The sequence below is a fragment of the Mugil cephalus genome, chromosome 17 (assembly GCF_022458985.1).
Source record: "Mugil cephalus isolate CIBA_MC_2020 chromosome 17, CIBA_Mcephalus_1.1, whole genome shotgun sequence".
Lineage (NCBI taxonomy): Eukaryota > Metazoa > Chordata > Actinopteri > Mugiliformes > Mugilidae > Mugil > Mugil cephalus.
The window spans coordinates 20,891,886-20,963,674 of record NC_061786.1 but is presented as its reverse complement, the minus strand read 5'-3'; the positions used below and the strand labels follow the sequence as shown (position 1 = coordinate 20,963,674).

At 41.3% G+C, this 71,789-nt stretch overlaps 2 protein-coding genes across 10 annotated transcripts; one reads left to right on the top strand and one right to left on the bottom strand.

Moving 5' to 3' along the window:
• Positions 1–22,787: 22,787 nt before the first annotated feature.
• letm1 (leucine zipper-EF-hand containing transmembrane protein 1) lies at positions 22,788–47,321 on the bottom strand. 8 transcript variants are annotated; one of them, XM_047610907.1, is made up of 16 exons: positions 46,956–47,321; positions 42,509–42,566; positions 41,921–42,413; positions 37,287–37,430; positions 36,773–36,910; positions 36,335–36,538; positions 36,129–36,248; positions 35,234–35,365; positions 34,919–35,077; positions 33,466–33,600; positions 33,271–33,303; positions 31,488–31,622; positions 31,206–31,399; positions 29,539–29,571; positions 28,845–29,001; positions 22,788–27,991 (listed from the first exon to the last, which is right to left on the bottom strand). In XM_047610907.1, the coding sequence occupies exons 1-16, from the start codon at positions 47,038–47,040 to the stop codon at positions 27,839–27,841; spliced, it is 2,373 nt and encodes a 790-aa protein (XP_047466863.1). In that variant the 5' UTR covers positions 47,041–47,321; the 3' UTR covers positions 22,788–27,838. The 8 variants fall into 8 exon arrangements, with proteins under 8 accessions (XP_047466863.1, XP_047466865.1, XP_047466868.1 ...); XM_047610909.1 differs by having other exon boundaries at positions 46,962–47,321; XM_047610912.1 differs by lacking the exon at positions 29,539–29,571 and having other exon boundaries at positions 28,845–28,983.
• A 2,270-nt stretch (positions 47,322–49,591) lies between these two features.
• On the top strand, positions 49,592–71,377 carry nsd2 (nuclear receptor binding SET domain protein 2). 2 transcript variants are annotated; one of them, XM_047610282.1, is made up of 22 exons: positions 49,592–49,741; positions 51,171–51,814; positions 52,156–52,327; positions 52,460–52,626; positions 52,922–53,152; positions 53,665–53,881; positions 54,556–54,665; positions 54,839–54,950; positions 55,064–55,179; positions 55,271–55,360; positions 55,437–55,563; positions 55,649–55,849; positions 57,447–57,626; positions 59,221–59,377; positions 59,475–59,677; positions 60,333–60,436; positions 60,535–60,804; positions 62,945–63,061; positions 65,764–65,905; positions 66,102–66,208; positions 67,008–67,206; positions 68,435–71,377. In XM_047610282.1, exons 2-22 carry the CDS (start codon positions 51,200–51,202, stop codon positions 68,815–68,817), a joined length of 4,020 nt encoding a protein of 1,339 aa, XP_047466238.1. In that variant the 5' UTR covers positions 49,592–49,741; positions 51,171–51,199; the 3' UTR covers positions 68,818–71,377. The 2 variants fall into 2 exon arrangements, with proteins under 2 accessions (XP_047466238.1, XP_047466239.1); XM_047610283.1 differs by lacking the exon at positions 49,592–49,741 and adding an exon at positions 50,873–50,949.
• The last annotated feature ends 412 nt before the right edge of the window (positions 71,378–71,789 follow it).

Genomic DNA, 71,789 nt, shown 5'->3' with positions numbered 1-71,789 from the left:
AAACTCATCATTGGTATAAATGTGAACTGGCATGTTTGGCTACGTTGTGGAGAAACAGTGAGCTCAGTGAAATCAGGATCACAGCTTTCATCCAATGAACTACTTCCCAAGACAATCGCGGCTTCAGATTCACTTTCATTCTTTGCCTGGAATCCAGATGTGTTTGCGTCCCTCCGTTGGAAACCGATTAAGCTCCAGCACAGATGTGCAGATGCTGTGAAGGACACAAGAGTCAAGGCTCATTTAAGGTACTGGCTCACTCTGTAAAAAACGCCACCAAGCCACTAGCAAGTGCTGTGTCTTTTCTGCTAGTCGGGTTAATTTTGGTTTCTACTTCCTGGATCAATTTATCCGACGCTTCCAGATGACGTCACATAGTCATGAGGGATGGTGTTGTAGCGAATGAATGGACTGAACTCATTTTATTACTTTTTTTTTATGAATAATGTGAATTTTTTTTTTGTGGAAAATTCTAAATAAAAATTGAGCTATCTCTTCCAAACATATGAAAAATAATAAACTCATGTTGTCTAACCGTGAACCAATCTCGCCCCGAACAGATCTGGGATCTACAGCAGCTGAAACTTTCGCAGAAGAAGAGTCATATAAATGTTTGTATCTCTGAACCTCCTCAGTTCATGCACCTTAACTCGATGTGTTCCATCTTTATCGATCCAAAACTCGAAGATTGAGAGGAACTGGTGAGTGATGATGATGAGGAGGTTGCATGAAATGCACCCACTTTATTCCTCATTACTGACATAAGCATCCGTTATATATAATGTTAACAGCTATGTGCAACATGAGCACGCACCAACTATGTTTGAGTGATACTCCTCGTTGCCAGAAGGGGGAGACAGCGACTCCACGCTGCAGCTTTAACTCACTGTATTGTCCTGAGAGGGCGGTCACGACGCAGACGTTGTTTTTAAAATGTTTTGATAAGTTAGGTAACGCCGTGCGCTACTTAAAGCAACGCTCCAGGAGTCAAGGAGCTATGACTCTACGTGGAAATCTTCTCGTGGCTCCGTGGGACATCACATGAGACTTTGAAACTCGGGACATGAGATCTGAATATATCCCACACTCAGCCAAAAGTCACAGCTAATCCTGCCCCTGCAGCCCCGCGTCAGCTGTCTGCACCCCCTTCCAGCTGTCTCCCTAATGATATAGCTAATGAGACATCTGGGGGGTCTCTCTCTCACACTGAGACAGTATGAGCTAACCGAGGGGTTGGGGTGTGGGGGGGTGGGTGTGGGTGTGAGGCTGGGGTGGAGGGGACACATCAACTTTCCCACATGTCCCAGCGTAGCAGTGTGACTAACTCCTCGTTGCTCTTTCATGAAATTTCATCAACCGCAGCTTGAGCTTTCCTGACCTGTAGTGGAGGGAGATAAAGCCGAGCGTGACGTGGAGCCGGAGCGTCAGGGTTTTGGCCGTGAAATCGCCCAATATTTGAGATTCATAAGTGCCCACGCACTTGAAAAGATAAGCCCGAGTCAATCAATCACGTCTATTCCAGTAGTTCTGCATAATGTCACGGCAAATAAGTTAAGCCTCGGGCTTTAATTCTTATTTCAGCTGAGATCTTTTGAGACTCGCATGCGCCCTTGTGAGTATTTAAGTCGAGTGCGGGGAATAAATCCACTGCGCCTCACGCTGCCTCGCTGTGCAGTTTGGACGACTTAAATGCTGACAGTGCTTCAGCTGATTCTTACTTCACCTTGCCCTGAAAATGGCAGGTACAGTTTATTGTTTTATTTGCTTTCAGATGCAGGGTTACAAATCAACACCAGCCATCACCCCCCAACTCAAATCATAGGCGCCATGTTTGCTACATCAGAGGGAAGATTCTACAGTGTTACTGAAATAAATGTTCTTTTTTCACCATTAACAGGCCTATAAATGTTATTACCAATGTCTGTCAATATGTAAAAGACCCTCACTTAAATATCCCAGCGTCTACTTACTTTAAATATCTTAAATGAGCTGTAAAATGCTTCGTAGCCCAATCACCTCATCAGTCATGGAGCTGTGTTTACCTTCTCCTCAGTCTCCGTGTTCATCCATCGACTCTAAAAGTTTGAAATTACTTTTAATCATTAATACTCAGAATTAATGAAAATTAAACTAGTCTCACTGTATTTAGTATTATCATTATAGCATTAGCATGCTAGCCATAATAACTTAGTAGTAACTGAGGTAAAGTTACGTGTCAGTTAAATGTGTTTATCTACATGGACATAAACTACATGAACACATGGGTTTCGCAGTATATATGACGCTAGCTGCTAATTTTCTAAGCCTTTAGTCTAGATAACTAGCTAGCATAAGGCTAGGCTAACTTCAAACTTCATTCATTGGCAAAGCAGAGATCAAGGTTCACATTAATGATGGTATGACTTTATTTTTCGTATAAAATCTTAACAAACGTCAAAGAGAGACATTGACATTTAGCTCATCACATAATAGGGAGAAATCAATTAATTAATCAATTAATCTTCTGCTCCGTTTTTGTTCAAGACTTCTTCACAACTTTTAATCCAACTTTATTCTCTGTTATTGCCACTTCTCTATGGGTGAATATTGGTTAGATGTATCTAACATGGCGCCCATTAAAACATGTGATCAGCTCAGAACCAATCAGCATAGAGGGACAGATCAGACGCTCCATTCCCTCTATAATATACGTCTCTGTGTGGCCTCCCTTTTGAGAAGCTGTCATTGCGTCTACGTTTTTACACTGTAGTCCAATAAAACTCACAATACTCCAACGGTCCTAGTTTTTATCAGGTTTTTATACATTTAGCAGCGTGGTCCTGTTTGCAGTCTGCAGCTGTGGATCATAACATGTCAATGCCAAACCCAAGACTTCCAGGACTTGAAGCCAAATGCACCTCAGGGAATAAACATGAACATGTAGCTGCATCCCCGCTCTGAAACAAAGCAATTGTTTTTCTTTAAACAAACTTGGTCTTAAGTGTCTGTTGTCTGCCTCAGGATAAGATCCACCCCTGAGAATTTAATTCTATCACAAAGCCTGTCTACACACTACAGAACGCATTACCAAGAGGAGAACGGGCTGGAAGCTCCAGAGACGGAAATCACAGAGCGCTGGTTAAAACGGACCCTCAGCCGTCTGCGGATGTATTAACCCGCCGTTCAGGGTCGAGCCAGAGATTTCCCCCTGAGCCTTTAATGTATTACGCTCATATCAGTCAACTGGTTAGAAATTCACAATCGAAGGAGGGAAGCTTTTTTTTCCAAAAGTTTCGTTTTTTAATTTCGCAGACTTCCTCACACCAGCGACCAGTGACGCACTCCACAAAATCCATACTGCCTCCGCATCCAGGCGAGGTTGTTTGTGGCTGCGTAATGAAAACAAATGGCGACGCGTCCGTGCTGCACCCGGCCTCATCCATCCCCATCTCAATGAGATCTATTCGCCACCGCGGAGAGAGGACGGCGGGTTCCTCCGGGCTGTCGCTGCAGTTACACCTCCAGGCTGGACTCAGGAATCCCAAACGTGTTTAATCCAATTGATCTGAAACTTGTTCGCTAAACTCCAGCCTCTCCTCACGCCCTCTACCACAGCACTGAAAGCAACACACGGTGCATTACTCACGGGCGAAAGAGTCAAATTCATCATCTTCTTTGGTCACTTGTGTTACAGAGGAGTGTATCCCCCCCTAATATGAGCTGTAATACTAAGAGACAGAAAATAAAAAGCTTGTTTGGATGATTCACAAAAGTCCTGACAGCCTATTTTGTTGTTTGGATCAGTGAACTTACCCCAGAAGGCCGTTTTTTTTTTAGAGGCGACACGATGGCTGCAATTAGACGCTAATTCACCCTGGGCCGGTGCAAAATCGATTCGAAGGGTGAAAAATATGAGCTCATCTTTGTGCTTTTATGAATCCACTTTTATAAATGTAAAGAGACAAACAGGAAAATAGCAGAGAGGAAAGCAGCTTGTGGTGCAATGCTAAGCTAATGCTAATGGCTCTGGAACTCTCTGGAAAGGAGGGATTTTGAAGCTCAGTGTGGTGACTCCATCTTGTCAATGTCTGACTCCACCACCACCTGTAGCTAGTTACCTGTGAGGACCTTATATGGACCCCCACCTCTCACTCAAAGCAGCTACTCCCTCAATAATGCATAACTTTAAGCCTTAATATAGTTTAAACATGCAAGTTGTATAAAACTTCAGTGTGTCATCAAGAAAGAAGAATCTAGAAACCAAAACATTTTAATTCTGGTTAACATGGAGGTCTATGGGCCTCAAGTGGCCATCACAGGAACTGCATGTTTTTTATTTATTTATTATTTATTTTTAAGAAATTAGACAAATTTCTGAAATGAGCAACAGTGAAATTACCGAAAAATGGCGAAACTAGTCAGAGGAAATGATCTCATCCTGCATTAACACACACTCACATTCACCAGCGGCTGGATTTTTACCTTAAAACAGAGGTGGGATTCTTGTCCTCATTCCTGCACACACAAACTGTAGAAACACTATTGCTCCATGCCTGCAGCTGATAACACTGAAGACAGGTTTTCTGCATATATATATATATATCATTCATCTGACTCCATTAGAGCCTGAGGAGAGGTGTAAATTGGTTCATTTGCTGCTTATACTCAGGACTTTTACCTGCCGGGGCCTTGAAATTACCAATCAGCTGAGTGACGGGGGTCAGCCGTGCAAAACAAAACATCATTGAAAAAAAAGAATAAAATAAATAAATAAATAATAATAAAAGAAAAGATGAACTACAGAGAAGAGGAAGTAATAAAAGAGTCTGGACAGAAAATAACACTGCTTGGAGGAAACTGAGTCAGGTGCAGCAGCACACAGGCTCTGTGGTTAAATCAAGCAGGTTTACATTAACAGTGCATGTTATATTTGCATCTATTATCCCACTATTACTTAGAATAAAAAGGCATCATGTGACCACCTCAGTCAGAACAGACTGAACCTGATCAGAAGGAGTTTTTAAATCAGATGAAGAAGAAACACGTAAACCTTTAATAATCTGTGGGATCAGTGGATCATACCACAGATACTTGATCAGCTTGGGATCTAGTAAAGTGTGTCACTGCTATGGGGTGGGAGGGGGTGGGGGTGGGGGGGTCTGGTCTGGTTTAGGTCAGTGCTACATGTCTAAGTATCATCCACCCAAATGAATGAATGAATGAATGAATGTCAGGTCCAAAAGTTTCAGCAGAACATTAAATTGTGTCAAGATGGTGAATGTTATCGACTTCTCATGTCAGTGGTCATAATGTTATGGCTGATCGGTGTAAGTCTCATCGGCTCATTTTATTTAAGGTGCATTCAGACCGTTAAGTTGGAATCTCTGATCAGAATGATTTCCATATAAGCAAACTTCACGTAAAATAAATGTTGTGCGACAGAGAGAAGACGACGTTGCACAGTTCACGTCATTTTTTTTTTTTTTTTTTTTAAATCCTCACGTAGTAAACATCAAATTTTAATCTCGATTCTTTCTTTCGTCCTCCTTCAAGTTAAAGTCGGTGAACAAAGAGCGGAGCTGCTGTTGGATGGTTGGTGGGTTGGTGGGTGGGGACGGGAGCTGCTGGCTCGGGACTGCATCAGTCACTGTAAAGGCTTCTCTCTGGCTCATCAACAGCAGCAGCAGCTACCTGGCAGCTTTCCACTGTGTGTGTGTGTCTGTGTGTGTGTGTGTGTGTGTGCGTGTGTGTGTGTGTGTGTGTGTGTGTGTGCGTGTCCTTCAGCCACACTGGACTTGGCTGTATAAATGAAAATGCAGTTACACAGAGGAGGGGGAGAGAAGGAGGGAGGGCCACCTGTCTTCCCCTTATTTGCCAGAATGTGTCTGTGGATGTGTCTGTGGGAGTGGGGCTGAGTGATGGGATGGGGGTGTTTTTTTTTGGGGGGGGGGGGGCTCCTTCTAAACAAGGTGGGCCCCCATGCCTCCACATCCTTCACTCTCCCTCCTATCTCCCCCCTTTCTTCTCCTCCTCTTAATCCTTTTGTCGTGGCGGGAGCTCAAGCTGGAAATTGGGTGACACTCCTCCCCACTTCCTTACAATGTGTAAGGATGGAAGAAAGGGACTTCACCTCTTCTCCCCCCCACCCCCTCTAAAATCCACCACTCGGAGGGTCCCGTCTGTTTAGGTGCCAAGGTGGCGGCAGGTCATCCGGCCAAAGTGTTGCCAAGAACGCAGCTTCCTTCCTTCCCAAAAATTTTGCTTAAAAAGTGTGTGTGTGTGTGTGTGTCCTTTGGTCACCTTCCTGCAGAGGGGGGCGTTGAGCAGCTCCCGCTAAAGGTGTGCGGCAACAGTTGGAGAGGGTGGAGCTTCCTGCACACATAGATCCATGCAGAGATCTGTCGGAGCATTCGTCAAACCCGGGGTGATCTTGGGAAGAGAGACGAGGACACGCTCCCAATGTGGTGCAGGGGCACCGCCTTGAAAAAAACATCACTCCCTCATTGTAAAGGCTGAAGGGTCCGTGTACCATTCGTTTATTTGAATTCCAGTGCAGACATTTTTTTTTTAATGTATAAATATGTTTAATAATGCTGTAAAGTTGGGCTTTTTAACATGGGGGTCTATGGAGATTTGCTTCCTTTTAGAGCCTCTAGTGGCCACTCGATGAACTGCAGTTTTTTGCACTTTCGCATGGGTTTCATAACTCAAACCTGGAGTTTGCTGCTTGGTCCATCTTTATACTCTTTATACTCCAGACTAACTGCCCCAGGAGGAGGTTGGATTGGTTTCCAGATTAGAAAGAAGTTTCTTAAGTATTTGAGTTTCATTTTCTATTTTTGTTACTTTTCATTTAGTCAAACTGGTGAGAAGAGAGTTGCACCTGCTGCACGAACTGTGCAACATAAATAAAGCTTCTTCTGTGTTTTTGCTCCGAACAAAATCATAATGACTTTTCCTTTTCATTCTCCGTGATTTTTACAGATTGTTTTTTTAAGTAGCTGCTATTGACAAGAACAAAGGAAGCGTTGCCTAAGCCCACTCAAAAAAAAAAAAAAAAAAAAGATTGATGGCACGAATTAATGTGTAGGGTTCGTTCCTCAATTTCCGAAATTACAGAAAGCGATGATTGTATGAAGAGAGCCCTTCTGCCCCTTTTTCCCCGGGAAACGGGAGGGATTTGTTGTTGGCGCCATCAAAAAGGTTTCATTTTTCACTCTTATTAGTGCGTCTGTCAGCCAAGACAAGACAACGTTACCGTGATGGACAACTCTGGTGCAAAGATCAGATTCTCCTGGTGATTAGGACAATTTTTCACCAAGAGGCAATTATTATTTTGCAGGAATAACTACACTAGTAATGACAAAAAAAAATATATTCTTTCTGACTGTGACAGGAAAATTAATCAGTTTTAGGATTAAAGTTATTTACAGATTCTGGTGTAAAAACTCCTCTGTCAAGGTGAGTTCATGTGTATTCTGGGATTGAATGTTCTCTGGCTGCATCTCCATCAAGGTTGAATACTCTGCTAATTAAACCTTCCTTGTCTCTGTTTCGCACCTTATTTGTGTCTTTTTTCTGATGACAGGCTTTAGAGAAAAATCCGTCTATTTCGCCATCAAAGAAAACCTCACATTCTTCTTCGCGTCCCACTGTTACTCCATATAACTCGTGCTTTTCCCTCTCACCGGTCTCTAATTTCAAAGCGATCGCTCTGAGATGAGGGGACGGCCTCCCAGCGCCTGTCGTCATCGCCAAAGTCAAACACATCAATCGCACATTTGTTTTCCATTTAACCGGCGACGCTTTTAAGAAAGATGGAAATATCCTCTTGGCAGCGCGTCTGCGCCGCTCTTCCACTTTCAAGCCGTCTTATTTAGCCCCGTTTTATTTTTTTTTTCTCTCCCCTCCCCAACTCCCACAGCAGAACTTCCCCACCACATCTGTGGTGGTGGTGGTGGTGGTGTGGTCTGGAAGGGAAGGGGTGGAGGGAGGTGGGGGCTCAAACCTTCAGTGATGCTAACAAAGAGTCCTCCAGCTCTGTGTGAAACTGCATCACATCTCCCTTGGGAACCGGCGAAGAGGTCTTCAGATGCACTCTGCAGCGCGGGTACGAGATGAAGAAACTGCATCAGCTTAAAGGAAGCTATGGAGCATCTTGTCGCGCTGGGAAGCTACTGCAGGGAGGGGGGGGGGGGGGGGCCCCAGACTTGGTCTTTGGGGCGATGCGGCGGTGAGAGGCTCTGCAGAGGGATGAAGGGGGGATAGAAGGAAGCGGAGTCATGGCACGTTTCCTGGTCGGCTGGATGCCACTTTAAAGCGCAGCGGTGGCGGTTTTGCACATTTTCGGATCGTTACGCACAAATCTCATTTCCTATCTGCAACATAGGCAGAGGATTGGTGGACAGGTCACATCTATGACAAGTCAGCAAACCCTCTGGTTTTTCAAGACTCTCGGATACGTCAGACAGCAAACGGAATCAAATCGGAGAAATAAGGCCTTTAAAATGCAACAATCAGGCATAACATTATGACCACCTTCCTAATATTGTGTAGGTTTCCCTTGTGCCTCTTCAACACTTGTGATTCATCAAAGACTGGGCATGGGCCTTAGTTGGTCCTAAACCGTTTTTGTATGTGTGTCAGGCTACATCCAGCCATCAAGGAGTGTCATTGCTATGGGGTATGTGTGTGGGGACCTAGTCTGGTCTAGGTGGGGGCTACATGTCTAAGTATCATCCACATAAATGAATGTCAGGTCCTGCAGAACACTGAATCGTCACACGGTGGTTTAGATGTTATTTCGTTTGCCTGTCAGTGGTTTTAATGTTGTGGCTGATCAGTGCGTACCTTCCTTTAATTGTTTTAAATGTTGTTCTTGTTCATGCGTTCAAACCTGCTCCAACAGATGGACGGTTAGTCCGTTTTAAAGCTCGTTTCTAATAGATGCCTCGGTCTGTTAGAGCCATAATTCAGCAGGACGGCAGCGACTCACCTTCCTCACTGAGGATGAGCCCTGAGCCAATTATACGAAGGTCAAGAACCCCAATCTAGTAACAAATTATAAAGTCTCATCTCCCTCTTGTTTCAGGGTTACATTTTGTGATTTGCACCAAACCCAAACCAGAAAATGTGAATTTTGGGTGTCACACTAAGGGGTTGTGTTCTGCATTTTGATCATTTTAAAAAAAAAAGTGCCTTAGCTTAGAGACACAGAGTTAACTTCCCACCACAGAAACATTTGTAGGAGGGGAAGGTTTTTTTTTTGTTTTTTTCTGGCTTGCGGGCCAATTTCTTACATGTTCACTGGAAAATTGATAGAGCTGATTTATATACGCTTCAAACTGAGTTCCCTAAACGCTCATCATGAGGAAACATCATCAAACACTGCAAGAAGAAGAAGAAGAAGTGCAAGAAGTGCAAGCAACATGGACGCCCCCTAGTAGACAGGACTGAAGCCCATACTTCTGTGTCCTAAAGTCCTACTGCAGTGCATCTGTAAAGACATCCTAAGGCTAACGCTAGCAGAAGAACGGTCCAAATCCTCTGGACATCAGTCAGTAAGAACTTGACCAAACGTCCTGTGGTAACAGAGAGAAGGAGGCTGCACATCAGCTATTAGATTAAGTTATTAAAGCGAGACACTACAAGTGAATAGGGCAACAATTTTAACTAACAGATATCACCATGAAACTTCTCCACTTGATTACAAACATAGATACAATAAATGTCTGTGAATTTATATTTAAACATGCAAATGAGGAGTTATCTACTTAAATATGTGCCAATTTGAACAGAAATATAAATAATGGCTAAAGTGAGGTTCAAAATTCTTGTTAAATTCTTCTTAACATATCAGATTTCCAGGTATTTACAGAGGGAATTTTGGATATCTCTCTTTTTATCACTCCATAAATCACAAAAACCTGCCAAATTCTTGTCATGTTTGTGGGAGTAATATGTTACGTAAATCAGGCTCTGAATGATCTTCTGTAAATAACTGCAGAATGTTGTTAGGAATAAATCAGTAAAGTTTGGTTTGTGTAAGTGCTACTGAAGTGGAGATTTCTGGCTCAGAGTAGCAGAAAAAATTTATTAATTTTACATTAAAAAATTATGTATATTTTAACTGGAAACCACTATGTACAAAAACCAAATCTACTCAAATCCTTATAAAACACATCATATAATCATGTTAACATATATAATATTTAAATATCAGGTTACATTTTCAATAAGTTCATTCAAGTGTGTCTCGCCTTAAATGCTACTGATGGTGCTGATGTGCAGCCTGTTTTTATACAGGCTATACATGTATGTATGTGCTATTAGGCTAACGATACGTATTCAGGTAAAGAACATAGATTTGATTACTTTCTACTGTATTTTTATTAGTGACATCATCGACTTGACTTTCATCATGTAACTATAAAAAAAAAGTGAACTCGTGCAACCACCACCGTTCACTGGCACTGGCTTTAACTTCTACTTGTTTCAACATTTGATGTGGAAAATATACAAGGTGGTTCCCTGGGCCACCAGCGACCGACTGTCTACTTACTACAAAGAGACTGAAGACGAGTAAATGAATTTCTACGCGGACGAGGATAAAATCTGAGGTGTCACTGAAAAGCCTCGTTCTTGTATAAATATAGTGCTGCTGCGTTTTTCACAAAATGCCACTTTTCACTGTTCCTTCTCTTCGTTGCATAAATCTTTCTCAGAGCCCTGAATCCTCTTCCCACCTCGGTGTTTCTCAGCTCAGCATCCGCGCCTCTTTAAACAAACACCGCGACGGTTTCAGAGCAGGATACGAATTCTCTCACTTGACCTGCAAACAGCTGAGTGTGAGGATTATTTATAAAGCCAGACATTCTCTCCTCTGCTCATCCAGGACGTATGACGGCACAGCGGGAGGAAGGACAGAAACTGCCTCATTCTGCGGAGCGAGTGTGTGAATTAGTCATAACGGTGAAAAAAAAAAAAAAAAAAAAAGCCGATGATGGCACTTAGAAAAAGCCCTTCTGTGAGAGAGCTGCCAATTAGAGGGGAGGGAAGATGGTGATTAAACGGGAATGATGCAGCTTTATTTGCTCTGTTGCACACAGGCACCTGTACATGTGTTCACATACACTTTAGGAGCAAACAAACACACAAATCTACACCTCTGTTCATTAAATAGACACAAATACAAGAAGCTTAATGGGAGGCGCACATTAATGCAGGACGCCACAGTTTGGGTCCATTCACTAGTGATGTTGGATGCCACTGATTTCCTTTCTGATTCAACACTGAGTAAAGAGCAGAAACAAGAATAATCTTATATAAGCTGCTTCTTTACTCACAAAGCTTAAATTAAAAAACAACAACACAATAAGCAGCAAAATAATGATAATATTAAAATTAAATTAAATAAAATAGCTTTTGACCAACACTGACTGTCACATTTCCATTTTCGTGCCTAAGATACACTTCCATCATACAGACAAAATGAAAAAAATGAAAAGTTTGTCGACCTTTCATGACAACACTTTGAACTTTCAACACGTTTTGTTGTATTTCCTCATCATACTGGCTTTAATTGTTCTTTTAAATGTAAATTTTGATTTGGATTCTGTGAAAGGAATCAGCTTAAGGAAGAATCTGAACAGTGCTCCATAAGTTTAGTCCTGAATCTCTGTTCCTTTTAAGTTACACTTACTTTCTCTTTTTATCTTTTCTGAATGTTAACTTTTATATGAGTTTTAATCATAATTAGCAGAATACTGCAATCTATTAATTTCAAAATGAAAATTGACCAACTGTACGTTTTACAAAAATTTCCCCCAAACTCACAACTGGATGTTCTGGATGTGTTGACAACAGGTTCTTCTTGTTATGAACTCTTAAGGGTTGCAGTTTTTGAAAATGCTGTAACTTAACATGACCCCTGCCTAATGGGGCTCCTCTACCTGCTTTGGGTTGCCGGGCAAAATGAAGCAAACCTACGTCTCAGGACACACAAAAGAAAAAAAAAAACGTATGAATGTGTGTTACATTAAAATTAGTTATTGACCACCAAGCATTCGAAAAGTTTGTTGTTCAATGCACAATAACAGCTGATGCTAACTAGACGGTGGAAATACGAACAAGTGTAAAAACTCAAGATTTTATTGCTATATTTTTGTTACTTGTGTTTGCTATTTAAATAATTTAGGCTCTTTTCGTTAAAATAAAACATGCTTTTTTTTGGGTGGGTGGGTGGGGGGGCCTTCAAGGTGCCTGTTGCCCCCAGAGTGTCTTGAAACAGCCCTGCCGCTGATTTTTGGTCTTGTGGCAACACTTGAATGACATCAGAGTTCCAACAAACTGCTTAAATTAGACGAAATGTCATTACTTTCCAAAACCGTCCTGGCTCGGAGGATGGGACACCCACAAGAAACAGACGCTCGTGCAACTCGCGCGCACTCACCACCGGCTTTCATCCTCCGTGCCCACTACAGCTACCGCTCTGCTTTTCCTGCCAGCGACGCTGCAGCAGCAGTCGAGGGTTTTTTTTTTTTTCTTTGTCTCTCTGGTGTTTGTCAGCCTAACTCCTCGATGCCACCAGACATCAGGGCCCTCTGGAACTCCTAATGAGTCTCTGAGGAGCGGCCAGCTGCACGGCGGCCAGGAAACCGTGCATGTGTAAAAAAAAAAAAAAAACGTCGGTACGTCGCTGTTGCTTCCCTTCCAGACGAGCCAAAACGCCGCAACCTGCGTCAGGTCTCACCACCTGCCAGACGTCGCTGCTGCAGTCGCCCTCCTTTAACCCCCGCCTCCTCCCCCCCCCCCCCCCCACACACACACACACACTGAACAGCCGGCCAAACATTTGGCCTGAAGTCACCTGAAAACATCTTCTGCATCTGAATTAAAATCTCACTTTCATGACTCGTTATTGCTCCAGAGCTCAGGCTGCGTCATCCAGAGGAGAGCTGGGTCAATATTTTAGTTTATCGTATCTGACATTATGTCTGTTTTCAGGCCCAAAGTCAACATGGCCGCCTATTACCAGTCACCAATGGCAGCGCTACGGAAAAACTCTTCTAAATATCACACATACAATTGAGTAAATTTAAGTTAATTACAAATATATTGTAGTGACAGTCGACATCCGATAAATCCACACTTGACTCACACTCTACTTTATATTAAATACAATAAAATTTGATAGAAATGATCGTCTTAACTTAACAAAAAGAACAAATCAAAACAAATTTGAGCTCATTATTGTTTAGCTAATTAGAACGTAGTTGTTCGGTAATTTCGTTGACATTTTTGTTTTATTAATAAGTGATTGTTCCCATCATAAATAACTAATGCTTTTGTAAAGACATGATCATAATGAACATAAAAACGTTATTTTACGTACTTTACGTTAAAACGTATGCATGGTCTATCCCATGGGCTTGAGCCAGCTGGTGTTGCGTTCACTGTGACTCGTGATAATCAGAGACGTCTTTATTTGATGCCAGTTTTTTCTTCAGTGTATTAACGACTGGGATTGAAATGCCAATCACAGGTTCGTTCAGACCTCAGCTGCCGAAAGAGAATCTAGAAATCTGCAGATTCTCTCAAGGAGTTAATCTCTTTACCTCTATCGCAATCATCTCCGCACAGGTCACTAAAGTGCACTTGATTGTCTTCATAGGTACAACAACAGACAGGTGTGGCCTAATAGCCTGCGAACGTAAAGTAGCCAATCACAATGCATGGCCTAAATGATCCGCCACAACATTAAAACCACTGACAGGAGAAGTAAATTACATTTAAACAACCTTGTGACGGTTCCACGTTCTGCTGGGAAACGTTTTGACCTGGCATTCATTCGTATGGATGTTTCTTAGACATGTAGCCCCCACCTAGACCAGACCAGACCAGACCAGACCAGGCACCCACACACCATATTGTTTTTTTTTGTGTGGCAAAAGCAATTGTATTTGGAAACACACTGCAAAGAAAATTAAGAAAACGAGCCACTCCCTTTTCCCTAATTTAATGATTACCATTTAGCAGCCACACGGGCAAACAGAAAAATCTAATCAAGTCACAGTTTCCAGGGACACTAAAAACAGCCCCCGATGTTTTGGTCAAGGCCTCGGTTCCAATAGCATGAAGAGTTCCCACAAAAAAGTTAAACTAAAACTGGCCACGCAGCAGAGAAAAACGGCATCGCTGTGGGACATTCGAGAGGTTTTATTGCATCAGAAACCTCTTTATGTCCTCTCGGTGACTGCGAGGCTTGTTGGTTCATCGTCTCCCACTAGCGCTGATTCCTGTGAGTGACCACAGAGGCTGGGTGGCCTTCGGTGACGAGCCAGGCTGTTTTTGCGGACGCCAGGACTGAAGGTTAACTCGACGCCAGATCGCAGAGGTCAGCGGCGGCCCGGGAGACAGAGATGGATGTGTGTTTGGTCTGGACGGGAGACAGGCTCTCTCTTTCTCTTTCGCTCATAGAAAGAGCTCAGTTCGCCCACTAACTCACATAAAACTTAACTGAGCTGTACACAAAGCGGAGAGCCCTGAAAAACCACCTCCTCTCAAACACTGTTCTTTGGGATTATTTCTGGAGGGCCGGTGCTTCACTCTCCAGCCTGGCATTTCTGGCTTTCTGTGGCCTTCTACTTTCTCCTCACAAGTCCTCTGCAGTGGGGGTGGGTACTGGCTTCACGATACGTTTCACGATGCTACACGATATTACGATAAATATTGCGATATTCTACATAGTTCACTGATTTTAAATTTTAAATGCAGCTTAAAATATGAGTTGTATATTCTAAATTTCCTCTAATATTCACTTATAACAGCTGGGGGTGTGGTTTACACGAACAAATATGGGTTTGTTTCATATGGGTTCGTACCCGTATGAAACAAAGGGAATTAGAAATAAAGGTCTCCCTCTAATAAAAGCCTGCCGCCACAATAATGGCTGGGTTTTCTGGGCAGCTCAGTAACTAAAGGCTCTGGCCACTATTAGAGGAAATACGGTACAATTCATTGAACATATTGAGTCAAAAAACAATATTAAATTCAAATGATCCGTTTCCAATTTATTGCACTTGTACAGAAAAAGTGGATCAAGTTTCTTGCCACTTAAATGTCAAAACACACTTTGCAAACTGCCCATTCTTTGTCCAGGTTATTAGTTCCTTCTTCCATTTGAAAGCTAAAGAGTCTCCAAATGTCAGCTCTGAATTTTGAAGGCCTTTCAAGTTTTGCCACCGTCGCCACGATCGCCTCTGCGACTTGCCTTGTCCACTTCTTCGACTGCCTCCTCGCTCACCACTGCAGGAAAAACGCTGCTCCGGAGCGGAGGTGCAGAAGTCGTTCATGTTCGTCCCAAAACGCGACTTCTTCTTTTAAAATTAATATTAGGACATTTAAATCTACGAACAGGATTAAGGCCACTGAAATTCCAACTTTTTTCTCAGAATTTAAAGTCAGAATTCTGAGAAAAAGTCAGAATTTTGAGATTAAAATCATTTATTTTCAGTGGCCCTGATCCTCTTCCGTAAATGTCGATATTGTATTGCCTACTCTGCATTTGTTCCTACTTCATGTTTTAAAAGTGTACGGACACTAATGCGTTTACACCCGTCTGTAACAGGCTGGAGAGATAATCTGATCTCCATGTAAACTCTGGATGTGTCGGTTTCTCTCTGGCTGGAATAAATTCAGACTTTCTGAGCGTGTTTGCTCCATGAAAACATCAGGTGACGAGTTTCCAAGAGGGACAGAAACATGGGAGGTAGAAAAACAACCAGTTGTTGTTTGAAAAGATGAACAAGCCCATGTGGACATCTTGGTCACCTTATTCTATTGAATCTATTGAATACTGTCAGAAAAGTTGAGAAAAACTGCTTCGTCTTCGTTTTCTACTTTAAAAGTAGAAGAAGTCGGCTGAGATTGGAGCTCAGGACGCTTTTTTTTTGTCTCATAGTGGTGTCCTCTCATATTTCCCTGCATCAGGATCCTTTCACTATCTATCACCACTTATCCTGGCTGTCAATAGGTAGGTAGTGGGGTACATCCTGGTTCAGGTCGCCAGTAAATCACAGGACTAACACAAAGAGAGGCAAACATGCACAGCTTCATTTCTAATTTAGAATCCGCATTTAACCCGGGGGCCGTGTCTTTAGACTGTGGGAGGAAGAACATGCAAACTCTGCACAAAGGCCCCAGATTCTCCTTTTTGTTCTTTTGTGGCGTCAGTGCTAACGGCTACTCCGCTGCGTTCAGATCCAGATCTGCTAAAACGCTTCAAAGTTTAGATTCTGCTCAGGATAAAACTGTAAAAGACGACATTTTAGATATTCCTCGTAACCACTAGATCTCCTTTGGGAGATGTAGCCAGTGATTAGATTTTCATTTCGGGGATAATGTTGTACTGCTTCAACTTTATTTGTGCATGTAAAATTATAATTTCCAGACTTACCACTACCAGTCATTTCCCCGTCACTACCTAATTCAATACAGCCTGAACCCCAGCGCCATTTTTAAATGAGTAAAACTAAGTGAATTGTTGATCTAGATACAATCATGGTGGAGTTTTCCTGCAAGAAGGTGCAATAAGACCAAACAATGCTGCACAATAGCAGCGTTTGTAGTCAACTAATTTACCTCCCAGACCAGTTTTAACCTCTTCCACCTCAAATGAAACTCCTTAGAGTCACTTTGCCTGATTTGCTCATTCATCTCTCCCAAGAACAAGAAGGCTGCTCGAGAGATGATTTATTCCTCCAAACATTGTCGCGGCCTGACATCTAGTGGCCAGGCTGCAGACATCATGACAGCGAGAGCTCCTCCAAACCTCCTTCTCCACCTTTTGCACAAGAGTAAAGATGCATAAACTAAAGTCCTAAATCTTAAGATGCTACAAAAAAATCTTTAGATGCCAAGAATAAATACTGCTCTCATTGATTTAATGAATGAAACCAATCTTTCTATTTTAAAATCGTCTCCACGTTTTCAGTCTCAGCTATTAATAAGTCTTTAAATGAGGGGTTAATTTACATAAGGTCATTATTTGAGGACCTAATGAATATATTAAACTTGGGGAAATGGCAATTAGCGAGGAGAGGAACCATCTAACGAAGCGCCGAAGCATCTGTGCAGCTCTGCCTAAAGTGGATTATACATTCAACAGCAGACAAACAGACGACCACTGCAGCAGACACACGCACACGGAGAAGCTGTGCACAGAGATTTATTGCGGTTTGTTCCAAGCGACGTGATCACGGCAGCGTCTCAACAATCCAGATGTCTCAGATCTGCTAAGTCAGAAAACTTCACGGTGCATCAACGTGAGAAAGCAGACAGACTATTTCTACTTCTTCTTCTACAATCAGTGGGCACCTCAGCGTAAACACATTTTCTTGCAGGGCTTGTGCACAAGTATACTCGTGGGAGTAAAAATGTGATGTGACTGAACATTCAGCTGTCATGACTGATGGAAGAACAGCGACCATGAGTCTTTAAATGAATGGCTTTTGACCTCTGAGGCTTTGACAAACAACCACAGGGAATGTTTACAGGAAAAGGGAGTGAAGAAAACTGAAGAATAATGTAAAACTATAATAATTAAAAAAAAAAAGATTGACATGTAACAATCACAGGAGAGTTTAAATAACCTGGAAAGTGTTACTTTATCATTTAGCACCACCGTTGTTCAGCCTGGTGTCGTGTTGAGTGGATGGAAAGTTCATGGATAGACGCTTCATAAAAGGAGTCGCACATTAAAGCTGCATGAATCATATTTCAGATCATATTAAACTGAAGCTCCCTCTTCTATGATTGGGTGGTCGCGGTGCTTTCCCACTTCTAGTGACTCTAGTTTTTGATCTCAAGCACTGAGTCATCTGATCTAGTTAGCTTTAACTGCATGAGACCCAACGTCCTCATATGGGGACATTATGTTTTAGGTTTATTGCAGTTTATTCTGCGCATTGCTCTGCACCCGTCTCTTCCTGAAACCCAGACTGAAGCATAATGAGATATTTAGCTTTCAGGAGCTGGTGGAGGACCACAACAGAGCATAAAAAAAAAAAACAAGATTTAATTTAGCTAGTTGAGGAGAAACATGACTCCGAATGAAAACTTATGTCGTCCTGCACCGGTTAGTTAAAATGGAAGTAAAATGGAGTTTGCTTCCCACTAACAGCTTTATAATGTAATAAAATCCATTTTGGGTTTTCTTCACGTCCGACAAATGACTAAAATATCAATTAATGCAGCTTTTCGTGACGTGAAGTAGCCTGAATTAAAATACAAGAGTGCACTCTGCAAGATTTGTATACACAGAGTTCACCAAAACAAGAACAGAAGGTTGAAGGAAAAGTCAACATTTAAAATGTGCTTATTCTCTATTTTTCCTCGTATACTTGTAAAACTGTGTGTCCGGTCTTACTTGATTCGGTTTCCATCTCAGTGTGTTTCTTTGACTTCTGTAAACGGGCTTTGAATGGAGGGTATGCACGTGACGTCACAGCAAGCGGGCGTCTCCATGGTTACGCCTACTGAGTGGCAAAAAGTGACTGTTGAACATGGAGATTAGCAGCATTAGTTTGAATCACAGGCTTTAATACTGTGGAAAAATTGAAAAATTAATTTTAAAAAAGGTGAAGAAGTTGAAGAAGTTAAGTTACGTTCTGGAGCGACGTCAGATAAGTTTGTGGATGTTGTTTTTTTTCGCGTAGTTACAGCCGACAGTAACTATTTCAGTTCCAACAATAAATAACAATAAAACAATAAACGGAATATTTGCGATCACTCCTCGTCATCCTTTGAACGTCTGATCGGACGCTACAGTATTGTATGGCTAACGTTACTTCTCAGTAAAGCTCTTAGCATTAGCATCTTTTGTTTAGCTACATTTATCAGAACTTAAATGACTTAAAACTAACTTAAACTAACCGAAACTGAGGCTTATCCACTTTTTCAAATCCGTGCTAGTTCACACGGATCATTGTCGAGTCCAGTTGTCCTTAATTTTACCTGATAATCCATATTTCCCCCGGTCTCGCTGGATTCACTGCTACATTGCGCCATGTTTTTGCCACTCAGGGGGGCGTGGTCCCCGGCGGAAGTGACGTCAGTGTATACCCATTATTGCCTTTGTGTGTGTGTGTAACGTGCTGTATATATAAAGTTGGGAGAAAGTTGAACTAAGCTAATCATCTTTGAAAATCTTAAATGTCAGTTTGAACCAACATTTGTTTAAAGTGGAGAAAAATAAGTCGGCATTAACGTTCAGGCCTGACAAACATAATGAGGCCGAAATGACGGGACTAAATGCTTTTATGTGAAATGTTAACGTCTAACGTGACACTTTATCCAAAGATCAAGCAAAACAAACTGTTCTAGTGGAAATGAAACAGACTGGCATTGAAATTTACTGCAACCACAAGAAAAAAAAAAGAAGAAAAGAAATGTGTTAACAACGATAAAGGGTCCAAAAAAACAACTTAACCATATAACCAGGAACAGAAACACGGAACGCATGAGGAGGCAGAGCTGAAATGATCCACCAGGCACTGAGTTTACAGACTAAACACGAAGCTGACACCCGAGGAAACGCTACAGTACGGCAGCATGAAGCACCTGTGACGAGATGAGTTTACAACACTTCTTCTTCTTCTTCTTGTGTTTTAAAGGTGCATGAGGAGCAGGTGTCTGCAACACGTTTCCCCCCCCGACTCCTTTGTTCTTTCTCTCAGAGTCAGGCTGTTCCAGTCAGTTTACATATTTATGAAAACGTTCCAGCCGTCAGCTACGACGAGAGTCTCCGCAGTGAAATATGCATGATGACGGCAGTCTGTGGGAGTTGTTTTGCAGCAGCAGCAGCAGAAGAAGAAGAACAAATCCTCCAATACATTTGCAAAACATTAGAGTCATTACAGTAAAAGGTACTGTTTGTAGTAGTGTTAAACTGTCATGCAGCTCTAATAAATGACCCTTTCTTCATGTGCATGCTGTCAGACTGAGCAGTTTACCTTCCAGTGAAGGAGCTTCACTTACGGCTGCACCACATATTTACACTTTAAAAGAAGACCTGCTTACAGTTTAGAGAGCGGTGCGAGACCTCAAGTGTCCACTCCATGGAAACGTTCCCCTTTTAACATAACTCCCCATTGAGACTCATTAAAATGATTTATTCTGGGAGGAAAGTACCAAATTAGTGACCACCCGTCGAGTTAGCACCAACTCTAGCACCCACACCGAATATCTATTAAGTGTTGCAGCCCCTATTTGCTAAAATGTCTTTATTTTGTGTATGTATTTACAGCAAATTTTTCTTAAAGTGCGCGTTTTAAATATGTGTTTCACTGTGCCCACAGTTAAAAAGCTAACGCTGCTTTATTGTGATTTGTTTTTCTGTGCGTGGTGCAACACATCACATCATTTACACAGGTATTCAAACAATGTGCCCGCTCCTGGAGCCCTCCCACGTTAATCGAGACGGTAAAAACAGTAAAAAGTTCTTTAGTCGTAATATTTGATCAATACAAACCGATCATCATCCGACATGAAGCTGAAGGCAGAGCAACAACAAATCAGCTTCACTCTGATGATTGATCACGGACCTGGATCATGTGAGAACAAACGTAAACAAGAAGATGAATAACCACATACACCAATCAAGCATAACATTATGACCACCTTTCTAATATTGACAGTTGTGACTCATCAGGGGATGGACATGGACCTTCTGAAGGTGTCCTGTGGTGTTGTTAGCGGGGCCTCTATGGACTTTGGGGGCCAGGTTAACATCTTGTGCTGTTCTTCATGATTTTTTTTTGTTTTGTTTTAGTTGTTCCTAAATAGTTTGTGTGTTAATGTCAGGCTGCTGGAGAAACATTAATAAATGTCATTGCTGTGGGGTGGGGGACCCTGGTCTGGTCTGGTCTAGGTGGGGGCTACGTGTCTAAGTAACATCCACATGAATGAATTCCAGGTCCGAAAGTTTCCCAGCAGAACATTTAATTGTCACAAGATGGTTTAAATGTTATTTAGTGTCAGTGGTTTTAATGTTGTGGCTGATCGGTATAGATTCCAACACAGACACCTTCTTGAACCTTAAATCACAATCTCTTTAACTCTGCTACTAATAAAAATGTCAGTTAGCAGACAAAATGATAATCTCAATATTTTTTGTGCCACAGAATAAAGCGTTAATAGAGGACGTCATGTCAAAACTAAAGTGCCAGAAAACTAAAAACTCAAAATAAGTTACGTAACTGCCTTCAGATTTTGCGGAAAGGATGGAATCACATCACATCTCTGTGACAGGTAATATTGAATAACGCTCGGCAGCTGAGCTACTGAAACTCTTTGAAATAAAAATAATAAAAAAAAAACCTCCGAGGCGCGTTTTCCTCCCCCTGTAATCAACACCTCCTCATCATCCTCCCCCTCCTCGTTTAAAACACGAACACTGCAGGACCTCCCCGGAGCAGACGGCTCACGTGTCAACGTACGTCTTTAGCTCGGAGGCAGCAGGCTCTGACAGTCCAGACACAAACTACCCGCCGAACTGACTGAGGGGTAAACTGCTTTTGATTCTCTGCAGGGACGTGATGAAGGATGGAGACGGGAACAAAGTGGAGGGGAGAGAATTTGACTGACTATTACACAGAGTTTAGTTTTCGGCAGGTTCACGCGTTTGGTTGCAGACCTCTGTCGCTGAAGGTTTAAAAGAGGCACATTTTAAAGTTTGATTTTAGATTTTTAAATGTGCAAAATAAGAAATATATAAATGGTTGTTTCTGGACAAAGCAGCCGTGAAACATCCATCCAGATCATGCGTTTTACATACACTGCTTTCATGGCCGCTTTTCTTTGCGTTACTGAAGGGAGCAGGAAGATGAGTGAAGTTACAAACCAGATCTTTCATGCTGTTAATAAAGCCGCTTTGCACAAAGACTCTAAATAAAACTGGGAAAAAATAAGTCTGGTTGCATTCCAGCGGTGGCGGAGGAGGATGGAGGTTGTGTGTGGTGAGTCTAGTAAGGCTTCAGGAATGAGGGGTTTGAGATGAGAAACAACAGAAAAATGCTTTAAATTAAATAAATAATGAAATAAAATTAAAGTTGAGTGACTAACAATGAGACAGGGCTGGGCGGTAAACTGATTCATACTGAGTACCGGTATTTATTTCCAGGTATGATATGAATTTTTAATAAATCGGTTTATTTGATTACACAGCGTAAGGAACGCTGCGCCGCGAGACACTGTTTCAGATCGGACCATTTTTAAAGTAGCGCAACTAAACACGCATGGTGCGACTGTGTCACTGCAAAGTGTGGTGAAGGTCGAAAGATCCGAACAATGATGAGGCAGAACGAGAAGACTTGTGCCAACAAAAAAAAAAGGTGCTATGATGGTTGTTTTGGGTCAATTTTAGCTTTTTATGAATGAGAAAAAAAATATGTTGCGCGTAGACTACAGTTATTACGGTAGCTGGTGGCACATAAACATAGCGGTTTAAATATGAATAAATATGACATAATAAATTAAAGTGTTTCTTCATTTTATCCTGATAAAAAAATTTTAAAATTATTTATTATTTATCTGTTTTACTACTAGTGTGGGATTATTTTTAGTAAAACAGTAGAAAATTTTGTGAACATGTGATTATTCATGAAAAAAACAGCAAACAAACAAAAAAAAAAAAACAGTGATATTGTGAGAAGTTTGAAGAATACTGTTTTATATATATTTGGTGATAACGCCCAGCCCTACAATGAGATGTGAAACAGAAAACGACAAAAAACAAACAAACAAACAAAAAAGGAATAATTCAGAGTTTATTCATGATTCAGTTTTGTTTCCATATATATTTATAGTCACAAAAATTAAAGATCGATTCTTGTCATTTACATTTATTCAAGTTCAACTAAAGTCAGATCCAGTACGCGGTTGTTTCATGTTCTGAAAGATGTTACATCTCCACATTTGGGTTAAAAAAAAAAGAAAGAATTCAAAAAACCTGATTAAATAAATAAATAAATAAACAACATACAAATTATTTTCCCCCAAAAAAAGAATATTCAGTAGGCTATATGTGAGTCAATCACTAATATTGTCGTTAATATATGTTCAAAAACATAAGGTAGTAGGTAAAATATATATTATTACTGCAACGGTCGCCTTTCAAACTGATCTATTTAGTTTTTTTTTATTTTTAGAGGACCTTTAAATTTTTTTAGACGTATCTAAGCTGGAGTTTCTTCTTGGCTTTGTGCTGGGGGGTTTTACGAATCCGCGATAAGTAGAGTAGATGAGAAATAACTGGAGGCTTAGTTTGAATGCAAACACTAAAATACTCCCAGGGACACGGCCGCTGGCTCTGTGGCTACCTAGCCTAGCCTAGCCTAGCCTAGCCTAGCTTACCTAGCTTACAGCTAACGCCTGTACTTTGCCTTTTTCCTGAACACACCTTTAGAAGAATATTTTTTTTCTCTCGCTTGTTTAAAATGCTGGTGGCTGCATTCCTGTTTAAAATGCGCTTACACCTAGTTGACTTTTCATTTCCTCAGAAGAGCTGGCTATGAACCCGAGAAAAGTCTAGACTTTTTCCCAGCAGAAACAGAGCGAGTCCACACTGCTGATCTCGTTTTCAGCTGCCTTTCTCTTTCTCCAAACACTCCTCACTTCCCTGTAGCCTGGAAGTCACACACCAAACTTTCCCCGTCCACGATTTCTTTACATGGCGGAAAGTTGGTCTGGAAACACTCCGCTGGGAACTGACTACGCTCCTGCGAAGATATGCAACGAGCTTATGTCTGTGTTTACAGGAATTAAGGCATTTGTTGAGAGAAACCAATCGTATTTGGTTGCAGGGCTATCCAATTACGTTTTTTCTTCCTTTGAATCAGCTAAAACATGCACCGTAATGAAAACCCAGAGGAGTGTCGCCAGGCTACTCTATGTTCTACATCCCTCGCGTGATTAAAAATAAAAAAATAAAGTGGGTACATCACATTCAGAATAAGCCTTTACAATGATCAGCTGTAAGCACAACCACCAAGCCCCACGTAATCAAAAACGAACCCACAAGTCATCCTCAGTCTGTTCCTCGCCGACAGCGCGCGGACATTTTCCAAACCAACTCCTTCCACCTCAACAAAGGTGGAGACGAACACTATTAAAATAAAAAGGTACAGGATGCAAACGCGACTTATTGCTGTTAATATTTGTTCTTCTAGCACGAGACATTCACGACTCCACGGGGGGAACGATCAAGAGGACGGCTTTTTTTTTTTTTCGTGGCTTGCAAGCGTTCTCACGCCGCAAGTTCACATCAGACTGAACGTTCACATGAGTCCATCACTTAGCACACGGCTAATGTATCAAAAATAATAATAATAATAATGATAATAATAATAAATGAATAGTGCATTTACACAGTGGCAATACTCTGCAGCAGCGAGCGGTCAAAGCTAATGACGCGAGCTCAAATGAACCTTTCGAGTCTTTTAAAAAGGAACAAATCAGACTCGACGTCTAAAAGCTTTTCCTGCCAGCTTTCCTCTCCCACCTATGTACTGTTTTTTTTTATTTTTCTTATGTTTTATTAATTTTTTTAAAGACAGCAGCTTAAGCAAAGACACTGCAACACTGGCAACTCTTCTCGTCACACGAGGACGTACACGTAGCTGATGCGACGCACGTCTGCAGAAGTGATTTGTTTTATGGTTGTTTCCTGACGTTCCAGTAATTACGACATGTCTGTGTTCTGGAGATATAGACAAAAGCTTATTTGTTTGTCGACACTTTATGCTGTGCTCATGTCTAAATTTAATCTTCTTATTCCAGGATTTCTTCTTGTACGGAGCGTTGACGGGTTTCCATCTAACATATCCCGATAGCATGAGGGAAATATGATTTACTGCTCACAGTGGACGTACAGTATCAGTGCATGAAATGAAATTACAGACCTGCAGTAACACAAAATGTGCGAGAATAATCGCACTCTAATTTAAAAGCTTGAAGTGGTTTAACAGCTTTATATTTTCAGGAGAACAAATGCTGGTTTCAGCTTCTTTAAGTGTGAGTTTATTTGCTGATCATTTTAACAAACAAAGGTTTGGACAGACTTATTTATCAGCAACGACAATAATAGATAAATTCAGTCATAATTTGGGAATCATAGATTTTCCATTTTTTATTAGTGACCCGATGGAAAACGAAAAGGCCAAACTGTCATTTTTAATTTATCTTCCGACTCTTTCCTCCGTCTTATTCGATGATTTATAAAAAAAAAATAAAGGTCAAAAATTAAAGAAAAATGGCCGATTATGCAAAGGTGCAGCTGGAGTTAAATCTTGCAAAAATATAACCCGACAAACAGCGGAGCATTAAACACGTCTTCTGACGTAATCGTCTGGTCTGCGTCAATTTCTGTGCCAGACGACGACGCTGCAGCGTCCTTGTAATTCAAGTCACACGTCTAGAACCCGAACTATCGATCTCCATCAGCCTCACGCTCGAGTATGTGTCCATTATCTCCTGACCTTTGACCCCTCCGTGCCTACAACACAGTGGCAGCCCCGCTAACATACACAGACACAAACAGCGCTCTCTCCTGCAGAGTGTGATGGGGAGGTTGTCACAACGTTCCCCCGTGCGTGTTTACACTGGCCGCTGATTTATGCGGGAGGAGAGCATGCCATGTCCCGCCGGAGCGTCTCTAACCCAAACACAACCCTCCGCCGGAGCTGGCTTTGGCCCATGTATGGGCCGAGTGTTTACCCCGCGCCCGTCAGTCTGACCGGGTCCCGGCCGAAAAGCAGAGCCCTCTCCCACGTCAGGCCCTGACGGAAGACGAAGCGGCCCTTAATCACGGGGGGGGGCGACAGCGGATTCCGGGAACGGATTAAACGGAGCGTCGGTCCACTCAGCATTATCTTCCAGCTCCGCTCTGTCATCCTGGTTTTGCGAAAACAGGCTCCTCTCTCTGGTTACCGTTGGCAACGGCCGCAAACACGCGTCGAGATAAAGGAGGCTCAACGCTTTTTTACTGCGTCACTCGGCGAGCCGCGTGATGAACGCCGACGGGCGGCGGATAAAGAAACCGGGCGTCAGCTGACAAGAATCTGATTTACTTATTTTTAAATCAGTTTAATTAACGACTTATAATCCTTTTATTTTTTCATATTAATCAGATTAAATGATCAGATTTCTTTTCAACAACGTAAATGTCTATAGTGCCAATAGTATCATAGTGTTTAATTACACAGAAAACGAAATACTTCTATTATACAGATATATACCTTGATTATTTAGGCTCCGATTGAGCAGAAAATCATCTTTTTGAACTTAAACCCAAAGATTACGGGTGAATACTCTTCCCCAGGTTATTTGATTTATACGAGACAATAAAGAAACCTAAATAATAATAATGTGTGAAAATGCGGCGCTGCTTGCAGCGTGAACGCAGTAAAACAACAGGAAGGAGGATCAGTTTTTCCGCACACGTTCATGGCGACGGTGCAAAACAACAAACGAACAACAGAACAAAACAACACAAGAGGCTCGGCGTGTACCTGAAACTCACACTACCTGATCTACAGACAGACTCTCAGAGCTCTGTTTTCTCTTTAAGATGCTTCAAAATAAATACGCAACAGTATATGAACCATCTCATCCGCGTCTCGACAAGGCCACTTTGTACTAAAAGATTATCGTACGACAAAATATTAACATCTCTCACCAGACAACCTCCACAAAAATGGTTATTTTTCTGAAAGCGACTAGTGCAAAACACGACTCTCTAGCAGGTATTTAGTGTCCGTCCTGTTCGGTGTCTCTCCGCTGCTCACGTATCAGCTGGTTTGTTCAGGAATGACCACAATCTGTTTAGGTCAACGTGCCACAATGCGACTTTGGCATTTCACAAATTGGCTTTGAGTGAATTTATGTCGAGGGGATTTTTATTATAAGCTAATGAGCACAAAAAGAAAATACTTTAATCCCTGGCTACTGTGACGAACACTTTAAACCTCATCAAATTCCTCTGTCTTAGAAGGAAAGATGAGCTCAAAAATATTTATTTTTAGGGTGAATATACATTTTTAAAATGCACTAATTTAATTTTTGAACAGATATTTTTATATTGCGTCTAAGGATTCCTTTGGTTGCAGCCACCATTTAAACAATCCTACGTCCAGCAATGAGCTTCCTGTCCAAGTACAATCAGAAAAAAAAAAAATACATTTTCATTTACAATGTGGGAGCATGATGGAAAAATAAAATCTAAGACAAAAAACAAAAGAAAACTAAAGTGGAATGACGGTAATGACGATGATGCTTATTATTGTGCAAAGTCCAGAAATGATTTCTCATTTCTCTGAGATGTGACATGAATGAAGTGAAAGGCAAGACTGGTTCCCCCTCGAGCTTTCTAAACAATATGCGTCTCCCGCTATGTTTTCCCAACATAATTTTTTGCTGATCTACTTTACCAACGTTTTGAGCCGTGGTTTCATGTCACCGTGTTCCCTGCGTCAATAAATAATTCAGTAAAATTACACAAAATCAAATATCCACATGGAGCACATGATCAGTCCAGAGAACTAAAAACGTGATTTAAGATTCCTTTTTTTCTTGCTTTGTGCATTTTGGAGGCGACGCGCCTTCGTCGTTTTTGATTTTTTTTACATGATTCTTATGTTGAAATGACGTTTTAGAGAAGGTGGCCGTTACCTTGAACTTCTCCCTCGACTCGGAGTGAATCAATCCAGAGCTTTCTCTGACCAGCCACAAACTTCTCAGTGGTCATTTCTTTTTTTTCTTTTTTTTACCAGTGCTCTATGAGGTGTCATGTCGGGGGAATGAGTTAGCTGTTGAGTGTAGCAGCCTGCTCCTTCTCAACCTTCTCCTTGGCCTTCTCCTTCTCCACCAGCTTCTCCTCCTTCTGCAGCATCACCATGATGTCGGTCACCTGCGAGGTGGAGATGTCGATGTCCTCCTTGTCGATCAGTTCCACCACCTGGAAAAAAGGGACTTTAGCAACACAGCCCTAGCCTGATCTGTTTAAAAAAAACAACAACTATGGAATCAAATCTAGTTTTAAAAAGAGACTGGAGGCAGCTCTAAGTAGTTTAACTTGTTTAAAAGATACAGGGAATGCTTTAGCCCTCTTGTAACCTTAGCGGACAAAAACGTCCATGTCCAAAAACTGCTATAAAAACTTAACTGATTAATATTTGTTTCTGATTTTTTCTGCATAAATCTCTTAAACCACTTCAGCACTTTACAAAACTATCAAAATATCCATCGTTTTGAGGGTTTTTAACCCTTTAAATACCAGTTTGATTACTTGAAGTCACACCTTAAACACCTCATAATAACCTGCTAAGCTCAATAACACAAAAGCACAAAAACAAATGAAATAGCAAACATTTTATGCATAAGCCCTACAATGGGGAAATGAACACTAAAAATGACAAATTTGACCATTTCTCTCATCAACGAATCCCTAATATTGCAGAATGAATGACTTTATTGTGCCATGGCTGAGAGATTAGAAAATGTAATTATAATGGGAGTCAATGGGATCATTTTTTTAACTTCACAAGAGGGTAGTAACTTTTAAATCTGATGCTACACAAAACTAGTAATGCAATCAAGTCAATATTTTAGCTAATCTTGGTCGTATCTAAGACTTATTTGCAAAAAATGCCCCAAAATAGCAAATTTTCATGTTTTTCGTAAAAAAACAGTGACTTCAAGTAATTAAACTGGCATTTAACGGTTGTTAGAAGTTTTGGTAGATTTGTAAAGTGCTGATCTAATTAAGGCAGAAACAATACGTTGTACTCTATTTTGTATCCGTGTCGTACTTTGATGACGTCGTCGATGTCGACCTTCCCGTCCTTGTTGTCGTCCAGAGCCTCGGCGATGCGCTGCAGCTTGTCCTCGGGAATGTTCTGGATCTGCCGCATGACGCTGATGAGCTCGTCGATGCTGATCAGGTTCTCCCTGAGGGTATAGAACAGACTGCATACAGGAAACGGTTACCAGATTTGGCGTGGCGTAAAATGGGGGGTGGAGAGGTCCGAGGTACACGTGCTGCATTCAAGGTTCCCAGACCGAATCAAATTGATTTTCTTTTTTTTTTGTTTGTTTAATTTGTATCGAAAATTTGCTTAAATTTAGTTAATTCATGCTAAAAGCTGCACACTTGGTTTCAATTGCTTTATTTATCAAATCTATTTGCACAAGACACGTTTAAACTTAAGAATAAAATACATGTCTTAGATGTGTGCATTGTTACAAGTATTATAATATTAAATTTCAGAATCATTGTAAAGTTTTCACATCAATCAGTGTGGCGTATTTAAATCATTAATGGACAGGATTCATTGAGAGCACAGCAACCAGTCTGCAGCACTTTGATGAAAGGAGCAGAGATGGAGGATTAAGGCGAAAGGAATGGTTGATTCATTACGGCACAGCTTCAGCCTCCGACAACCACGATGCAATGTTAAGCACTTGACAAACAAGCAAATGGCAGGTTACCACTGTTTAGCTTACCTTTTGGCATCACCAGATTTAGTAAAGAATAATCTGTAAAGTTTCACACTGATTAGCGACGGGATTTGATTTCACAGATGCAAACTACATCAAAACAAATTCTTTTCTCTTTTTTTTTTAAATTTTTGTGGGAAGAAGAGCTTTTGTTCCTTATTTCATCTCCACCACCATTTTACAACGAAGGGAATGATGATGATGAAGAAGATGAAGAGGTTGATTTTGAACGTCACAAACAGACTGAATGATGATCTGTGATGGATGCACAGTTTGACGGGACGGGAGAGCTGAAGTAAACGATGCAGAGACAACATTTGGAGACAACTTTAAACCAACGACTGCCAGCTTGTAGGTTGGTTAGTATTCATTTCGTCATTGTGTTCAACTTCTGATGACCAATATCAGAAGGTGTAAACATAAGCCACTCATAACCTTGTAAATACTTGAAGTAATGGCTGATATAAACAGATGTTTTGTGAGTCCCACTTGGAGTAAAAGTGACTTGACAAGTTTGCAGGAGGAGAAAGAAAACGACTTCTTTCGTTATATTACCTGCAGATTCAAAGCTCCACAGCAGCAACTTTGAACAACTTTGTCTAAAAGTTCTGCATTGATTGAGCATAACATTATGACCACCTTTGTCTGGCAACCCAATAATGTTAGTGGGGGTCTGTAGGTCCTATGGGTAGACAGGGGTCTCTGTGGATCACCTGGTCTGGTCCAGGTGGGTCCTACATGTCTAAATATCCACATGAACGCTAGGTCCAAAAGATTCCCAGCAGAACACTGTGAACACGTCACAAGACGGTTTAAATGTTATTTACTTCTCCTGTCAGTGGTTTTAATGTTGTGGCTGATCAATGCATGACATCCTTTAATGCAAAATGCTGGTTTAAACATTGTCCATATTCATGCATTCAACCTGCTCTTACAGATGAACTGCAGTGAGTCAAGTGTCCACATGAATGTCAGGTCCAAAAGATTCCCAGCAGAACACTGAATTGTCACACATTGATCTTATTACTCTTCTTATTGGTCTTTATTTAGTGTCTATGGTCCAAGCTGAGATCTCTAATCACAATAACTTGCAGAAAATATTGTCTCTCAAAAAGTTGCCTTTGCATCGTTCACATTCAAAAGCTTCTTCACAGACACAAACGCTACTGCTGAAACAGAACGAAAGTTCAAGTTTAGCAATTTGGTGAAAACAGTTACACCACCGGTCAAAAGTGCAATGTATGTAGGTTCATGTCTCATTTACTGTGAAATTAAAGCCTAGACCAAATAAACAACTGAAGTTAAAAAAAAAAATGGTCCACTCCATGTTTTCAAGCTTGTTTTTTTTTTTTTTTGGTTTGAGGTAGTTCTGATAGAACTTGGACTAAAGTTTTGGGTCATTATCTTGCTGTAAGATACTGATGCTCTTCTGAAACTACTTTTGACCGGTAGTGTATGAGAGTAATCTGAAAACGTTTATTGTAATTTTGAACTATTGACAGAGCCGGTCTAGATGGTTAATGCTCAGTCGGTCCGACTTTCAGGCTACATATGAAATTAGGTTGTAGTTAAATTTTCAGCAGTAGATTTTGTCTGTACTTTCAAATGAAACTCTTCTCACTCTGTTTGCATTCATGGTAAAAAAATAAATAAATAAAACAATCTGCTCTTACCCAATAGGTGGAGTCGCTCCGCTGTCCACCTGTCCGTCCAGGATGACCTTGTCCTTCTCCAGCTCCAGGATGATCTTGTCGATGCGACCGATCATGCGGTTCACTCTCTTAGACAGGCGCTGGCTGGCCTTCGACTCCTCCAACACCTTCTCCTGACCCGTCTTAGAAAGCTCCTTCTTTATCTCCTCCAGATCCTGGACAAAAAAAAACAAAAAAATACACCAACGTTGCAAAACTAGTCGTATTATAATGTCAATGTGAAGCTCGAAAGAAACATGGCACCTCATTGTATTCCTGGACGTCATCCTTGAGCTCCTCCAGCTCCTCTTTCTCCAGCGTCAGCAGTTTCTTCTGCTCCTTCAGCTTGGAGCAAGCGTCGCTCAGCATGTCGATCTCTTCCTTGGTGATCTCCTCGCCCTGAAACATCAAGTTAAAAGGTGAAGGCCTGAACGTAATAAATAATATCACCTACCTGGATAAAAATACTCAAGTACTGTATTTAAACCTGCTTTCATTTTTTAATAATAAATGACTGTACACTCACTTGCCACTTTATTAGGTACACCTGTTCATTTGCTTGTTAGCACAAATAGCTAATCAGCCAATCACATGGCTGCATTTCAATGCATTTATTCATGTAGAGGTGATCAAGACAACCTGTTGAAGTTCAAACCGAGCATCAGAATGAGGAAGAAAAAGGATTTAAGTGACTTTGAACATGGTATTGTTGTTGGAGTATTTCAGAAACTGCTGATCTACTGGGATTTTCACACACAACCATCTCTAGGGTTCAACAGAGAATGGTGCGAAAAAGAGAAAATATCCAGTGGATGAAATTTTTTTGAATGGGCAGACCATTTGGAGATGATAGAAAGGCAACAGTAACTCAAATAACCACTTGTTCCAACCAAGGAATGTAGAATACCATCTCTGAAAGCACAACACGTCCAACCTCGAAGAAGATGGGCTACAGCAGCAGAAGACCACACCGGGGGCCACTCCTGTCAGCTAAGAACAGGAAACTGAGACTACAGTTCACACAGGCTCACCAACACTGGACAATAGAAGAAAAAGGGAAAACGTTGCCTGGTCTACATTCGTATGGCAGGGTCAGAATCTGGCGTATAATAGATGTGCAGCCGACAAACCTGCAGCAGCTACGTGATGTTATCATGTCAACATGGACCAAAATCTCCTTTTTGAAAGTACGACACGAAGAATTAAAGCAGTTCTGAACCTTTTACTAGCAAGGTGTACCTAATAAAGTGGCCGGTGTGCGTATATAACCAGAATCCATCTACTTTACAAAGTAAAATATCTTCAAGTACCACATGTGCTTTTAATATAAACCCACATAAGAGATTAACCCAAATACACAACGTTGCTAAAAGAGGGGGTGGGGGGCTAGATTGGATACTGGGATACTCCCAACATTACCACATGATGGAAGAAGGAACTCTGTGGAGCTACAAAGGTTTGTTAGTTAGGGAACGTTCAGGGAGTGTCTCTGCCTGAAGGGTCGACAAGGGAAAGAGAAGGAAAAGTCCAAATAGACGTGGGCCCAACAGAATTTGCAGCTCATATTTAGCATTTCTTTAGTACAATCTTTCAAAAATGTGAGGAAATACTGGAAAACGCAGACCATTTTCAAAATGCATTTGTGTATTTTTACCTTGAACAGTCAGAAATATAATTAGATTCAAGTCTATGATTAAACTGGCTCTTTGCTGTAATTTAGTTTGTCTGGTTTTCATCCACACAAAGTCGAATATGAGCATTTTGTGGTTTGCCCTCGCCTCAATTTCCAAACGCTGGCTGTTTGCTGGCTGATGTCAACATCCATCTCTTCGTTCCCACAAACGCCGGCGCATTTGGGGCTAATTTCTAGTAATTTTTAATTACGTTTTCCCCTCATTGAAACGTCGAAAAAGAAATGCCAGAATCACATGCAAGTTCTGTTTAACCCACATCTGGGTCTGCTCTGCGCGGAGAGAACCATACGTGCAGGGGAAGAACTGGTATGAGGGGGAACATTTGGAACATTTGAAGCATCGTGAAACCTAACCTGGAAGCGCAGAAACGTCTGCCACTGTTCAAACTGCGTGGTACAGAATGACATGAATCAGTGAGTAAGAAGCAGAAAATTGTGTCCAAACAAACAACATCAATGTTTTTGGATGGATATGAGTGTTAATTAATAATAAACCCTTCAGGAAAAATGGAAAGTACAGCAAAATGTTGAGTGCAAACTGAACGTTACCTTGATCCCCTCTATGACTGGTGCTGTATCCCTCAGTATCTCTGAATCAGCTGTAGTGTCGGCCTTAGCCTTAGCTGTAGCCGGCTCTGCCTCGCTGAGCTTCACCCGCTCTGCTTCAAGCTCCAACTCGCCTTCCTGAGGAGGACAGTGGGAGTGCAACTGATCAAGCATCAAAAACAAAAAAAGCGGAATATCAAACTCAAGTTTCATGGAAACGGTTTCCTTTGTGTGTTTTTAGTATTTTCGTGCAAACAAAGTGAGCAAAAAAACACAGATCTTGAGCCTCGATACGATACATTATTGCGATATAATGATATTACGATATATTGCAATATTCTACACAGTTCACTGAAAATTTTTAAATGCAGCTCAAAATACAAGTTGTATATATGTACATCAGATGACAGTGATAATTCATGGGACAATTGGATTTAAAAATAAAAAAAACAATATTAATCCAAATGATCCATTTCCAATTAATTGCTAAAAGATGGTGGTGAGTGTGCGGAAGTCATTCAAGATCGGCCCAAAACATGACTTTTTCTGTTTCTTTTAAAACCGATATTAATATTAATGAGATAAGGTACTAAAAACAGGCAAGTCCTGTAATAAACTCGATGTAAAATGGACCAGCTGGCTTTTATGGTCTTAGTTGTAGGACAGTGCATCCTAGCTACTGATGAGATCTAGAGATAAAGCAATTTGTTTTTGTTTGCTGCAGTAATTCCAGCTAGAACAACATGTTTCTTACAGACTGGCACATTAACTGCGTTTACATGCACAACTTAATGGAGCTATGCTCGAAATTCGACTTTCTGACTGTGGTCCTTTTCCCAGTTTACATGCAACGGAGAAAATTTAATAACTGACGAAAACATGTCCTCCTCCTCCTCCACACTAGGTGGCGATATGCATCTTTTCAGTAGGTTAATATGGCCCCCTTTCCAGTTGACCTATTATGTCATATAATAGGCAACTGGAGTCGTTCATGCGGCCGACCGGCATTTCAGACAACATCAAGATGGTTCAGCTTTTTTAATCTCGTACGTAACCGTGCACACGTTGTCCAGTTAAAGTCTGACTAAGCCGTATAAATGTTGGAGAAAATCGATTTCCAATCACATTATCTGGGGTTCTTAATCAGATAAAGAGAACTCCAATTTTAGTCAGAGTAACATGTTTACATGCACTTAAATTGTCCAGTTAAAGTCAGATTAAGGCAATAACTTGTTGTTTTGACGTGCATGTAAATGTACTGACTGACAGAAGTGTTAATGCCGTCATTAAAGCGTGAACATGAAAAGTATCTGGTGTAGAGACCAACACAGGCAGCTACATCAGATTCTTTAATGATTTAATTCGCAATCTAAAGCAACTATTAGTCAGGTACTTTGTTGGCATTAAAACAATTAAATAAGATCCCACTGAGAGTTTTTTTTTTTTTTTTTTTTACCCTGGCTGCTTTCTCTGCAGCGTCCGCCAACCTCTCCAACTCCCGGTCCTTGTTGTCCTGGCGAATTGCTGCCTCCTCCTGCAGCGTCGTCTCCACTTTGGTCTTGTTGTCCACCTTGGAGAGCTCCATCTCCGCCACCATTAACTGAGCCTCTTTGGTCTGAAGAGGAGAACACAGTCGGCTCATCCCAATACAGACAAAACATCCTAACACACAGGCTGCGTGGTCAAAAGATCCATTACACCACCCGAAGCTTCTTGTCTTTCCAGACGTGAATAAAGTATAAAATTAAAAACATGTGTCGTGTTGACATACCACCATTTCGGGAAGAGTTTGCAGTGTAGTTTTGAGCTGGTCGGCGGGAGACAGCGTGTCGGGCAGGTACATGGCTCGAGACAGAAGCAGCAGAGAGGTGGGGATCTGCTGGTTCAGATGAAGCTCCAACCACTGCAACAGTCAAGTGTAACACAACAGATGTTATAACAAACACAGAATCTACACTAACGGTCAAAAGTTTTATAACAGCACCAGTGTCCTCTGGTATAGTTGCTTCATCTTAAAGCAAGATAATGACCTAAACTTTAGTCCAAACTCTACCAGAACTACCTTAGGATAAAAACAAGATGGAAAGAATGAGAACATGAAGTGGACCACGGACCAGTCTCTAGACTTTGGTTTGTGATGAACTGGACAGAAGAGTGAAAGCAAAGCTCCCTACAAGTGACACACATTTTGATTATACATTCGTTGAATACATATTTTTTTAATTTTACCCCATAAATTTGAACGAATCCAACCTGTCAGAAAACGTTACCGCCACCCGATTGTTGCACATGAATGAAAATTTAATATCTGAACCTGTGCATTATTTGAATAACTTGATACTGAATGCAAAATGTACATTTATAAATATAGATAAATAAAGAACAAATATAATAGGTAGGACGTCCCTACTTAATCTCCCCATCAGTTTGTGGGTCCCTGGTCTGAAAAACGTTGAAGACCTCTGGTGTAGAATATATTATAGGTCATATTCCATGATTTTCTTTTTAGCTTCAGTTGTTTATTTGGTCTATGCTTTCATTTCAGAGTAAAACGGGACAGTAAACTGCATACATTTCAATAAAAAAACTAAGTAATATCAGAGTGTTCTAACAGTTTTGACCTGATTCTTTTGAGTTTAAAAGAGTCTTTTAGTTCTTGTTTTTACCTGGACGAGTTGCTCTCGCAGTCGTTCTTCCGTGACTCCCAGAGATCTCATCCCTCTGACTCGACACGCCGCCTGCACTTCATTCACATTCAAGCTCTCCACTCCTTCCTCCGCGATCAGCTGAACAAACGGACACACAGAGATCACGTGAACCTTCCCATGATCCATCAGTGTAAAGTACGACTTGCGTAGGCGTAAGTTTGCACCTTGTCGTCTGCACGGATGGCCCTCAGCTTCATGATGAGCTGGAAGCGAAGGAAGTTGTTGGTCCCGATGGACTGGAGCTCCAGGAGGCGACACAGCGCCACCAGCTGAGGTCGCGTCAGGTTGTCCAGGGTGAGCTCGTCCTCAAACAGCTTGGAGAACTTAATGATCTGCTCGTTACTCGGACGCTCGCCAGAGTCCCGGATCTGCAGCAAGGGACAAGCCACGACTTGCAAATCACTTCAAATTACGTTTGGAGTGAAAGGAGATGCAGCAGCATTTAAAACTTTTACACCGATACGTCTGGAAAAACCACCTCATGAGAGCGTGAACGTGTTTTAGCTTTAAATATGTGAGAGGTTTTTGGAAATGTTTACATTACTAGTTTTTTTGTTGTGATATTTCTAGAGTTAATGGAAACGCAGAAACCTGACACCGACCTTTTGGAAGAAGGTGGAGAACTCCTCCGTCACGGTGCTCTGGTCAACCTTGTTCCTCAGAGCGATCTCTTCGATGGTGTCCTGTAAGAACTTGGCCATCTCCAGCTTGACGCGCAGCTCCTTTTTCAATCTCTCCTCCTAAATGCAACACAAAGAAATAATAAATTATATTTAGCGAACTCGAACACTGCAATAGGCTGAAAGTAGTTTGTTTATAATACATTTTACTGTTAAAGAATTTTCTTTATAAATGTGTGAATAATAAACATTTATCATTGGTAGCTTGGTGTTAAGTAACTATTATACGAAAAACAAAAGGAAAATCAGATTATTATATTTAGTATCAGGATTAGGTTTTGGACATCGGCCATTTTCTACCTACTTTCTCTTAACAAGTTCATCAAGAAAATAACCCTAACTGTGCTACCGTGTCTAAAACTTAACTAGAAACCGGAAGATGACATTTAACAGAATGATACCCTGAATGGTCTCAGAATAAAAATGCCTCCGTTACCTTCTTTGTCTGTGTCTCGAAGGTGGACGGCAGCATGTTGGGGAAGAGCTTCAAAGCGACAGGAAGCAGGAACTCCATGAAGGGGACGATGATGAACACCAGGAAGGGAAGAAGCCTGAAGACGTCTGCACACGTTCTGAGAAACTGGGGGAGAAACGGATGGTGTGAACTTGACTGTGAAGGTTCTCAATAATCTGGGTTTTAGCACAAACAAAAAAAGGAAACAAAAAGAAACAGCAACCAAACTTTTGAAGATGTATCATCACTCATTCAAGTAGCATCTGTAGTTGTAAAAGACTTCGGGACCTTTATTGTGCTACATGCGATGAAAATGTGCAGTAATTTATTACGAGCAGAACGGCTGTTTCATGCACTCGGCTCTTCCAAACCTCCGGGGCTTCCGTTGTGCACGATAAGTCCGATATAGTGACGCCTTTCTGGGATCAATTTCATGTTGTTTTTCCCGCATTAAAGGTCTCACTGCTCTGACTCAAGATTATTATAATGAAAGGTGACGAGGGCCGTGCGTTGCAGCTGAATATCGAGTGGAGGGCGGCTGTAGGCTGTGCAAAAAACACATTCTCTCAATGAGATAAGTCGTTTTCTGCCAAAAGCTGCATGAGAAATTAAGCTCATTTTGTCCCTTATTGTGCTAAATGTGATACGTGTTTGGATATCTTCAATAAACACTCTAGCTGCCGCCTAAACCCGTGCCCAGCTTTTAAAACATGTAGCAAGAACCTCCAAGTTGCACCGGGCTGTAGTTTGCAGACGCCTCCAGCAGAGGGCAGCAGTGTAGGGAGCAGGCAAACACACACGCACACAGTGAACACGTTCACCTCGTCTTCCTTTGTCCCTAGGCACAATCAGCAGACCCGGTCCATCTAATAACAGTTCTAGCAGTCAGCACTTTTAACCCCAGCGCCCACACATTCCCACGGGCACGTTATTTGCACGGAGCCGTAAACCAAAGTGAACACTCTGCCTCACAAGGCTTAAAAAAACAAGAAAAGAAAGAAGTTCTCTTGATACGAACAGGAAGTGGCTTCATTGTACAGCTGTCCGACCGTGGCTTACTGACTGACCGTCGTCCTGGGACACAATCCCACTCAGACATCTACAGAACCCGGTCCAGAGGGGAGAAGGCAAAAAACCCACGGGTCCTTCTTCATTCTCCGCCTCCTCCACCTGCATGTCAGTGGACCAGTAGGGTGAAGGATTTAGGCCAGGCTCAGTGAAAAGGCCTTTGTCTGCAGCCCCATTGACATGTATATCATCTCCCAGAGTTCCACATCAAAGAGGGCAGGAGAGGGGGGGGGGGGTGAAAGATTAAAATGGAAGGAGCCTTAAACAGAGGTCTGAGTATTGTAAGTGAATATGAAAGGAGGAGATTAAGGAGGCAAAGCCGGTCCAGGTTAGATGAATGGGTGGGTGCGGAGGGGGCTCGGGACATTTACTCCGAGGGAGCCCGCTGCATTTGAAAAGGTGCAGATGCGGCGGCCGTGGTGTCGGTTTAATGGAGGGGGAAACAGTGGCCATTAGCACGAGGGTGAGGGTTCCTCTCACTCCTGTTTATGTGCAAAGTAAATGTTTTCTATTTTAGATTGAAATCTGACTTTACAGGAGCAACTGAAAAAAAAAAGGAGGGGGGCTGGGACTTTCAGCTCTTCACGGAATATTTGTAAGACAGGTCGCATCATGTGTGCTTTTACAGTACGACAGGCACCATTGTCGTTGTGCATGAGTACGAACTGTGAAACTCCATATTGTCAACAAGTAAAAAAAAAAACTAAGAAAGAAAGAAAGAATGAAAGGATTGAAGGAAGGAAGGAAACTGGACTTGTAGAGTTTCTTGCATCATCCAAGAAGCTTCTTCAGTTCTACTCCAGGAGAGTTTGGGTGTAAACGTAACTCGTGTCCATCCTTGAGTAAGTTTTAAGTTTTTTTTAATTTAACACATTTCTCTTGCATCTTGTTTTACATTTTGCTCGTCGTGTGTGTGTGTGTGTGTGCAGACAAAGCTTCAGGTGGCGAATAAAGATGCTGCTACTAGTATAAGCCTAACGTTTGTGAGCAGTAACGTCCTCACTTTGTGTGCACTGCTGAGGAATTTCACCTTTTAAATTTATTTGCAAATGATCTGAATCGAAACGACGTCACGTCTGAGTTTTCTATGTTCCGGTTACAGAAGTCAGAAAACTAGATGGATGTGAACGTGGAAGCTGGCGCCTCGTCTGAATATAACTTGGTGTGTTCAGTTTTTCCATTTTTATTTTTTAAAAATCCTCGATATTAACTAATATTATTGTTATAATGTTAAACTAAAATAATTTAAGTTCCACAAATTCTAAATGGAACCAACTCATGAGTTTTTTACTAGAATTACACATGAGGCAAAAATTTATAAAAATATTCAAAAGTCTTAATTGTTTAATGTAGATGTAGAACAAAATCCACTATTAATCCCAGTTTGCCATGAGGGTGTGGTTTTACCAGACTGTTGTTTTTAGCCGTTATTAATGCGACATGAGCTTGTAGTTCCCATATAACACATGAAAAACTTAAATTACACTGTAGCAGCATTTAATGCAACAAAAACTAATCAGAAGAGCAAATAAACAGAACATTACAGGAGCTTCTAGTTACTGTTTACACACGGGGCGGCCATCTTGGTAGCTCACCTCGGGGGTAGTGACGATTCTACGACTTTCTGAGTAGAAAATCCGACTTGAAACTCAGGAACAAACTGAACAAACCATTGGTTGAGCCTCCGCTGAGTGATACCTGATACTCTCCCTGGTCCTAGAAGCACTGGAGTAATTGCTTGTATATGTTTTTGCTGGTTAGCTTTTGAATTTTGTTCCCGTGTTTTATTGATGCGATTGTCTCGCTGTCTGGTATTTATATTTGTCTGTGTTTATATGGATTAAAGTAAAGTAAGCATATCTGCCTTTATGAAAATAAACACGTTGAATTTTTGCAGACGATGCAAAAAAAAAAAACGTGGATCTAAAACTGTTCCAGTGTGTTCATACTTGTTTACGGTCGGAAAACACTCAACGCTCCCGAGTTGTGGATGCTTCATTCAAACATTCAAACCGAGGGATTCCCATGTAAAGGCAGCGGAACAAACACGTCACCACATTTTCTCAGTAGCACAGGATGGTACTGACTTAGGTAACAGTTAAGTGTGACCAAAGCCGACCTGTACACCTTTCCTGGAATGACACCTTTGAGCCAGTGCCCTCATCAGATTAGCGCATCGGATGCTGGGCCTGCGTCCAGACTGACTCCCGCATAATCAGCTGCAATCAACCCAGCATAAGTTGCACAAGAAGGAGGCAAAATGACTCATTATTATTAATTTCTACTGTCAAACATTTGTCTGAATTATCTGTTTAACTGTGGCTCTTTTTGTAAAGGTGTAAACACACGGTGACGGTGTCGGCGCTGGCGTTAAATTTCATGATCGCAGCTGCAACACATAAAGCTTCGTCCTAAAGAGCTTTAATCAAGCGGCACAATCTGATGAGCTCCTGGTGAATAAACACTCAGCGCGTGGCCAATTTCTGTAATTGATCCCATTAGGTTTGAGAGGATATGGATTAAACATTATGGAACAAGACGTCTGAGCTAACAGGCTTGAATCGTCGCTCCGTTGTCTCTATGACATCTGAACGCAATTTATCCACAGTGGAAAAAAATGGCTTCCTCCAACCGGACACAGAGGATCATAACATTTTAACTTTTCAATTAAAATGTAATTTTACCATAGTTGAGCAAGGTTTTGGACGAAACCTGCTGCTAATAGATCAGGGAGAATATTTATACTCTTCAGACTTCAGACGGAGGTGGAAAAAAAAAAAGATGGCTTTTTTTAGTCCGTCTTCCTTCAGATGTGAACTAGTTAATTAAGCTCATGTCAGCCTTATTAGCTGGCTGACATCAGCAGATTAATTAAAACCACAGGCCGACTTGTGTTGTGGGATGACAACGCGGTAACAGGGTCATTAAATGCACTTGATGGCTACATACTGCACATTATGCTGCACTTACTGGTGCATGAACCTTAATTCTTACAGTAATACTGTGTTATACGACCTCAATTAGAAAAGTGATGAACTTTTTTTCTGGTTTAAATGATTGTGATCATATTTAAAGGTTTAGACAAACGGACTTTAACTCATAGTTTTATGTTCTGCGTCTACATGAGAGACCGGGAAGACCACGGTTAGCTCAGAGGCTAGGAAGCTACAAAGAGAGCGACTGACGTCCCGACACCGGAAATCAGCAGATCAACAGCTTACGACAGAAGAGCTCTTACCATTATTCTTACTTCCAGTCAGTAAATTAACAATTAATAGAGTATTTGGTAAAAAAATAGTACTATCGGCAAAGAGCAGTGGGTAAATTAAGACTGAGAAAGACTGATAAATGATCTGAAATGAATGAATTTGCTTTGTCCTGACACTTTAAAGAAAAAAATATCAATTTATACTGTATAAGACATTAATAAATGCACACAACAACAAAACAGTTGCACGAAAGTGCATTACAATCAAAATGAAAACACCTAAAAAGCATTTAATCTGCAGGGAAAATGTTTTCATATTTATATCTGCTTCCGTGCTCACCTGTCTCCTCTCGCGGCGAGACAGAGCATTCCCGTTCAGCACCCTCCACAGCATCCTCCCGGCAATAGTGGTGTCGATCCACAGCAGCCTGAAGCCGTGGTAGTAGTGCTTGATTTCGTCCACGACCCGCTGCCGGATCGTCCTCCTGACGGGCTCCGCGTCCAGCGTGGGGCTGTACACGGGCCCCCCTTCCTCCAGCGTCTTCTTCTTGTCCTTCAGCGAGCGCAGGGACTTCTCCACCTTCGAGTCGTCCCACCTCCTCCCGGAGGTGTGTATCCACCTGACGCCCGGGACGTCCTGCGGCCGCGCCGTCACCCACTGGGGACCCGCGGCGACGGCGGGATACGCCGAGGACGAGGCCCCCGGGAGGAAAGCGCAGTAGAGCCTCTGTGTGTCCGAGCTCTGGCAGGAACCCACGTAGTCGTCTGACAAAGAGAGGGAAGGGCCGAACGAGGAGGCCTGGGACAAGCTGCCGAGGCGGAGCGCGTCAAGTCTGGGGAGGAACGAGGATGCAAAGTTCACACCGAGCCTTCGAGTGAACAAAAAGTGCCGTTTTGGAATAAATTAAAATAGGTTTAATTGGCTTACTTCTGACTGGAGAGTCTGAGGGTTGTGCAGTTGAAACAGGCACCGTCTTGAAGTTTCCCTGAAAGGAAAAAGAACAAAAATAACATGAGCACCTGTGCTCTGAAAATAAACCAGTTAGACGGAGACGGCAATGATGCAAACAAACACACACAAACACACACAGATTATTTATTCAGAGATTTTAGGCAATTTTCTCCTGCTGTTAATGAGAAAATCAGCGACTATCTGCAGACTCTCTGCTCAGTCTGATGCATTCATGCAGCTTTGTTTAAGGCATCTGCAACAACACGCAGTTATGCAGTACCAGAATATGCAACATAACATTATGACCACCTCCCTAATAATCATGTAGGTCTCAAAAACAGTTGTGACTCATCAGAGAATAGATATGACCTGTAACGTCTTCATGAATGAATGAATTCCAGGTCCAAACGTTTTCCCAGCAAAACACTGAACTGTCACAAGATGGTTTAAATTAAATGTTATTCACTCATGATGCAAAGACTTAGAGCTGGAGTGTTTTATTAGAATGTATTAATTTCCCCTAGTTTATCTAATGAGCTGTCCAGTGAGTGTATGTTTGCATGAAAAGCCTTCAAAACGAATTCCATAAATGCTGAAAGAGTCGCAGCAAATAAACCTCCCCTGGTTTCACTATTTTCTTCTATTTATTAGCATTTTAAATGCTCAAGTGTTGCATATTTTGCCTCTAAATTCCTCCGCCAATACGCTGAAGTATCCTGCTCCTCAGGTATTATCTTCACACAGATCTCTCTCGGTGGCCTGGGATATTTACACCCTCGGTGAGGCCCACGACGGGGGTTTCAAGCCATACGGTGAAGAGCGAGTCGAGGGCGGGATGGTGAGACATTTTCAGCCAATCCCGTCGGAGCAAAGGGGGTTTAGCTCCGCCCACCCCGACTCTCTCGCGCTGAATCCAGTAAGGCCTGGCTGAAAAACACGACTCGTGCTCGGGGAGGACACAGAGTTTACTGGAACAGTGTCACCTTTGTGGCCGAGTGGGAATTTACTGTAGCACAGAGAGAAAACCCTGGAAATACTGTAGATCACTCAACCCTATACGGACAGTTATATTCTGCTACAGTCTGTGGTTTTGTCCCTCAGTTTCTATTATTTTGGTTTCACATTGATCCCTCTTTCAGTTAAAGTCATCTCACACATCTTAAACTTCCTACTTTATGTGCAACACTTACACATAACAGATTACACGCTGCAGATACAATAAAATGGTTCAAAGTAATTACACACATTAGCAGCCGTGAAGCTGCAGAGTTCTGCACATGCAAAAGTCTCGTTCAGCCTCATTAGAATAGCAGTAACCGGGGGTAAAGAACATGACACCACTCGGCTTAATCTAAACAACGGCCTCTAATTGCAGATGGGTATTGATTGGGTTGTTAATGGATCTTTGTCTCGTGAGTTTCAGGCGGACAACGCTCACCCCTAAACTCCCAACCAGTCACGCAGGACTTAAGAAGACACTTGGACAAAGCTGTTTTTGAATATACCATGGTGCAAGAGACTGATAATCTTTAGTCATAAACTTATTCAAGCAAATGCAAAATCACATTGTTCCCTAATTTATTTAAGTAAACTAAAAGCGTCCAGCTTCTGACAATGAAAGCAAACCATTGTGTCAAAACATGAGTCACCTAAAAACCTGATTTATTTATTTATTGGTGACAGATTAGTATTAATTCACGTGTGTCTCATGCTGCACATTCTCACAACTTGCATGCAGCCATGTATAGATATAAGTCATAGAGCATTACTGCTGCATTTGTAAAACATTACACACCATTTATTTTTTAACTGAACTGAGCTCAGTATGATCATATACTGAGAAAATGATCTGCACCGACTAACTCACGTGTGACCCACAGCCTGCAGCTGTCTGGCTGTTAAGTCTAGTAACACATCCTGGTGCACTTTTCCCGAGTCATATATCACCTAACAGCGACCTGGGGCAAGTGAGCTGACAGCGGCAAGACAGTTCACATGTTAGATTTCGTCTCAGATATTTAAATAAAGCACTAAAACAATCTGGATTTTAAGTTCTCTGATAATATTGATTACAATCTGTTTTATCAGTGCTCCAAGGTCAATTTCCTTCCTCAAATTACCCCAAACAAAAGGCATGAATTCAATAAAACGTTGCTTATTGGACCATATGTACATTCACTTGCCAGTTTGTAAGGCACACAAGTGAAATCTTTTTTGTTTTTAACGTTTATGCACGATTTTTAGCTTCATGGAGGTTCAAAAATGATCAATTTACTAACTTTTCAATGCTGTTTCAGCATAAACTGAACATCAGCCCAGTAAAGAGAAGGGATTTGTTAAAGTGAATGTATATGAGCTAAGCTAACAGGCTACAGTTCATCATGGATTGCTTTGCCATCTGAGCTTGAGGGCGATCTCGTGCCTCCCTCACAGTTCCCATAAAACGTGACGTTTCTGGGTCATTTCTTTTCAGTGAACACTCTCAGTCATGCACACCACAGAAAACTACAGACACTCAGGGATGGGGTTTAAATAGCCAAGGCCTCTGCTGGACAAACCACACAAAATGATAAATAAATACGTAGCTGCATGTTTAGTTGATGACGTCCCCTCAGAAATCCCTAACAGTGCAGCCACTTGTACCGTTACCTTATCACATTTAAAAGTTTTTCTCCTGTACTGCATTGATACGGTGTTAGATAATGGTTTCTAATCTTTACTGCTCCTGACCTTACGGCTTTTGTCGATATCCACTTTGAAAGACGTGCATACGGGGCAATGTTCAGCTGTCAAAGCAGGACAACAAACTCAAGGAGCAGCTTCTGGTCACTTTTACTGAAAATGTCCAGCTGAAGTTTTATTTCTCTTTTTTCTTATCTTAATTTATTCATAGGTGGCAGATTACCACATGCAAAGACACACAAAGGGGATATTAATGATCAACTTCTTACATTATGCACTAGCTGCATGCTAGAGCATTCCTGTCAGCACAAATAAGAAAATGCAGCACAGTTCGTCTGCAATGAAGTTGTAAACGTTACTGACCTTTCTTCATGGAAGCTCTGCAATTTGTCTGATAATCTGGGACTAAAGCCAAGAGCACAGTCTCAGTCAGTCAGTCAGTCAGACAGACAAATCCCCATTATGACCCCTGTATCTATTTATAAGACCAGCCTCAATGCGTAGAGGAAACACATCCACCTAACTGCACGTATTAGATATTCATTCTGCAAAATAACCCTCCAAATGTTTCCAGTGTCATGCACTGGCCACAGTGGTTTAAATGGTTTAACTGGAAATTAAACAAGTGCATGGAGACGGATCACTTTAATATTTACGCTGATTATGCAACTTGAAAGGCTTACAAATAACACGCAGGGGTATGAAAGTATTGTGTAAATAAGGAGATGTTAGATCTTCTCAACAGTCACTCTTCACATTAAACTAAAGTTTTTGTCTGTGATATTTTACACATTTACTGATCGACAATTACAAATGTAAGTTGTCTGCGGTGTGTGAGATTTTAAATGCCAACAGTTCAGAAAAGCAAAAAGAAAAAGGTTTTTCATTTGCAAAATCAGAGGATCTATGGCTCAATTTTTGGAGGTTGTGAAAGATAAACTGCCCCGTATCACCGACGTCAAACAAGACATTTGATCGAACCAAGTCTGAGCCAAAACATAGCTTCATTTATGTTTCCACCTCGCTGTTTTCCTTCAAGAAATGCTACTGATTCAACATATTAAAAACAACCATCTATCTCATCTGCTGAATGAACCTGGAGCAGAATCAGGGAACCCGCTGCGTATCTGTTCCCTCAGTCTTTAAACACAGATTGTGCAGCAATGATATTTGAATGGACTCATGATCTTAGACCTCTACTGAAGCATCCTATTAACCACCATTTTTAGTATGTTTTGGGTTTTTTTTGTCTTTTTTTCTCTGACCAAATTGTATGTAAAGTGAAAAACCAAATGTAGGGTTTAAATATTTATGTTTTGCAGACTGTCCTGTCCTCTAAGGATATACACTGTGTGTTACACTACCTCATTTGCGTCACTTTTGTTTTGTTTTCTAGATGTTGAATATTTAGAAATAAACCCCTGGATGTGGGTGTTATTTTGTCAATACTAAACCAAACGCCCTCAGATAACCTACCTCTTTGGGGTGATAGCTCTTATAAAAGCCTTAATACGTGTGTGTACACATGTAATAAATGTGATGGCCTGTTGTGTTATCTGCTGTCACGCTGAGTATTCCCTGTGAAAGAAACAGGGCCAACCCAGGACCACCTGCCTCTGGAAAGACGCGACTCTTCTAGATGCTAATATGACTAAGCTAATTGTTAGCTTTCTTTCTCCCCATCCACTGACACAACAAACACTGAATTGGGGCAGTAACAGACAAACACGGAAAACCTTACCTTTGCCTTTTCGGAATTCGTTTTTTAACGAGCGGGAGGTTTTCATTAAAGGTGCCCGGGACCGTGTAAACAGGATTAACGCCATGCTGACTGGAGTCTGGAGCCGCTACCTTTGAACAGTTAGTGGAAGTTACAGGCTGGCTAGCTGGCTACTGCGAGTTCAAGATGTCGAAACAGAAAAGGGGGAGGGAGCGCTAACGAGGTATACATAAACACCGGGATCCTTGGAGGCTTTCAAGAGGCTACGACGCAGATATATAAATGTACGACGGAAAGTTCAGCCCCATGTCATGCCCTGATGCCCTTCCTTGCTATGCGGATGACAGCTAGCCGGCCGGACTCCCCGATGACGTCATGCGGCTAGCTCGTTAGGCGCATGCGCATTGACAGTGGAGATGAAACTTCCTGTGTGCTTATAAAATAAAAGCCTCTTTTTCTCATAACAAAGTTTGAAAACATGAACCGTATTTCGCTAGATTAAAAACAAGAGGAGTTATCGCTATTGTGTTTCTCTTTTTTGTCACTGTAAAATTCCCTTTATTTTTATTTTCTAAGCTTGTACATGTGTTGCTGTATATACGTGTAATCTTCATTGACATACATGGACTGCGTTATGAATTATTTATTTATTCGTACATATATATACATATATTGTGTTTATATGTTTTCCTTTATTTTTTTTCTTATTATTTTACTTCTTCTTTTTCTTTTACTTAATCATTTTAGGGGTAGAGCTAATTTAAATGTTTTTATAATATAGCACACCCAGAAAATAGATAGATAGATGTATGAATTTCAACCCCTTCCTTTCTTCTCATCTAAAACAGTGAACATACAAAAACTCAAACTAAAACTCAAGAAACTGAATTGAATTGAAGAGTCATATTATGTCTAAATGTTGAGGATTATTATAATGAAATAACTGCATGAGCCAACTCGATTGTTTTTTTATTATATGTTTTTTTTTATTAATATGCAATCTTCATTAAAGACCTCCATAAACATTTTTTTTACCTTGAGGGTATGATGTGTTTATATCATTTTGAAAGACCGACTCTTGCCGGATGTTGGTATTAATAGGATTCCAGCACAGCGCCCCTCAGCTTCCGCTATTGGTACTGCAGGCTCATGCTTAAATTTACTGTACAACACCTAGTAATGGAGAAAGAAGCACTGAGGCCTGTGCTCTTCCCTTCCCTGGCCACGTTGTTGTTGTTTCGACGTATCAGTTATCATAGCATTTATAAATCATTTAAAATGTTAATTAGCGGTGCGGTAAATAAAAACAACTCAAAAATACAATTTAAACTTTATTGACAGCAAAGTAGTCGTAGACTATATTTCCTCTCTCTGACTTGCATTCAATTATAGATCAACGCTCATAATTAAGAATAAATAATATAATCTGTAACCACACCTCGATTTTTGATACGACATTAGTGATGATTTTGAGGGCCTTTGAAACTTTGTGGAGAAATAAAAGCTCCACATTATTATTATTATTTTTTAAATATTTTACACCCCTTTCCATTATAATGTTAATATGTTTTAAGGGAAATTCAATTAATTTGCAATTAAATGTTAAATAAATAGAAGACGCATTGATTTCATTGCAAGATTGTTTTAGGGAAGCAACGCGGATGGTGTCTGTATGACCTATGCAGTGACTAATAATTGAAATAATAATAAGAATAGTGATTATTCAGAAATTAGTGTGACAGTAATGCTAAGATATTGGGGATCATTTCGGGGCCTACAGATGCATTAATTCCACTACAAGGTTGTTTTAGGGAGGTAAGTGAACGCAGATGGTGTTTGTACGTGACCAGTAATTGAAATAATAATAATAATAATGCAGAAATTGGTGAGATAGTAACGGCTAAAGACATTTGTATAGCCTTTCAAACTTTATTAAGTCGAGAAATAAAAGCACTACACTACAACAAACACTTAATATTGTTATTCTTTTGATATTTTACACCTAGTTTCTATTAAAATGTTAATATGTTTCAAGGGAAACTCAATGAATTTGCAATTAAATGTTAAATAAATAGATTAAATCCATTGCAAGATTGTTTGGGTGAAGGCAAGTGAACACAGGTGGCGTCTGTATGACCTGTGCAGTGACTAATAATTGAAATAATAAGAAGAATAATGATTATGCAGATATCGGTTAAGACATTGGTGATAATTTCAAGGGCCTGTAGACACATTAATTCCACTGCAAGATTGTTTTAGGGAAGCAAGTGAATGCAGATGCTATAATAATAATAATAATATTGCATAAATTGGTGAGATAGTAATTTTTGTGGCCTCTCAAACTTATGTTATTGGTGTTATTTTTTTTCCCCTTTATAATATTAATATTCTTAAAGGTAAAACTAAGTCAATTTGCAATTAAATGTTAAATAAATAGAAGACGCGTTAATTCCATTGCAAAGTTGTTTTTTTTGGGGGGGGAGCAAGTGACGTGAGTGATGGTATGTGCATGTAATGACAAAATAATTGAAATAATAATAAGAAAGCTGGTGCAGAAAAGCGGTGAGGTGGTGTGAAAGGAGTCGGGGGGACACCGGGGTCAGATGCCTCATACGGTTGGTTTTTTGAAAGGACCGGTTGGATCCTCTCTTCGCTCCCGACCAATCGGAAGTGAGTATTTTTCGCGCTGGTTGGCTGGAGAGTTTGAGTTTCCCCGCAAGCTTTTTTTGATTTGAATGAAACCCCTCCGCTTTACGGAATGAATACGGCCGTTTCTCCTCTATAACCACCGAGAGGACATTCAACAGGTAACCGGAAAGTGGCGGTCTTTCATGCTATTGTCAACCCGGGGGGTGTACGCCGGGAAGCGGTGGTGTTTGTGTGAGTACAGTTGCTCGGGCCGAGCTTCCATTTTAGCAAGACGGGAGCTAACTAGCCGGCTCGCAGTTTGCATTGACTTCAATGGTGAAACGGTTAGCTTCGGCTAGCACCGCTAGCCCTCCTCGAAACGAGCTGTCATGGCGCCTGTAGATGGGGATTATCAGCGAAACAAAAGCAAAACATTTAAAACAGGCGACTACACTCGTCCGGCCATGTCACCTTGTGTTTATTCGCCCGTTTGCTTTAGTTAATTAGTAAATAAGTTAAGCGCATTTAGCTTTTTTTTTTTGTTGTTGACGAGGGGGGGTTAGCGGCTTTGTCTATTTGCTGGAATCTAGTGTAATGGCTGACTGTAGTGATGACAGAGATGCGGTTGTGCGCTTAGGGAAAAATGCTCCATGAGATTCCCCACATCGTGGCTTCCGCTTCAGATAATAGTCGTAGCCTCTTTTTTTTTTTTTGTTATTAGTAATTGCATGGATAAAGCAGGTTCTCTTTTTTTTTGCCAGCCGGGGTGTTTCGTTAACATCAGTTTACAGTAATTAGACAGCCTCCTCCAAGCCCTCTTTGCACTTTTTTATTTGCAATTCACTTAACTAATGTTTATATGGGAAGGCAACACTGAATGAACGCGGTAGCTTTCAGCCCAAGTGGAACACGTTAAATTTCAGCAATTATTCAGTCTCCAGTTGCACTGCCCCGAGTTGTCAGCTGCTTCCATTTCCGCGGCTTTTCTAGCCGGTGATGCAGTGGTTACGCGGCACAGCTTAGCCACCCTCTCCTCCGTCTTTGCGCTGCATGCGCTGGAGTCTGCAGGCTGCCTTCTCCATACTGCTTTCCCACCATCTGCACCCCCTTTAGTCCCCCCTTTTTCTTTCCCTTTTCGTGTGCATGCATGCATACGTGCATGCAAACAGAGAATTTAACCTCGTTTTTTTTTACATGAGTTCTGGTCAGTGTGAAGGTTTTTAGATTTCATTTGACGTGTTGGGTGTTCTTGTACTAAAATAGAGGGAATTGTTGCTTGAGACTTTCGGGGCCACTTGGGTTGTTCCACTTTCCCTAAAAAAGAAAAAAAAAAAAAGACAGAGAGAGAGAACACCCAGAACTACGCGGCCAGTACATTTCGTGACAGGTGCAGTATTCCTCGTCGCCTCCAAGCTCTGTGTTCATGCTTCTGCTGAAGCAAGTGTGTTGCCATTTTGGAAAAAAAAAAAAAAATGTGTAACGTTATGCTCTTAGGATTCATATCCCAGAAAAGCCATTTTGCAAGATGATGAATTGATGGGCACAAAAAATTGACAATTTTTTTTTTTTTTTTTTACTGCATGTGTTTGTGTGTTTCTTGTCTTGCAGCCCAGTGAGCCTGGAGGGGGTTAGATGGGATGGACAGCATAGGTAGCTCCCTGCCTTCGATGCCTGAACCAGCCAACCCGATCAGCATGAAGCAGCCGCCAGAGTCCCTCAGCGTACGGAAAGGTCGGGGGGACATGGGCAGTGACCCAGTTGTGCTAATGGACAAAGCGACTGCACAGCTGGCCGCCACACTACAAGACAGCGTTCTGCAGAAGATGGCTGGCCACAGTCATAACAACCACAGTCACGAGAGGCTCAAGGACCTCACCTCCCGCGTGCTGAACGGCGACCAAGACACGCTGCCCAAGCTTTTCACCCCGGAACCGCCCGTGCTCAAGTGTGCCGAAGCCCCCGCTACAAACGGCACCCACCAGCACAGCTGCTCCCCTCACGCTGAACCCGAGCTGAAGGTGACGATACCTCAGGTCATCATGCAGCCGTTGCTCGAACCATCCTGCGCCAACGGGACCAGCTTGGCCACAACCACTGAAGGTGCAATGTCTGGACCGGACGAGAGGCAGGACAAGAAAAGAAAGGGGAGACCACACAAACCTAAACCTCAAACAACCTTCAATTCCTCGGCCATCCCTGTGGACCAGTGTGACCACACAAATGCTGGAGAGGAAACCGAAGCAGCTGATGAGGTTTTACTTTTACTCTTTACTTTTTTTGCATGAAGTGTCTTGTATTTGTATTTTTAAGCCGGAAGACTTCCTGTTTTTGCAAATTTATTCCAAATGTTTTCGTGCAGCACATATCACATATACTAGTTTAAAAAAATAAACCTGAGTAAAGAGAGTTGAGTAGACGGCTCCCATGTCTTTGCTTATATTTAAACCAAAATGCACAGCTTCAGAGTTTCCCAATAATGATTGCATGTGTATCGGCCACTATTAAATCACTAGTAGTGATTCCAGGAAAGAAAAAAAGGGTTAGTTGATTTATATTTTTTATCGATTAACCGATTCTTTGTTCTCTTCTACAGCCTGATCCCATTTCAGAGTCGACGAAGGAGGCAACACAAGAAGAGCCTCCTTTGCCGAAACGTTTCTGTGTCGGGGATCTGGTCTGGACGAAGGTGTCCGGATACCCCTGGTGGCCCTGCATGGTGACCACAGACCCGGAGTTTAATCACTTCTTCAAGCAGAAACAGAAAGGTATGAGATGCAGTCACTGCTGTTTAATATTTAAGTGATGAGTCACGGTTCCACTTTCCATTTCAGGTTTATTTCATTAAAATTTTACTTACATTTATTCTTGTGTTGTTGTTTTTTTTTGTTTTTTTTTAGCAACCAACAGCAGGCCGGGGCTCCTTTACCACGTGCAGTATTTTGGAGACGCCCCAGAGCGAGGCTACATCTTTGAGAAGAACATGGTGTCCTTCACTGGGGAAGATCAATACCACGAGCTTAGCCAGGCTAACAAACAGCCAGCCTCACGTGCCATCCATAAAAAGGTGAATCGATACTTTCTGTGTATGTTGAGGGTGTGGTTTTTTTGTTTTTTGTTTTTTTTTTTTAGACCAGACCTGGCTCAAATATCATGCAACATTAAACGCTGCTTTTCTTGAAAATGTTTCATACTAGTTTCACTGTTGGAGAAAGAAACAATTAAATTCTAAGTGACGTAATGGGGGAAAATGTCACTATATATGTTTTGGCTTGGTAACAAAGTTGTGGCATTAGATTATTTTGTAATTTTATTCCCTGAATGTCAGTACTAAATGCTAATTTGATTATGGTGTCATGCAGACGGCTCCATCTGTACCCCGCAAACTCAAGGCTCAGTGGAACATGGGCATCATTCAGGCCAAGGAGGCGCTCAGCATGTCGCTGGATAATCGCATGGCGAACTTTACATTTCTATACGACGACGACGGGCCTCACCTGAACCCCCACATCATGGAGAGGTTGAAACCGGAGGAGAGCAACATGCTGGCGCTGCAGAAGGAGTCGAGGCTTAGCCTGGATTTCGCTTCGAGGGTGGGTCCCTGCTTGTGAAACTCCTTTTCCTGAGATGGGAAACAGAAATAAGGACCTGGGGAAAAATAAATACAAGAGAAAGGCAGGAAAGCAAAAGCTATCTGAGTCGTTTCCATCAAAGAAGACATCTAACCTCGGCCTGCCAACAGATTTTGCAAATATTTTGTAAAAATCAACAGGAGAATTCCTTCTGTGCAGACACAAAGATGCATTATTTCCTTTTCAGTTTATCCAGCAAATAGTCTCTCAGTTTATTTATTGGTGTATTTAATTTTCTGAAATAATTCCAGTATTTGTAGTGTTATTCGACTCTTTGTCCCTGGTGAAACGTTCTTTTTGTTTAATTTGTCTTAAAAATTTGTTGGATAGGACAAGATTGTCATTTGTTGCAGTTTTAAGTACAGATTCAAACAGAAAAACATTTAAATCATCACATTGAAATTGGAGTAATTCCATTTTTTTACTGTAATGTCTTTCAAAATGTTTATTTGTTTGGGTTCTGGTCTTTGCAGGATCCCTCCTCATCTGCGCCGGCTACACAGACCGGATCAGTTGTACCTCAGAAGAAAAAGAGAAGACCCAAAGAGGCTCAGTCCCCCGACAAGGTGGTGAGGAGGAGGAAAAAATCTGCAACCGACGCCTCTGGGCCGACGAGGAAAAGAAAAACGAAGCAGGGACCCTCAGCAGAAGATGTTTCAGAAGCCGTCTCACTTCCAGTTTCAGTTTCAGGTTGGTTGACTGTTGAAATCACCAGGTAAAATATTAAAAAAAAAACTGGGATGTGTTTTAAAAAAAACAAAAAGTCAAATTAATCTGGACTTAAACTTCTAAACTTATTTTCTGGATGACAGATTAACAAGTCTTTATCATTGTAGGCCACGGTAAACGCATATGAAACATGCAAATTATCTGTTGCCTACATCTGACCCTTTACGGTATTTACAGAATAAAAAAAGAATGTGATTCATGGGGTAACATTTAGTTGCAAAATGAAGATGTGTGAGTTCCTCCTCGCTACAATAACTGTAGTCGTGTGTGTGTGTGTGTGCAATTACGCAAAGGACAAACCGTTTGCACGTCCTTTTGAGACTTGTTAAATATAGACGCAGTTTCTATGAGTAAAATTGCTTTCAGATTTGACACATTGCGCGCATGTATTAATTCTACGTGTGCTAAATTAATACATTTACATTTTCTCCGCCCAGAATCGCATGTAACGCCCCATGTTGCATATTCATCGAGGTAAACGTGCTAAGTGGATGCCGAAGTGCAATTTTGCACCTTTCTGAAAGATGCAACACGTTAGCACGTGTTTTTATACACGCAAAAACTTGAGTAGATCTGACCCCCAAAGAGGTTTCATTTGAATCCAGTAAAAAATGTTCAATCGCCAATGTCTTTAGTGAAAAGGGAGCGGAAGAAGAGATCTAAGAGGCCACCAACGGATGCTGCAGCAGAGAAGGATCAGCAGCCCAAGAAGAGGCGCAAAACGGGGAAAGATGCTGAAAAACAGGTGAGTTTTTGTCTAATTTAATGCTCTTAGTCTCAAAGTTGCAGTAGTTATATTTAAGATTAAAGAAACTGGTTTAATCGCTTAGTATAGGCCGCTCTAAAGCTTGGATGCAAACCTCTACTTGATTTTAATTAGACATTATATACACACTAAGAGAGAGTTTATCTTCACAGGCCTTGACTTCAGATGGAACGGTCAAAAAGCAGAGAAGAAGGAAGAAAACAGACGTGAAAGACGTAAAAGAACCCAGGAAACGCCAGAGAAAACCTAAAGTTCTCCTCACTGGTAAAAGCATCTTTAAACGAACGAGGCGCCGCCGCCTCCTCGCTCCTCGCTCCTCGCTCCGTAGCTGAAGACTAGGAAAATTATAGCCCGGTTGTTGTGTTGACTGCACACAGGTGACCAAGAGGCAGAGAAACCAAAGCGTAGGAGGAAGAGGAAACAGGATGGAGAGAATCAGACGACACCCTCCAGTGCGAAGAAGAGACGGCCGTCGCCGTGTCCTGATCCTGAGGTGAGAGGAAGTAGCCTCTGATTTTAGCCTCTGATTTGATGAGATGAGCTGTAGGATAGTCACTGATGACTGTCGTCGTTTTTTGCTGCAGGGCTCTGGTAGCGAAGGACGCCCCGATTCTCCAAGCGACAGCTTAGACGGGACAAAGAAAGGCGAGAGGAAGAAAGAGTTTGTTTGTCAGGTAGGTCTGGAGGATAAAGAATAAAATTTTCTTTAATTCTGATTGCATACCGTGATAAGTTTTTATTTCTCTACAGGTGTGTGAGCAGACGGGTGAGGACTTGGTTCCCTGTGAAGGTCAGTGCTGTGGGATGTTTCACCTCCAGTGCCTCGGTCTGTCCCTCAAACCTGACGACAAGCTGCTGTGCAACGAGTGCAGCACGGGTGAGCTCATCACACTTCATTCATCAGAATGTTTGTGTTTTAGTAGCGTGTTTCTGATTCGCTGGTCGTTTCCTCTTTCCATCAGGCGTTCACTCGTGTTTCAGCTGCAAGCAGTCGGAGGGCGAGGTGCGGCGCTGCCACGTGCCACAGTGCGGCAAATTCTACCACGACGCGTGCGCCCGCCTCAACCCCCTCACCGTGTTCGACAACAAGGGCTTCCGCTGCCCCCTGCACGCCTGCCTGAGCTGCCACTACGGCTCCCGCACCAAGCAGAAGTCTGCCAAGGGTGAGGCTGCCATTAGTTACCTGCTGATCATCTTTACTATAGAGGGCGACGCAAAAACATGGTGAAAAGTAGCCGTAAATACAGCGAGACCGGGCAAAATGTGGATTATCAGATCAAATTAAGGACAGTTGGACTCGACAATGATCCATACGAACTAGTATGGATTTGAAAAAGTGGATTAGCCTCAGTTTCAGTTAGTTTTAGGTCATTTCAGTTCTGATAAATGTAGCTAAATAAAAAATGCTAAGAGCTTTACTGAGAAGTAACGTTAGCCATATAAGACTGTAGCGTTCAAAGGATGACGAGGAGTGATCACAAATATTGCGTTTATTATTTTATCGTTATTTATTGTTAGAACTGAAATAGTTACTGTCGAACATAACTAAGACAAAACAACAACATCCACAAACTTATCTGACAGCCTCCAGATCGTAACTAAACAAGTAACTTAAGGTTTGACTCCATCAAAAAATACAGCATAAACTAATATTAACTGACACTAAATGTGAACCACAACACCAGGTTTCTGTGTCTGGATTCCAGTTGTTTCTTCTAATGCAGTGATACATTTACTTTTCTTTGGCAGATATCTGTAAAAATATAAATATATCTCTGACTGCTTTTCAAATCTGTTGGTTCAGTCATTTGCAAAACAGATCTTTACAAACTAGTTCATCAATTTAGAAACTATTGAAGCCTATGATTCAAACTAATGCTGCTAATCTCTATGATCAACTCTCACTTTTTGCCACTCAGTGGCCGTAACCATGGAGACATAAGCTAGCTGTGACGTCACGTGCATACCCCCAAAAAATGTATTTCCATTACAGTTTTTTCGCAAAATAAAAGCGATATTTCTGAAATTCTGAGACGGTTTTCAGTATGAATGGAAACATGTACAATCGCGCTTTGCATGTGTTTCTATTCAGGGTTTCCAGGTCACACACACAGGTCGTATTAAACACAAAAATTTGTTACGCAAATAGGAAATCTCAATGTGGTCCTTTATAACCAGAAATGTAAAAGATGCCAAATTGTTATTAAAGAATATTTTAATCATAGATAAAGACATTAAAAGTGAAGAAAACTACATGTAAGATTATTCATTTATTTATAAAAGTGCAACACAAGATATTGAAGGGACTAGACATTCGAAGGAAGAAAGTAGAAGAACTGGGTTTTAAAATTAAGTATTTTGTTTTGTTCTTTCTTTGTCATCATAGCAAAAAGCAGACTTTTAAAATTGATCATAATTTATAAGACCTGGATCATCTTCGTGTTTCCCTGCACCCTCTCGTTAGAAATCTCACTAACATGTATAGAGTTAAATCCACATAGACCGTCTGAAAGATGATTGGATTTAACAAAATAAATAAAAAGTGGCAACAGAGAAGAGCTGCGCTTATGCAAAGAAGCATAATGTTGTGGAAATACCACAGAGGACACATTGAAACTGAAATGTCTCCTGTAAATCGGAATGAAATTGATTCAGAAATCGGTAGCGATACCCGGCCCTAGAAACTAGGTCGTTTACAAAGGTGTCTGGTATATTTTACTGAATCTGGCGCCTGTCGTCTCTTCTCTCTCTGTGCTGCAGGCAGGTTGATGCGTTGCCTGCGATGCCCGGTAGCGTACCATGTCGGTGACCAGTGCGTGGCCGCGGGAAGCGAGATGATCACCAACACCGCCATCATCTGCACCAACCACTTCCACGCCAAGAAGGGCTACAGCCACCACAGCCACGTCAACGTCAGCTGGTGTTTCGTCTGCTCCAAAGGTTAGTCGCCTAGTTTTTATTGGAAACCAAATCTACTCAAATCCTTCAAAACATATAATCAACATATATGATATCAAAATATCAGATTCAATTTTAAATAAGTTCATTCAAGCGGGTTAGTTTACGACAGTTTATGGCCGGATGAACTCAGATGAATTCCTCTCTTTCATCTGTCTTTTCTTTGACTTTTCTTGCTGATTTGAGCTGTAATTTTCTGCTTAGAGTTTAAGACTTCAAAGCATTTTTAAATGTTCCTCACAGATAAACACAGACTGGCTGAATATTCGGTCACGTGACGCTTTTGAACCAATGCCAACCAATGAGAGTGCGAGTTCAGCTTCAGATCTGCCTTTCTACATTCACCATTACTTGCCAATACATATATTCACATATATTTTGGCCATATTTGGACCTGACAGACTTTTGCAGGAGAAAAAGAGCTTCACAACATTAGCTCATTTACTGGGGTAGAGATTAAGCTCAAAATAGAAAGACGGCTTTTAGTGAATTTAGGAGTAAATTAGAGGCACAACACAGACAAAGTGTAGTGAAATGAACAACTAAATGTTCATTTTGACTGTTTTTTTTTAAACTAGTTTGATAGAAAACATGTTAATGAAGCAAAAAAGCAAGAAATCTCAATACTGACAAGCGAGTGTCTACTGTGTCTCACCTTTAACGATTCAATATCTCATAAAATTCTGAGGTGGATCAAACTCTTAAGGGACCTGAAAGCTGATGTGTTGCAGGATTTTGGGTTTAAGAAGCGTGATGACAGAAAAGAAAGAGCTGGACAAAAGGAAATGCATGAGCAAAATGTAAATTAATCTCAAATCTTAAATCTCACCGACGCATCTTTTAACTAGCTGAATCTAATCAGGACCTTTTCATGCCGTCCTTTTCAATAACTGCTTGGATCCGTATTTGGAGGTGGCTATATTCAGCATTTGTGCACATTCATTTTCTTCTCATTCATTCATTTCCCTCTTTTATTATTGCTTAATCTGCAGAACATAAAGCAAACCTGGCAGCATCTCCCTCTTTTCAGTCAGTTATTCAGCAGAGATGATAAACCGTGTTAGCGCCTCATGGTTTATTAAGTGGATGGAGGCGTGAATAATAGCTGCAAAATGCACTTTGCTGTCATTTGCTGCAGAAGACGGCTCTATAGAAACGGAATAAAGTGTTCGTAAAAAAGGGTTGTAAGGGCTGATATTGGTGGAAAGCTGTTAAATCAGTGGTAAAGCTCAACTGAAACCGATTCGAGAGACGCTTTTTCGGTTGAAACGGGAGCCAGATACGACAGCTGTATCATCATGTGGGTGTGTGAGAGGATACAGAAGCATGGACAGAAAGTGACTTGCGTGCTTTTGTGTTAATCAGAGCAACAAAATCCTGCAGAAGTACCTCCTGTTGTTTGAAGCCTCTTATCGACTCTTACTCTGACTAAACACCAACGTCTTATTGTGGCTCATCACAGGTCGCTCTGAAGTGTCCTTTGTTCCTCTGACTCATAACCAGACGTTTACATGATTGCACGCCCTTTTAAAACGTCTCTCAGGTTTTTTTATTGACTTTCCTCCTTGTGTTGCAGGAGGGCAGCTGCTGTGCTGCGAGTCCTGTCCTGCAGCTTTTCACCCCGACTGCCTGAACATCGCGATGCCCGACGGGAGCTGGTTCTGCAACGACTGCCGAGCCGGGAAGAAGCCCAAGTACAGAGACATCATCTGGGTCAAACTGGGAACGTACAGGTGCAATAACTGTCTCTCGTTATCAGCCTTTTATCGGGGCCTTTTATGAGTCTTTTAATAACCTAATGATTCATCTCTCCTCTCTCTCTGTTTTTAGATGGTGGCCAGCGGAGATCCACCACCCGAGGAACATTCCCACCAACATCCAGCACCTTCGACACGAGATCGGAGAGTTCCCGGTGTTCTTCTTCGGCTCCAAGGATTATTTCTGGACCCACCAGGGCAGAGTCTTCCCCTACATGGAGGGGGACAGGGGCAGCAAACATCAGAGGAACGGCATCGGCAAAGTCTTCAAGAATGGTGAAGATCTCCGGCTGCATGTTTTAGATTTTTATTTATTCATAAACATAGTGACGCAGCAGGTAAAACTGGGACAAAAGGGAAAAAAAGCAGACAGTTCCAGCCATTAGCTACAATAGAAGACACTCATTGTTTGCACATCATGCATTAAACCCAGAAATACTGACACACATCAATCTACGCCAACATAAGATATAAACTATGCTTGACATTGAGACATCAGATGCGTAGCCAGAGGAGAATATTGTACTAGTGACAAATATAACCAATCATGTTATTTCTGAAGGAGATAGGCCAAGAATGAATTCTACAAATGGAAACCACACAACCTTAAATTCCTGCTGGGACCTGAATCTATTATTTTGGAGATTTTCCTAGAAGAATTAAGGAAGCCGCTTATTTTAACTGTCAGATTTCCAATCACGGAGGATAAGTCTCTGGGCTTTAACTGAGGCAAACGCTATAAAGTTGACTTTGGGTTTGGTGACGTTAATATCTTCATCTGCGACATTGTAACAACTTTGCAAATTTCAGACAAGACTTTGAAGATTCAAGGCCAAAATGAAGCCAGACACTCCTAAAACAAATGCAACTGAAATGTACAAACAATTGTTGATTTGTGAAATGTAAAGTGCTGTTTTTTTTCTTTCTGCAGCTCTGCTCGAGGCTGAAGTTAGATTCAAGGAGATAAAAATGAAGCGAGAAGCCAAGGAAGCACAAGAGAACAGTCGAAAACCGCCTCCGTACAAATTCATCAAGGTCTGAAACCGAGCCATCGTGTGCATCTTTGCTTTTTATCTCACTTCAAATGTATTATTCTCTGTGAATGACGTTTGACTTTTTTTTTCTTTTTTCAGGTCAACAAACCCTTTGGCAAGGTTCAGGTCTACACCGCAGACATCTCCGAGATCCCCAAGTGCAACTGCAAGCCGACGGACGAGAGGCCGTGCGGCTTCGAGTCCGAGTGTCTGAACCGGATGCTGCAGTACGAGTGTCACCCTCAGGTGTGTCCCAGCGGCGAGCGCTGCTGCAACCAGGACTTCACCAAGCGCCTCTACCCGGAGACCAAGATCATCAAGACGCCCGGCAAAGGGTGGGGCCTCATCTCTCTGCGGGACATCAAGAAGGTGAGAGGACTGGTTCACTTTAAACTGACTTTCCATTTTCATTAATTCCAAAATCTAAGTGTACAGAGTAAAAGATTTGCACCCATTGACTCCCACTATAACCACTTATTTTAAATATGTTATAATCCTGACATATTATAATGCTTTTTTTCTATTAATACCTAATAAATCTAAGCCTCCACCTTCAGAATACAGGGAAAATATGTTTTATGTGTAATGTCTCCCTTTAACAACCAGAGGCTCAACAAAAAAATCACATGACGTTTCAGGGAAATTTCAGTGAAGGCTGAAATTTCTTACCTCACAAAATAAATAAAATAAAAAAAAAAATGAAATTTTTATTGCACTTTTATGAGGTTAAGGAGTGTAAGTTAATTTTAAAACTAAATTAATCATGCATTAAAATGAATATTTTCTATCAATTATTGACAATCAAAGCTGTAAATATTTCACTTTGCACATCATTTTTGGAAATATTGCACATTTTGTGTTTTTCCCATTGAAGAAATTGTTGTTTCTCGTGACAAAATGAGCATAAAAACGTATAAAATATTGAAAAACTATTGAACTTTATATCTGTAGATGGGTTTGGTGTTGAAAAGATTTCATGCAGTAAAAGTTAAAAACAAAAAAATTATGAGACGGACCATTTTAAGGTTTAATGCACGCGGGTTAAATGCAAATTAAAATGCAAGATTTATACGTCAGTGTGTGTGTACTGAGCTTAAACTAGAAATGTTTGTTTGTGGGTGTGATTGTCAGTCACTTTAATCATAGAATAAAGTTAAAAACCGTCTGTATTCAATAGTTTGTCCAGAAGAGATGAAGGATTCTACTTTAATTTGAAGTTTTCAATTACACAAAAACAGTACAACTTACTCCCTCAGGCAAAATAGTGTAAATAATAAAGACAATCTCATAAATGAATGATAATAATAAAAATATAATGATTTGAGAAGATCTAATGAATGCATGAAAAAAAAATAGTATTTTTCAGTTTTTAAAATGTTGAACTTGTTTGGACCATTTAAAATCATCAGATCAGGATTCATCTTAACATCATAAACCAAAAACTGCAAATATGACGACTCCTCCTTCTGTTTTAGTGGCGGTTGCATTTGTTTTTAATTAATTTAATCGAGTAATTTAATAAATTTAGTCAAAGTCAGTTTTATTATCAGTTTCTTCACGTGTACCAGACACACAAAGGAAATCAAAAAAAAAAAAGGATTGAGGATCCCCATCAGCTGTTGTCATAGCAACCAGCTACTCTTCCTGGGCTCCACAAAAAAAACATAACAAGAAACTACATGTAAAAAATCATGACATACCAGCACAGAATAACTGAAAGTCAACGGTAAACACACAATATATTATAAACCAACTAAATACGAGGAGACGCAGAACTCAGACTCGGTTTACTTTTAATTTGCTAGATAATAAGATTTAAGATTATTTTTAAAATCATCAGTGTTACAGAACTGTTTTGGTTCCAGAGAGACTGTGGAGGCAGTTTGAGCTGCCCATTGCTGGAACCCCTGGTATTATGATCATGCACTGTAGTAAACAATAACTAAAGTCCACAGCAGATGAAGACTTTACTAATATTAAAAAGGAAATAAAATAAAGAGTTCCCACTGTATATGTAAACATGGCAGCAACAAGTTTTTCTATGTGAGGTAGTTTGTAAACGTGCAACAGGTGATAGCATTTACTTAGAAAAAGTAGTTTTTGTGACTGTATTTGTTGCCTTTACTTGTTGTTTTGTGCATGATGAGCTCATCCAACCAGATTTTCTTCTGTCACTTAACTATAAAAGATCTGTTTCCACTTTGAATTTAATTATTCCCTCTGAAAAATATCCACATAAATCTGCATAAAACATCACAACGTCAGGGCGCTGCTGCCAAACACCTGGACCAGTTCTGACTCGTACTTTTTATGCATTTTAACTTTTAATGAAGATATTTATTCGTATTATTATTATTAGAAAGGGACGATTGCACAAAGCTGCCAACACTTTTTCTTTCCTTCTGTTTTGTTCTGTGTTTTGTGTTATGAGCGTGTGGTTTAAGCCCCTTTAAGAGAACAATAAAGTCTGATCGTAGCCATTTTTCATTTATTTTTATGTTTGAAACAGGGTGAGTTTGTGAACGAGTACATTGGGGAGCTGATCGACGAGGAGGAGTGCAGGGCCAGGATCAAGTTCGCCCAGGAGAACAACATCACCGACTTCTACATGCTCACCATCGACAAGGTCGGTTTCCCTCCCGTTCACCGTCCGTTAAACGTGTTGATCCTCAGCGTCCGTTAAACGCGTTGCTCCTCAGCGTCCGTTAAACGTGCTGCTCCTCAGCGTCCATTAAACGTGTTGCTCCTCAGCGTCCGTTAAACGTGCTGCTCCTCAGCGTCCATTAAACGTGTTGCTCCTCAGCGTCCGTTAAACGCGCTGCTCCTCAGCGTCCATTAAACGTGCTGCTCCTCAGCGTCCGTTAAACTCGTTGCTCCTCAGCGTCCATTAAACGTGCTGCTCCTCAGCGTCCGTTAGACGTGCTGCTCCTCAGCGTCCGTTAAACGTGCTGCTCCTCTAGCGTCCGTTAAACGCGTTGCTCCTCAGCGTCGGTTAAACGTGTTGCTCCTCAGCGTCCGTTAAACGCGTTGCTCCTCAGCATCCGTTAAACGCGTTGCTCCTCAGCGTCCGTTAAACGTGTTGCTCCTCAGCGAGCGTCCGTTAAACGTGTTGCTCCTCAGCGTCCGTTAAACGTGTTGCTCCTCAGCGTCCGTTAAACTCGTTGCTCCTCAGCGTCCGTTAAACGTGCTGCTCCTCAGCGTCCGTTAAACGTGTTGCTCCTCAGCGAGCGTCCGTTAAACGTGTTGCTCCTCAGCGTCCGTTAAACGTGTTGCTCCTCACCGTCCGTTAGACGTGTTGCTCCTCAGCGTCCGTTAGACGTGCTGCTCCTCTAGCGTCCGTTAAACGCGTTGCTCCTCAGCGTCCGTTAAACGCGTTGCTCCTCAGCGTCCGTTAAACGCGTTGCTCCTCAGCGTCCGTTAAACGTGTTGCTCCTCAGCGTCCGTTAAACGTGTTGCTCCTCAGCGTCCGTTAAACTCGTTGCTCCTCACCGAGCGTCCGTTAAACGTGTTGCTCCTCACCGAGCGTCCGTTAAACGTGTTGCTCCTCAGCGTCCGTTAAACTCGTTGCTCCTCAGCGTCCGTTAAACGTGTTGATCCTCAGCGTCCGTTAAACGTGCTGCTCCTCAGCGTCCGTTAAACGTGTTGCTCCTCAGCGTCCGTTAAACTCGTTGCTCCTCAGCGTCCGTTAAACTCGTTGCTCCTCAGCGTCCGTTAAACGTGTTGCTCCTCAGCGTCCGTTAAACGTGTTGCTCCTCAGCGAGCGTCCGTTAAACGCGTTGCTCCTCAGCGAGCGTCCGTTAAACGCGTTGCTCCTCAGCGAGCGTCCGTTAAACGCGTTGCTCCTCAGCGAGCGTCCGTTAAACGTGTTGCTCCTCAGCGTCCGTTAAACGCGTTGATCCTCAGCGTCCGTTAGACGTGTTGCTCCTCAGCGTCCGTTAAACGCGTTGCTCCTCAGCGTCCGTTAAACGCGTTGCTCCTCAGCGTCCGTTAAACGCGTTGCTCCTCACCGTCCGTTAAACGCGTTGCTCCTCAGCGTCCGTTAAACTCGTTGCTCCTCAGCGTCCGTTAAACTCGTTGCTCCTCAGCGTCCGTTAAACTCGTTGCTCCTCAGCGTCCGTTAAACGCGTTGCTCCTCAGCGTCCGTTAAACTCGTTGCTCCTCAGCGTCCGTTAAACTCGTTGCTCCTCAGCGTCCGTTAAACGCGTTGCTCCTCAGCGTCCGTTAAACGCGTTGCTCCTCAGCGTCCGTTAAACTCGTTGCTCCTCAGCGTCCGTTAAACGTGTTGCTGCTCCTCAGCGTCCGTTAAACTCGTTGCTCCTCAGCGTCCGTTAAACTCGTTGCTCCTCAGCGTCCGTTAAACTCGTTGCTGCTCCTCAGCGTCCGTTAAACTCGTTGCTGCTCCTCAGCGTCCGTTAAACTCGTTGCTCCTCAGCGTCCGTTAAACGTGTTGCTCCTCCAGCGTCCGTTAAACGCGTTGCTCCTCAGCGTCCGTTAAACGCGTTGCTCCTCAGCGTCCGTTAAACGTGCTGCTCCTCAGCGTCCGTTAAACTCGTTGCTCCTCAGTGTCCGTTAAACGCGTTGCTCCTCAGCGTCCGTTAAACGCGTTGCTCCTCAGCGTCCGTTAAACTCGTTGCTCCTCAGCGTCCGTTAAACTCGTTGCTCCTCAGCGTCCGTTAAACTCGTTGCTCCTCAGCGTCCGTTAAACGTGTTGCTCCTCAGCGAGCGTCCGTTAAACGCGTTGCTCCTCAGCGTCCGTTAAACTCGTTGCTCCTCAGCGTCCGTTAAACTCGTTGCTCCTCAGCGTCCGTTAAACTCGTTGCTCCTCAGCGTCCGTTAAACTCGTTGCTCCTCAGCGTCCGTTAAACGTGTTGCTCCTCAGCGAGCGTCCGTTAAACTCGTTGCTCCTCAGCGAGCGTCCGTTAAACTCGTTGCTCCTCAGCGTCCGTTAAACTCGTTGCTCCTCAGCGTCCGTTAAACGCGTTGCTCCTCAGCGTCCGTTAAACGCGTTGCTCCTCAGCGTCCGTTAAACGCGTTGCTCCTCAGCGTCCGTTAAACTCGTTGCTCCTCAGCGTCCGTTAAACGCGTTGCTCCTCAGCGTCCGTTAAACTCGTTGCTCCTCAGCGTATCATGGGGCTGTTCACTCAGCTGCAGCACCATTTCTGCTGGGAGCTACAGAAACACAACAGTATTGCATTGGGAATGTTGCGTTACAGATAACTGTGACATTACAGTCGTCAATACTACAAACCTTTGTGTGTTATATGTGTGTGTGTGAAGGAGGTGGAGCTTCACGTAAATAGAATAATTTCCTCCTCTCTTGCCCCGTAGGACCGGATCATTGACGCGGGTCCAAAAGGAAACTACTCGCGCTTCATGAACCACAGCTGTCAACCCAACTGTGAGACGCAGAAGTGGACGGTGAACGGAGACACGCGTGTCGGCCTGTTTGCCGTCTGCGACATCCCAGCCGGTAAAAATCACTTCTCTAGAATTAATGCGTTAAGACAAACCGCTTGTAAACTTATAAACTTCACAGAAAACTTGATTATTGTATTTATGTTGGAGAAGTTTCATGGTGTTATCTATTAATTTAATTTTACCCTATTGACCTGTCGTGACTCGCCTTAATATTAACGTCATTCTTAAATAAACGTTTTCGTGCACAGGGACCGAGTTGACCTTCAACTATAATCTCGACTGCCTCGGCAACGAGAAGACGGTGTGTCGCTGCGGCGCTCCCAACTGCAGCGGCTTTCTTGGTGATCGGCCGAAGGTGAGCTTCACAAAAAAAATGGTTGATGAAGTAAAAAAATAAGCTGCTGCACATATTTAATGTTGAGGAAACAGTGACAATGTACCAGACGTCTCAGAGTTTACCTGTAACATGAACGCTATCATATTGGAAGTCTGAATTTTTCCGAGTTGGAAAATTTCCAAGTTTTCCTGAATGCATCATCAAAGCCTCTGTCAAAAAGATGGAAAGTAAATTTATGAAGCTAAGAGAATAAGTGCTAACTGCAAACAAAGGAATTAAAATAGTAAAAAAATAATAACTAATATTAAATAATAGGATGTAAATTTTGCACTTTATAGTTAGAATATTATCTACAGTTTTCTGTTGCACTTTAAGAGTTTACAAATAGTTATTTTTTTTGTATAAATTGAAACTGAATTAAATGGTTAAATTGGTAATTGAATAATAATTTTCCTCAAATTAATTATTAATTAGCTTGACTCCAGGGATGTTTTTCTTTTTTTCTTAAGCTCTGCAATCAGACCCTAAGTTATATCCATTATATCTAGACTTATTTGCATATGATTGTATATTTTCCGCAGTTTACCTGTTTTTAAATGTAACTACAAAGAATATGTTCCAAGTTTTTATTCTTTGGGTCTCGTTTCTCTGTGAGGTTTTTACCACAGGCCTGTGACAGGATCCAGATTGGACTCGATGCTCGTCTCTTTCTGTGTCTTCACTCTTTAATTATTGTGTAAACGAAGTCACGTTAACCTGCAGCTACGGCTTCATCAAACGGCAGAAAACTTGACGCCCTCTTTCGTCTCTTTCTCAGAACTCAAACGGCCAAACGGCCGAACCAAAGGGAAAGAGGTTGAAGAGGAAATACAAGAGGAGAAAATCTGAAGGGAAGAAGAAGTCGGAGGACGACTGTTTCCGCTGCGGAGACGGGGGACAACTGGTGCTCTGCGACAAGAAGACCTGCACCAAAGCTTATCACCTGTCCTGCCTGAACCTCACCAAGAGACCCTTCGGTAAGAAACGCCACAGATCAGCAGCTTCAGCCACAGCATTATGACCACTGACCACGCTGTGGCGATGCTTAGACGTGTAGCGCCACCTATGGTTCGTTCCATTTGTACTTGGAAAAGACCAGAAAAGAATCCTCAATGTAAACAGTGATTAGAAGCTCCTGTAATATTCCAGTTATTTTCCACATACATGTGTTGAAATGCTGTTACAGTGTGATTTTTAATGTGTTATATGGGAACTACAAGCTCATGTTGCACTAACAACGGCTAAAAACAACAGCCTGGTAAAACCAAAACAGAGACAAACACTGTTTTAAACTGGGATTAATAGTGGATTATTTTTTCTACATTTAAAACTTTTGAATATTTTTATAAATTTCTGTCTCGTGTTGTCTTGTAGATTACATTTCCATCACTCCAAATAATTCTAGTAAAAAGAGAGGACCACTAAGAGGATCAGCTCATCACAATATTTAGATTTTTTTAGGATGTGCATGAGGTCACAGCGTCAAACTGACACACGACTATAAATTATACTTTACTCTGCATAAAGCCGCCGTCCCCAGACGACTCCAGACCAACTTTATCTAGATTTTAAGTGATTTCTTAGTTTAGTTTATTTCAAACCTGTTAAAAAAACAAACAAAAATGAAGATAAATTAAATATTCCATGTTCTCACTGTCTGAAAAGGAGTGGAAGAAAGTATCGACTTATTTTATTCCATCGTAATAGATTAATAATATCTGTAGTCTTTGCTTCCTGTCAGTATAATAATAATAATAAGACATAAATATAACAAATATTTGCTTGTTCCACATCATCTGAACCTATTTCTGTGAATTTATTTAAGGATTTTCTGATGGTAAAAGAATAGAATATAATAGAATGCGCTTTATTGTCATTATACCGTGTACAGTGCAAAAAAAAAAAAAAAAAACACAAATATATACATAATAGTGCAAAGAAAATATAAGATTTACAAGCTAAAATTAAAATTCTAATACTAAAAAAATATTGAAAATACACAAAAATAATAAATATATTTTGTATAAGTGTAAACATGTATTAAACAAGGTTAAAAAAAAAACAAAACAGAATAAACATAATAACTAGAGTCTATTAAACCTCCTCTATTATGTTTATGGCTTTTGGAAAGAAGCTATTTTTTCAGTGTTTGTTTGAACCAATGACCTTTGACGTGTTGACGTGAACCCTCGTGTGTCCCTGCAGGACGCTGGGACTGTCCCTGGCATCACTGCGACGTCTGCGGGAAGAACTCGGACGCCTTCTGCCAGCTCTGCCCCAACTCCTTCTGCAAGGCCCACCAGGAGGGGGCGCTGCGCCCGTGGCCGCCCACGGGGCAGCTGTGCTGCACGGAGCACGAGGAGCTGGAGGGAAGCGGCGTCTTGGAGGAAAGCGACATCATCCCGACGGCGGCGGTGGCGATGGTGGCGCCGATGACGACGGTGACAACGGCGGCGGCGACTCAGGACGTCGACTCGGAGACGAGCTCCGCCGCCGCCGCCGCCGCCTCCACCCGCCCCCAGAAAGGCTCCAGGAAGACGGAGGACGGCAAAACTAAAAGCTCCAAGAGGAAAGCAGCCGAGGCCTGAGGACACACAACCAGACTCTGGACACCAACGCACTGTACAACATCTTCATCATCATCATCTTCATCATCATCAGGGAACGCCGCTGACCTCTCACAACGCTCGCCACTCCAGCCAATCACAGTTGAACTTTTTTTCAGGTTGTTTTTTTTATTTTATTTTTTTAATTATTGATCTTTGTTTCTGCACTGAGGGTAAAAAAAAACCACCTGTGGTAAAAGCACAAACAAACCAGCAGCACAACAGCGAGCGCAGGTCAGGAAACTTCAGCTACTGGATTCTAACTCTTCCACCAACCAAACTGCCTTCTTCTTCTTCTTCTTCTTCTTCTTCTTCTTCTTCTTCTTCTTACTTCCTGTTTTTTTTTTGTTTTGTTTTTTTATCGTCGTCTTTTATTTGGTTTAAAGTTTGTTTTAGAAGAACAAGAGACTCTGATCTAGCTTGAAGTGGAACTGAGCGTTAACTTGAATCTCAGTCGACCTCCTTCCTCCTCTTCCTCTTCCTCTTCCTCCTCCTCCTCCTCCTCTTCCTCCTCCTCCTCCTCTCAACACGGATTATCTTGAACAGCAACAGAGTTTTATAGCTATATCTATATATGTGTATATCAAAGACCAAAATTATGATTACTGGAATAGTGTGAGACATCAGACAGGTTGCCAAATGGATTTTTATTTTTATATATAGTATATATATGCCAGATGTGCTATGGGACACCAAGACACTATGGAAAGGCTCCAGACGACCTCTCTCCTTGTTCCCGTAGCCATAGATGATCACATTTAACTGTAGACGCGTTTAATATTTTACAACCTGATGATTATTATTCGTTTTTTAGTTCAGTTTAACTCCTTAGGTTTGACTTAGTTTAGTCTTTTTTTTTGTTTTTTTGTTTTTGTTTTTTGTTTGTTTTCCTGAACGACGTTCATGTCCAGAGATGATTAAAAAAAAAAAAAAAAAACGAGAGCACTGCTTGAAAAGTGAAACCTGAAGTCTGACATGGAAACACTACTGGGTCGTTCCAGGTCTGTTCGACGATAAACCGCAGAAATGAAGGAACGATGAGGAGCGATTCTCTTGAACAGAGCCCCCCCCCCCACCACCCGGTGCTTTTTTTATTTTATTTTATTTTATTTTTATTGTGTGTGTGTTTTCCACTCGTATCTGAAGTGGAGGTACTGGCCAGGATATTTTATTTTTATTTTATTTTTTTTTATCTGAGAGTTTGAAAGAGAGAATTTTTTTTTTCTTGAATTCTCAGGGTTTTTTTTTTTTATTATTATTAATATTATTATTATTATGCATAGTCTCTAAACTGCATCCACGTTTTAAAACTTTAAGACACTGGCACGACTCCTCGGTAAATCCTTGTTGGTAAACGTCTCCACTTTTTCTTTTTTCCTGATTTAAATCTTAAAAGAGCAACGAAATCCAACTCGGTCTCAGCTGCACTTTGGATCCTTGATTTAAAAAAAAATAAAAAAATAAAAAATACTCGACCAGTTCCTGATTTCTAAACATTTAGTGGAAGCTCCTAATTCTTCTTAATAAACCGTAAGTTTTCATAAAAATATTCCACATTTAATGGATTCATTAAAAAAAAAAAAAATAAATAAAACGTGCAGCTTTTAGGTAAAGAAAACAGCTTAAAAGTAATAAAAATCTGCAGCCTGGTGGATTTTGAGCTTCTTTAAAACCTGATGCAGGTGTAAACGCTGAATGTGGTTTTTAAAAAACATCCTTTAACGTGACCACGAGATGTTAAAATTTTAAAAACCTCGAACGCTCTTTACGTGACGACTGATCACTCGCTGATTATTTTCATATTTTTGAGCAACGATGAAACAAATGAAAGACGAATCGTTTAATTTTCCTTTGGCTCCAGAAAAGCATCAGGTCGGAGTTAAATTCAGAATCATGTTTTATTTTTATTACGTTTAATTAGGTTTAATTGTCCCAGTTTGGTTACGAGGTTTCTATCCGGCCGACTACAAACTGCTGCTTCGTGCTTTTTTTTATTTTTTTTATTTTATTTCCCCAGATTTGACTTGTGCGGCTGCAGCTGAAGATTTTTTTTTTGTTTTAAAAAAATATTTTTTTATTATTATTATTTTTACAACTGCACCTTTTTTCTTTTGTCATGTGAATGGATCGCGTCCAGATGTGCAGCGAGTCTTTTTTTTTTTTGTTAAATAATAATAATCCTAACTTTGATTTGAGTGAATGTAGTTCAGGCTGTTGTTCTTTTTATTTTATTTTATTTTTATTTTTTTTTTTATATAAGCACTGTTAACTCCCTGTAGAGCTCAAGTGTAATAATGTTGGCGTAGGGGTTTCATTCTGTAACTACTGTCATTCATAGTAAACCAGAGACTAATATGTACATAATGTATAAGTGGTAATAGTGATGCATCTATTGTAAATATCATACAATTTCTTAACATTGTATGTGTTTGGTTTGGTTTGTTTTGTTTTTGTTTTGTTTTTTTTCTTGATGCAGTTCTGAAACACTTTTGTGCAGGATCTCACGTCAACTGAATCGTGCAATAAAAAGTGGTTAAACGTGTCTGATGATGTCTGCAACGCTGGATAATTATTACTAACATTTTAACCAAAGGCCTCAGATCTTAAAAAAATTTAAAAAATAGATCTAGATATTTTTTTTTAAATAAAACTTTTTATTTAACCTAATATCTCTGTTCCAGTTTTGACCTTTTAAAACCTTTAATGTGAGAATTATTGTGCTCATTTAACACAGAATTAAGAGAAATTAATATTATAATTAATAATCAGGGCTGAACACTGTGACAATTTCCATCACATTTGCTACTAAAAATCATCCTGTAATGAAAATTAAAGCAGTCAATAACCAAACAACCATATTTTGTTTTATCCTGAGAGTTGTACATAAAACATTTTATAGATTATTAGATAAATATACTAATACATCATCTTCAAACACACTTCACCCTCAGTCC

Coding starts and splice junctions, on each gene's coding strand:
- nsd2 (XM_047610282.1), top strand. CDS start 51,200: ATGGACAGCATAGGTAGCTCCCTGCCTTCGATGCCTGAACCAGCCAAC. Junction 55,850..57,446: donor CAAGCAGAAGTCTGCCAAGG/GTGAGGCTGCCA, acceptor TCTGTGCTGCAG/GCAGGTTGATGCGTTGCCTG. Junction 57,627..59,220: donor GTGTTTCGTCTGCTCCAAAG/GTTAGTCGCCTA, acceptor CTTGTGTTGCAG/GAGGGCAGCTGCTGTGCTGC.
- letm1 (XM_047610907.1), bottom strand. CDS start 47,040: ATGGCGTTAATCCTGTTTACACGGTCCCGGGCACCTTTAATGAAAACC. Junction 35,078..35,233: donor AAACTCTTCCCGAAATGGTG/GTATGTCAACAC, acceptor TCTCCTCTTCAG/ACCAAAGAGGCTCAGTTAAT. Junction 33,304..33,465: donor CAGTCATAGAGGGGATCAAG/GTAACGTTCAGT, acceptor TGTACCACGCAG/TTTGAACAGTGGCAGACGTT.